Source organism: Acipenser ruthenus, unplaced genomic scaffold (assembly GCF_902713425.1).
Source record: "Acipenser ruthenus unplaced genomic scaffold, fAciRut3.2 maternal haplotype, whole genome shotgun sequence".
NCBI lineage: Eukaryota > Metazoa > Chordata > Actinopteri > Acipenseriformes > Acipenseridae > Acipenser > Acipenser ruthenus.
The window spans coordinates 109,948-182,036 of NW_026707684.1; the positions used below are offsets into that span (position 1 = coordinate 109,948).

The 72,089-nt window shown below is 39.6% G+C and overlaps 3 protein-coding genes and 1 pseudogene across 3 annotated transcripts in view; 1 reads left to right on the forward strand and 3 right to left on the reverse strand.

The window, feature by feature from the left end:
- Positions 1 to 22,103: 22,103 nt before the first annotated feature.
- On the reverse strand, positions 22,104 to 29,641 carry LOC117432777 (GTPase IMAP family member 9-like). Its single transcript, XM_059019259.1, has 2 exons — positions 29,581 to 29,641; positions 22,104 to 23,795 (listed from the first exon to the last, which is right to left on the reverse strand). Exons 1-2 carry the CDS (start codon positions 29,627 to 29,629, stop codon positions 22,666 to 22,668), a joined length of 1,179 nt encoding a protein of 392 aa, XP_058875242.1. The 5' UTR covers positions 29,630 to 29,641; the 3' UTR covers positions 22,104 to 22,665.
- Positions 29,642 to 29,776: 135 nt separating this feature from the next.
- LOC131728036 (GTPase IMAP family member 9-like) lies at positions 29,777 to 40,935 on the reverse strand. Its single transcript, XM_059019244.1, has 2 exons — positions 40,344 to 40,935; positions 29,777 to 29,796 (listed from the first exon to the last, which is right to left on the reverse strand). Exons 1-2 carry the CDS (start codon positions 40,933 to 40,935, stop codon positions 29,777 to 29,779), a joined length of 612 nt encoding a protein of 203 aa, XP_058875227.1.
- Positions 40,936 to 45,558: 4,623 nt separating this feature from the next.
- LOC131728041 (GTPase IMAP family member 9-like) lies at positions 45,559 to 51,981 on the reverse strand (annotated as a pseudogene).
- A 6,934-nt stretch (positions 51,982 to 58,915) lies between these two features.
- Positions 58,916 to 72,089, forward strand: part of LOC131728039 (trichohyalin-like) — a 15,650-nt gene continuing 2,476 nt past the window's right edge. Inside the window, exon 1 of the mRNA XM_059019255.1 lies at positions 58,916 to 58,980. Coding sequence (XP_058875238.1) covers positions 58,932 to 58,980 — 49 coding nt within the window. The 5' untranslated portion in view covers positions 58,916 to 58,931. The remainder of the gene's footprint in view (positions 58,981 to 72,089) is intronic.

Here is a 72,089-nt window from a genome sequence, read left to right on the forward strand (position 1 = left end):
GGTTTTGCTGAAGAGATGTCATTTTTAACATGCCTAATGTCTGACCTATAGCAAATTCTGATTTAAAATAAAATCGGGAAAGTGCTTTTTTTTTTTACATAAAGCAAAAAAATAAGGGGAATAAATCACACCTGTATATAGGACAAAACATTAATACACAGTCTCTGCTAAATACAGAAATTATTATTATTATTATTATTATTATTATTATTATTATTATTATTATTATTATTATTATTATTTTACCGAAGTATGTAACAGATCTTACAGAAATCTTTTTTTTTTTTTTTTTTTTTTTTTTTTGCCATTAAGCTCCCTGACGTTACTTTATTTCCGAATTCACCTCAAATGCTGTAGCATTATAACTACCATCTCCTTAGTTATTTTATACATTGACCGCTGAGCAGGTAAATCTACACATTTACAGGTTAATCTATAAACCGTAACATACATATCTATATGACTATGATTTATCATTTAAAACTATACATATCTATATGACTATGATTTATCATTTAAAACTAACTTTAGTGTGAGTATATCAAAAGACACTAATACACACCATGAAGGTCCATAGAGTTCTGTAGTTATTCCCAAAAGAGGGGTTAAATAACCTCATGACTTACAATGAGAGTAAGCTGTTTTTATAGCACTGGTAGTTCTTAATGGTCCCCTACATGAATTATACAGATCCCGTCCTCCACCTGCTCTCGTTTCTGTTTTGACGCCACTTCTTTACCCGCTGTTAGTGAAAGTAAACCAGACGCCTGTCCTGCTCTGGGGCTCGTTTACCGATAACAGAAGCACTTGGGGTTCACGATCATTGTCACAATGAACTTGCAGCTGTTCCTAGTGTCTCTTGAAGTGCGTTTCACAAAACCACTTGTGAAAGCTCCGCTTGTTCGTGATGTTCACGTGCATCGTTAAGCTTTGAAGAGCTTCTTCAGGGCTTTGTTGGGAAACACATTTGAAACTAATGTATGGGGTAGCCTATATATATAAATTATAGTTTTGTTGTAAATCAAATGTAAAATATACTGCTGGTTGAAAATACAGGCACATTGGCCCGAAATGAGGTAGAAATATGAATTCATGAAGTAGAAATAAACCCGGTTATATTATTCTGTAAACTAAAAAATAAGGTAACGAATCAAAGAAAAAATAAGTGGGAAGTAATGGCAGTGAAAGTAAAAGCTTCAAACACTGGTCCTCCGTGAGGCAAAGGGGTTAGCAAGAAATGGCAGGATTTCGCTTAAGTGAAAGTTTATTACAACGAGCCGTCGACTACCAGGGCGCCTGTGGTGTTGTTGACGATTCAAAGCAGCTTGCTAAGTTCTGTCTTTGCGCTCCCGCAGTGCATTACGACCTCCACGAACATGTCACGATCACGTCAGATCACTCATGAATACGATGGTGTTCGGGAAACACCGCAGTTTGCAAACGTTGCACTAGGACGGTTTGCCGATGCTGGTTTGGTTCAAGTTGCTTTTGGGAAACGGGCCCCTGACCACACACCACGCCGGTTCTCTCCTGAAGAACTCTTTATCAGCGCTTCCACACGCGCTATATGGCATAACGTAACACTGCCCTCTAGCGGCTGTTCAGTATAACAGTAACTTACATCTTTCATCTGTACAGAGCCAGATCTGAGTGTCTGTGCTTTACACTTCATTTTATTTCTGTAACACTAGTCGCTGATAATATTGGATTTAATAATAATAATAATAATAATAATAATAATAACATGGTTTTACAGTGTCCACACATAGAAAGGATCAGTGTTTGAAAATAAACCGCAGCGTCACATTACCTTAAATGAATTTCCTGCCTTATTTAAATAATTACCCCCCGTCCCGTCGCTGTATCTGAACACAGGCGGAGCTGCAGGTTAGGAAGCGAGACGCTAAACTGAAGTCCAATAAATATGTACTATTATTACTATTTTTTTAAAAACTAAAAACAAGTCATTATTAAAATAATTGTTCTACAACTACGACCAAAAGTGTTGCCTCACCTACAATTTTAGGATAGAGACATGAAAAAGAAACAAACGATATGATCATAATTTAGATATTTTATTAACATCGTGTAATCAAATAAACTGCAAAATTATATTGCAAAAAAATAAATAGATAAAAAGTCTATACCGGAAGCCATAATCGCAGTCCAGGAGTATTTCATGTTAGAGGGAGTTCATTCTATATAGAGGGGGTGGAATTCAATATGTTAACAAGGGAACATTATTCAGCAGCTTTCATTGGACTCTGAAGCTGAGGGAGTTCATTCTATATAGAGGGGGTGGAATTCAATATGTTAACAAGGGAACATTATTCAGCAGCTTTCATTGGACTCTATGAAGCTGAGGGAGTTCATTCTATATAGAGGGGGTGGAATTCAATATGTTAACAAGGGAACATTATTCAGCAGCTTTCATTGGACTCTATGAAGCTGAGGGAGTTCATTCTATATAGAGGGGGTGGAATTCAATATGTTAACAAGGGAACATTATTCAGCAGCTTTCATTGGACTCTATGAAGCTGAGGGAGTTCATTCTATATAGAGGGGGTGGAATTCAATATGTTAACAAGGAAACATTATTCAGCAGCTTTCATTGGACTCTATGAAGCTGAGGGAGTTCATTCTATATAGAGGGGGTGGAATTCAATATGTTAACAAGGGAACATTATTCAGCAGCTTTCATTGGACTCTATGAAGCTGAGGGAGTTCATTCTATATAGAGGGGGTGGAATTCAATATGTTAACAAGGGAACATTATTCAGCAGCTTTCATTGGACTCTATGAAGCTGAGGGAGTTCATTCTATATAGAGGGGGTGGAATTCAATATGTTAACAAGGAAACATTATTCAGCAGCTTTCATTGGACTCTATGAAGCTGAGGGAGTTCATTCTATATAGAGGGGGTGGAATTCAATATGTTAACAAGGGAACATTATTCAGCAGCTTTCATTGGACTCTATGAAGCTGAATCAGTTCATTCTATATAGAGGGGGTGGAATTCAATATGTTAACAAGGGAACATTATTCAGCAGCTTTCATTGGACTCTATGAAGCTGAATCAGTTCATTCTATATAGAGGGGGTGGAATTCAATATGTTAACAAGGGAACATTATTCAGCAGCTTTCATTGGACTCTATGAAGCTGAGGGAGTTCATTCTATATAGAGGGTGTGGAATTCAATATGTTAACAAGGGAACATTATTCAGCAGCTTTCATTGGACTCTATGAAGCTGAATCAGTTCATTCTATATAGAGGGGGTGGAATTCAATATGTTAACAAGGGAACATTATTCAGCAGCTTTCATTGGACTCTATGAAGCTGAGGGAGTTCATTCTATATAGAGGGTGTGGAATTCAATATGTTAACAAGGGAACATTATTCAGCAGCTTTCATTGGACTCTATGAAGCTGAATCAGTTCATTCTATATAGAGGGGGTGGAATTCAATATGTTAACAAGGGAACATTATTCAGCAGCTTTCATTGGACTCTATGAAGCTGAATCAGTTCATTCTATATAGAGGGGGTGGAATTCAATATGTTAACAAGGGAACATTATTCAGCAGCTTTCATTGGACTCTATGAAGCTGAGGGAGTTCATTCTATATAGAGGGTGTGGAATTCAATATGTTAACAAGGGAACATTATTCAGCAGCTTTCATTGGACTCTATGAAGCTGAATCAGTTCATTCTATATAGAGGGGGTGGAATTCAATATGTTAACAAGGGAACATTATTCAGCAGCTTTCATTGGACTCTATGAAGCTGAGGGAGTTCATTCTATATAGAGGGGGTGGAATTCAATATGTTAACAAGGGAACATTATTCAGCAGCTTTCATTGGACTCTATGAAGCTGAGGGAGTTCATTCTATATAGAGGGGGTGGAATTCAATATGTTAACAAGGGAACATTATTCAGCAGCTTTCATTGGACTCTATGAAGCTGAATCAGTTCATTCTATATAGAGGGTGTGGAATTCAATATGTTAACAAGGGAACATTATTCAGCAGCTTTCATTGGACTCTATGAAGCTGAATCAGTTCATTCTATATAGAGGGGGTGGAATTCAATATGTTAACAAGGGAACATTATTCAGCAGCTTTCATTGGACTCTATGAAGCTGAGGGAGTTCATTCTATATAGAGGGGGTGGAATTCAATATGTTAACAAGGGAACATTATTCAGCAGCTTTCATTGGACTCTATGAAGCTGAGGGAGTTCATTCTATATAGAGGGGGTGGAATTCAATATGTTAACAAGGGAACATTATTCAGCAGCTTTCATTGGACTCTATGAAGCTGAATCAGTTCATTCTATATAGAGGGGGTGGAATTCAATATGTTAACAAGGGAACATTATTCAGCAGCTTTCATTGGACTCTATGAAGCTGAATCAGTTCATTCTATATAGAGGGGGTGGAATTCAATATGTTAACAAGGGAACATTATTCAGAAGCTTTCATTGGACTCTATGAAGCTGAGGGAGTTCATTCTATATAGAGGGTGTGGAATTCAATATGCTAACAAGGGAACATTATTCAGCAGCTTTCATTGGACTCTATGAAGCTGAATCAGTTCATTCTATATAGAGGGGGTGGAATTCAATATGTTAACAAGGGAACATTATTCAGCAGCTTTCATTGGACTCTATGAAGCTGAGGGAGTTCATTCTATATAGAGGGGGTGGAATTCAATATGTTAACAAGGGAACATTATTCAGCAGCTTTCATTGGACTCTATGAAGCTGAATCAGTTCATTCTATATAGAGGGGGTGGAATTCAATATGTTAACAAGGGAACATTATTCAGCAGCTTTCATTGGACTCTATGAAGCTGAGGGAGTTCATTCTATATAGAGGGTGTGGAATTCAATATGTTAACAAGGGAACATTATTCAGCAGCTTTCATTGGACTCTATGAAGCTGAATCAGTTCATTCTATATAGAGGGTGTGGAATTCAATATGTTAACAAGGGAACATTATTCAGCAGCTTTCATTGGACTCTATGAAGCTGAGGGAGTTCATTCTATATAGAGGGTGTGGAATTCAATATGTTAACAAGGGAACATTATTCAGCAGCTTTCATTGGACTCTATGAAGCTGAATCAGTTCATTCTATATAGAGGGTGTGGAATTCAATATGTTAACAAGGGAACATTATTCAGCAGCTTTCATTGGACTCTATGAAGCTGAGGGAGTTCATTCTATATAGAGGGTGTGGAATTCAATATGTTAACAAGGGAACATTATTCAGCAGCTTTCATTGGACTCTATGAAGCTGAATCAGTTCATTCTATATAGAGGGTGTGGAATTCAATATGTTAACAAGGGAACATTATTCAGCAGCTTTCATTGGACTCTATGAAGCTGAGGGAGTTCATTCTATATAGAGGGGGTGGAATTCAATATGTTAACAAGGGAACATTATTCAGCAGCTTTCACTGGACTCTGAAGCTGAATCAGTTCATTCTATATAGAGGGGGTGGAATTCAATATGTTAACAAGGGAACATTATTCAGCAGCTTTCATTGGACTCTATGAAGCTGAGGGAGTTCATTCTATATAGAGGGGGTGGAATTCAATATGTTAACAAGGGAACATTATTCAGCAGCTTTCATTGGACTCTATGAAGCTGAGGGAGTTCATTCTATATAGAGGGGGTGGAATTCAATATGTTAACAAGGGAACATTATTCAGCAGCTTTCATTGGACTCTATGAAGCTGAATCAGTTCATTCTATATAGAGGGTGTGGAATTCAATATGTTAACAAGGGAACATTATTCAGCAGCTTTCATTGGACTCTATGAAGCTGAATCAGTTCATTCTATATAGAGGGGGTGGAATTCAATATGTTAACAAGGGAACATTATTCAGAAGCTTTCATTGGACTCTATGAAGCTGAGGGAGTTCATTCTATATAGAGGGTGTGGAATTCAATATGCTAACAAGGGAACATTATTCAGCAGCTTTCATTGGACTCTATGAAGCTGAATCAGTTCATTCTATATAGAGGGGGTGGAATTCAATATGTTAACAAGGGAACATTATTCAGCAGCTTTCATTGGACTCTATGAAGCTGAGGGAGTTCATTCTATATAGAGGGGGTGGAATTCAATATGTTAACAAGGGAACATTATTCAGCAGCTTTCATTGGACTCTATGAAGCTGAATCAGTTCATTCTATATAGAGGGGGTGGAATTCAATATGTTAACAAGGGAACATTATTCAGCAGCTTTCATTGGACTCTATGAAGCTGAGGGAGTTCATTCTATATAGAGGGTGTGGAATTCAATATGTTAACAAGGGAACATTATTCAGCAGCTTTCATTGGACTCTATGAAGCTGAATCAGTTCATTCTATATAGAGGGTGTGGAATTCAATATGTTAACAAGGGAACATTATTCAGCAGCTTTCATTGGACTCTATGAAGCTGAGGGAGTTCATTCTATATAGAGGGGGTGGAATTCAATATGTTAACAAGGGAACATTATTCAGCAGCTTTCACTGGACTCTGAAGCTGAATCAGTTCATTCTATATAGAGGGGGTGGAATTCAATATGTTAACAAGGGAACATTATTCAGCAGCTTTCATTGGACTCTATGAAGCTGAGGGAGTTCATTCTATATAGAGGGGGTGGAATTCAATATGTTAACAAGGGAACATTATTCAGCAGCTTTCATTGGACTCTATGAAGCTGAGGGAGTTCATTCTATATAGAGGGGGTGGAATTCAATATGTTAACAAGGGAACATTATTCAGCAGCTTTCATTGGACTCTATGAAGCTGAATCAGTTCATTCTATATAGAGGGGGTGGAATTCAATATGTTAACAAGGGAACATTATTCAGCAGCTTTCATTGGACTCTATGAAGCTGAGGGAGTTCATTCTATATAGAGGGGGTGGAATTCAATATGTTAACAAGGGAACATTATTCAGCAGCTTTCATTGGACTCTATGAAGCTGAGGGAGTTCATTCTATATAGAGGGGGTGGAATTCAATATGTTAACAAGGGAACATTATTCAGCAGCTTTCATTGGACTCTATGAAGCTGAGGGAGTTCATTCTATATAGAGGGGGTGGAATTCAATATGTTAACAAGGGAACATTATTCAGCAGCTTTCATTGGACTCTATGAAGCTGAGGGAGTTCATTCTATATAGAGGGGATGGAATTCAATATGTTAACAAGGGAACATTATTCAGCAGCTTTCATTGGACTCTATGAAGCTGAATCAGTTCATTCTATATAGAGGGTGTGGAATTCAATATGTTAACAAGGGAACATTATTCAGCAGCTTTCATTGGACTCTATGAAGCTGAGGGAGTTCATTCTATATAGAGGGGGTGGAATTCAATATGTTAACAAGGGAACATTATTCAGCAGCTTTCACTGGACTCTGAAGCTGAATCAGTTCATTCTATATAGAGGGGGTGGAATTCAATATGTTAACAAGGGAACATTATTCAGCAGCTTTCATTGGACTCTATGAAGCTGAGGGAGTTCATTCTATATAGAGGGGGTGGAATTCAATATGTTAACAAGGGAACATTATTCAGCAGCTTTCATTGGACTCTATGAAGCTGAGGGAGTTCATTCTATATAGAGGGGGTGGAATTCAATATGTTAACAAGGGAACATTATTCAGCAGCTTTCACTGGACTCTATGAAGCTGAATCAGTTCATTCTATATAGAGGGGGTGGAATTCAATATGTTAACAAGGGAACATTATTCAGCAGCTTTCATTGGACTCTATGAAGCTGAGGGAGTTCATTCTATATAGAGGGGGTGGAATTCAATATGTTAACAAGGGAACATTATTCAGCAGCTTTCATTGGACTCTATGAAGCTGAGGGAGTTCATTCTATATAGAGGGGGTGGAATTCAATATGTTAACAAGGGAACATTATTCAGCAGCTTTCATTGGACTCTATGAAGCTGAGGGAGTTCATTCTATATAGAGGGGGTGGAATTCAATATGTTAACAAGGGAACATTATTCAGCAGCTTTCATTGGACTCTATGAAGCTGAGGGAGTTCATTCTATATAGAGGGGATGGAATTCAATATGTTAACAAGGGAACATTATTCAGCAGCTTTCATTGGACTCTATGAAGCTGAGGGAGTTCATTCTATATAGAGGGGGTGGAATTCAATATGTTAACAAGGGAACATTATTCAGCAGCTTTCATTGGACTCTATGAAGCTGAGGGAGTTCATTCTATATAGAGAGGGTGGAATTCAATATGTTAACAAGGGAACATTATTCAGCAGCTTTCATTGGACTCTATGAAGCTGAGGGAGTTCATTCTATATAGAGGGGATGGAATTCAATATGTTAACAAGGGAACATTATTCAGCAGCTTTCATTGGACTCTATGAAGCTGAGGGAGTTCATTCTATATAGAGGGGGTGGAATTCAATATGTTAACAAGGGAACATTATTCAGCAGCTTTCATTGGACTCTATGAAGCTGAATCAGTTCATTCTATATAGAGGGGGTGGAATTCAATATGTTAACAAGGGAACATTATTCAGCAGCTTTCATTGGACTCTATGAAGCTGAGGGAGTTCATTCTATATAGAGGGGGTGGAATTCAATATGTTAACAAGGGAACATTATTCAGCAGCTTTCATTGGACTCTATGAAGCTGAGGGAGTTCATTCTATATAGAGGGGGTGGAATTCAATATGTTAACAAGGGAACATTATTCAGCAGCTTTCATTGGACTCTATGAAGCTGAGGGAGTTCATTCTATATAGAGGGGGTGGAATTCAATATGTTAACAAGGGAACATTATTCAGCAGCTTTCATTGGACTCTATGAAGCTGAATCAGTTCATTCTATATAGAGGGTGTGGAATTCAATATGTTAACAAGGGAACATTATTCAGCAGCTTTCATTGGACTCTATGAAGCTGAGGGAGTTCATTCTATATAGAGGGGGTGGAATTCAATATGTTAACAAGGGAACATTATTCAGCAGCTTTCATTGGACTCTATGAAGCTGAGGGAGTTCATTCTATATAGAGGGGGTGGAATTCAATATGTTAACAAGGGAACATTATTCAGCAGCTTTCATTGGACTCTATGAAGCTGAGGGAGTTCATTCTATATAGAGGGGGTGGAATTCAATATGTTAACAAGGGAACATTATTCAGCAGCTTTCATTGGACTCTATGAAGCTGAATCAGTTCATTCTATATAGAGGGGGTGGAATTCAATATGTTAACAAGGGAACATTATCCAGCAGCTTTCATTGGACTCTATGAAGCTGAATCAGTTCATTCTATATAGAGGGGGTGGAATTCAATATATTAACAAGGGAACATTATTCAGCAGCTTTCATTGGACTCTATGAAGCTGAATCAGTTCATTCTATATAGAGGGGGTGGAATTCAATATGTTAACAAGGGAACATTATTCAGCAGCTTTCATTGGACTCTATGAAGCTGAATCAGTTCATTCTATATAGAGGGGGTGGAATTCAATATGTTAACAAGGGAACATTATTCAGCAGCTTTCATTGGACTCTATGAAGCTGAATCAGTTCATTCTATATAGAGGGGGTGGAATTCAATATGTTAACAAGGGAACATTATTCAGCAGCTTTCATTGGACTCTATGAAGCTGAGGGAGTTCATTCTATATAGAGGGGGTGGAATTCAATATGTTAACAAGGGAACATTATTCAGCAGCTTTCATTGGACTCTATGAAGCTGAATCAGTTCATTCTATATAGAGGGGGTGGAATTCAATATGTTAACAAGGGAACATTATTCAGCAGCTTTCATTGGACTCTATGAAGCTGAGGGAGTTCATTCTATATAGAGGGGGTGGAATTCAATATGTTAACAAGGGAACATTATTCAGCAGCTTTCATTGGACTCTATGAAGCTGAGGGAGTTCATTCTATATAGAGGGTGTGGAATTCAATATATTAACAAGGGAACATTATTCAGCAGCTTTCATTGGACTCTATGAAGCTGAATCAGTTCATTCTATATAGAGGGGGTGGAATTCAATATATTAACAAGGGAACATTATTCAGCAGCTTTCATTGGACTCTATGAAGCTGAATCAGTTCATTCTATATAGAGGGGGTGGAATTCAATATGTTAACAAGGGAACATTATTCAGCAGCTTTCATTGGACTCTATGAAGCTGAATCAGTTCATTCTATATAGAGGGGGTGGAATTCAATATGTTAACAAGGGAACATTATTCAGCAGCTTTCATTGGACTCTATGAAGCTGAATCAGTTCATTCTATATAGAGGGGGTGTGATTCAATATGTTAACAAGGGAACATTATTCAGCAGCTTTCATTGGACTCTATGAAGCTGAATCAGTTCATTCTATATAGAGGGGGTGGAATTCAATATGTTAACAAGGGAACATTATTCAGCAGCTTTCATTGGACTCTATGAAGCTGAGGGAGATCATTCTATATAGAGGGGGTGGAATTCAATATGTTAACAAGGGAACATTATTCAGCAGCTTTCACTGGACTCTATGAAGCTGAGGGAGTTCATTCTATATAGAGGGGGTGGAATTCAATATGTTAACAAGGGAACATTATTCAGCAGCTTTCATTGGACTCTATGAAGCTGAGGGAGTTCATTCTATATAGAGGGGGTGGAATTCAATATGTTAACAAGGGAACATTATTCAGCAGCTTTCATTGGACTCTATGAAGCTGAGGGAGTTCATTCTATATAGAGGGTGTGGAATTCAATATGTTAACAAGGGAACATTATTCAGCAGCTTTCATTGGACTCTATGAAGCTGAGGGAGATCATTCTATATAGAGGGGGTGGAATTCAATATGTTAACAAGGGAACATTATTCAGCAGCTTTCACTGGACTCTATGAAGCTGAGGGAGTTCATTCTATATAGAGGGGGTGGAATTCAATATGTTAACAAGGGAACATTATTCAGCAGCTTTCATTGGACTCTATGAAGCTGAGGGAGTTCATTCTATATAGAGGGGGTGGAATTCAATATGTTAACAAGGGAACATTATTCAGCAGCTTTCATTGGACTCTATGAAGCTGAGGGAGTTCATTCTATATAGAGGGGGTGGAATTCAATATGTTAACAAGGGAACATTATTCAGCAGCTTTCATTGGACTCTATGAAGCTGAGGGAGTTCATTCTATATAGAGGGGGTGGAATTCAATATGTTAACAAGGGAACATTATTCAGCAGCTTTCATTGGACTCTATGAAGCTGAGGGAGTTCATTCTATATAGAGGGGATGGAATTCAATATGTTAACAAGGGAACATTATTCAGCAGCTTTCATTGGACTCTATGAAGCTGAGGGAGTTCATTCTATATAGAGGGGGTGGAATTCAATATGTTAACAAGGGAACATTATTCAGCAGCTTTCATTGGACTCTATGAAGCTGAGGGAGTTCATTCTATATAGAGAGGGTGGAATTCAATATGTTAACAAGGGAACATTATTCAGCAGCTTTCATTGGACTCTATGAAGCTGAGGGAGTTCATTCTATATAGAGAGGGTGGAATTCAATATGTTAACAAGGGAACATTATTCAGCAGCTTTCATTGGACTCTATGAAGCTGAGGGAGTTCATTCTATATAGAGGGGATGGAATTCAATATGTTAACAAGGGAACATTATTCAGCAGCTTTCATTGGACTCTATGAAGCTGAGGGAGTTCATTCTATATAGAGGGGGTGGAATTCAATATGTTAACAAGGGAACATTATTCAGCAGCTTTCATTGGACTCTATGAAGCTGAATCAGTTCATTCTATATAGAGGGGGTGGAATTCAATATGTTAACAAGGGAACATTATTCAGCAGCTTTCATTGGACTCTATGAAGCTGAGGGAGTTCATTCTATATAGAGGGGGTGGAATTCAATATGTTAACAAGGGAACATTATTCAGCAGCTTTCATTGGACTCTATGAAGCTGAGGGAGTTCATTCTATATAGAGGGGGTGGAATTCAATATGTTAACAAGGGAACATTATTCAGCAGCTTTCATTGGACTCTATGAAGCTGAGGGAGTTCATTCTATATAGAGGGGGTGGAATTCAATATGTTAACAAGGGAACATTATTCAGCAGCTTTCATTGGACTCTATGAAGCTGAATCAGTTCATTCTATATAGAGGGTGTGGAATTCAATATGTTAACAAGGGAACATTATTCAGCAGCTTTCATTGGACTCTATGAAGCTGAGGGAGTTCATTCTATATAGAGGGGGTGGAATTCAATATGTTAACAAGGGAACATTATTCAGCAGCTTTCATTGGACTCTATGAAGCTGAGGGAGTTCATTCTATATAGAGGGGGTGGAATTCAATATGTTAACAAGGGAACATTATTCAGCAGCTTTCATTGGACTCTATGAAGCTGAGGGAGTTCATTCTATATAGAGGGGGTGGAATTCAATATGTTAACAAGGGAACATTATTCAGCAGCTTTCATTGGACTCTATGAAGCTGAATCAGTTCATTCTATATAGAGGGGGTGGAATTCAATATGTTAACAAGGGAACATTATCCAGCAGCTTTCATTGGACTCTATGAAGCTGAATCAGTTCATTCTATATAGAGGGGGTGGAATTCAATATATTAACAAGGGAACATTATTCAGCAGCTTTCATTGGACTCTATGAAGCTGAATCAGTTCATTCTATATAGAGGGGGTGGAATTCAATATGTTAACAAGGGAACATTATTCAGCAGCTTTCATTGGACTCTATGAAGCTGAATCAGTTCATTCTATATAGAGGGGGTGGAATTCAATATGTTAACAAGGGAACATTATTCAGCAGCTTTCATTGGACTCTATGAAGCTGAATCAGTTCATTCTATATAGAGGGGGTGGAATTCAATATGTTAACAAGGGAACATTATTCAGCAGCTTTCATTGGACTCTATGAAGCTGAGGGAGTTCATTCTATATAGAGGGGGTGGAATTCAATATGTTAACAAGGGAACATTATTCAGCAGCTTTCATTGGACTCTATGAAGCTGAATCAGTTCATTCTATATAGAGGGGGTGGAATTCAATATGTTAACAAGGGAACATTATTCAGCAGCTTTCATTGGACTCTATGAAGCTGAGGGAGTTCATTCTATATAGAGGGGGTGGAATTCAATATGTTAACAAGGGAACATTATTCAGCAGCTTTCATTGGACTCTATGAAGCTGAGGGAGTTCATTCTATATAGAGGGTGTGGAATTCAATATATTAACAAGGGAACATTATTCAGCAGCTTTCATTGGACTCTATGAAGCTGAATCAGTTCATTCTATATAGAGGGGGTGGAATTCAATATATTAACAAGGGAACATTATTCAGCAGCTTTCATTGGACTCTATGAAGCTGAATCAGTTCATTCTATATAGAGGGGGTGGAATTCAATATGTTAACAAGGGAACATTATTCAGCAGCTTTCATTGGACTCTATGAAGCTGAATCAGTTCATTCTATATAGAGGGGGTGGAATTCAATATGTTAACAAGGGAACATTATTCAGCAGCTTTCATTGGACTCTATGAAGCTGAATCAGTTCATTCTATATAGAGGGGGTGTGATTCAATATGTTAACAAGGGAACATTATTCAGCAGCTTTCATTGGACTCTATGAAGCTGAATCAGTTCATTCTATATAGAGGGGGTGGAATTCAATATGTTAACAAGGGAACATTATTCAGCAGCTTTCATTGGACTCTATGAAGCTGAGGGAGATCATTCTATATAGAGGGGGTGGAATTCAATATGTTAACAAGGGAACATTATTCAGCAGCTTTCACTGGACTCTATGAAGCTGAGGGAGTTCATTCTATATAGAGGGGGTGGAATTCAATATGTTAACAAGGGAACATTATTCAGCAGCTTTCATTGGACTCTATGAAGCTGAGGGAGTTCATTCTATATAGAGGGGGTGGAATTCAATATGTTAACAAGGGAACATTATTCAGCAGCTTTCATTGGACTCTATGAAGCTGAGGGAGTTCATTCTATATAGAGGGTGTGGAATTCAATATGTTAACAAGGGAACATTATTCAGCAGCTTTCATTGGACTCTATGAAGCTGAGGGAGATCATTCTATATAGAGGGGGTGGAATTCAATATGTTAACAAGGGAACATTATTCAGCAGCTTTCACTGGACTCTATGAAGCTGAGGGAGTTCATTCTATATAGAGGGGGTGGAATTCAATATGTTAACAAGGGAACATTATTCAGCAGCTTTCATTGGACTCTATGAAGCTGAGGGAGTTCATTCTATATAGAGGGGGTGGAATTCAATATGTTAACAAGGGAACATTATTCAGCAGCTTTCATTGGACTCTATGAAGCTGAGGGAGTTCATTCTATATAGAGGGGGTGGAATTCAATATGTTAACAAGGGAACATTATTCAGCAGCTTTCATTGGACTCTATGAAGCTGAGGGAGTTCATTCTATATAGAGGGGGTGGAATTCAATATGTTAACAAGGGAACATTATTCAGCAGCTTTCATTGGACTCTATGAAGCTGAGGGAGTTCATTCTATATAGAGGGGGTGGAATTCAATATGTTAACAAGGGAACATTATTCAGCAGCTTTCATTGGACTCTATGAAGCTGAGGGAGTTCATTCTATATAGAGGGGGTGGAATTCAATATGTTAACAAGGGAACATTATTCAGCAGCTTTCACTGGACTCTATGAAGCTGAATCAGTTCATTCTATATAGAGGGGGTGGAATTCAATATGTTAACAAGGGAACATTATTCAGCAGCTTTCATTGGACTCTATGAAGCTGAGGGAGTTCATTCTATATAGAGGGGGTGGAATTCAATATGTTAACAAGGGAACATTATTCAGCAGCTTTCATTGGACTCTATGAAGCTGAGGGAGTTCATTCTATATAGAGGGGGTGGAATTCAATATGTTAACAAGGGAACATTATTCAGCAGCTTTCATTGGACTCTATGAAGCTGAGGGAGTTCATTCTATATAGAGGGGGTGGAATTCAATATGTTAACAAGGGAACATTATTCAGCAGCTTTCATTGGACTCTATGAAGCTGAGGGAGTTAATTCTATATAGAGGGGGTGGAATTCAATATGTTAACAAGGGAACATTATTCAGCAGCTTTCATTGGACTCTATGAAGCTGAATCAGTTCATTCTATATAGAGGGGGTGGAATTTAATATGTTAACAAGGGAACATTATTCAGCAGCTTTCATTGGACACTATGAAGCTGAATCAGTTCATTCTATATAGAGGGGGTGGAATTCAATATGTTAACAAGGGAACATTATTCAGCAGCTTTCATTGGACTCTATGAAGCTGAGGGAGTTCATTCTATATAGAGGGGGTGGAATTCAATATGTTAACAAGGGAACATTATTCAGCAGCTTTCATTGGACTCTATGAAGCTGAGGGAGTTCATTCTATATAGAGGGGGTGGAATTCAATATGTTAACAAGGGAACATTATTCAGCAGCTTTCATTGGACTCTATGAAGCTGAGGGAGTTCATTCTATATAGAGGGGGTGGAATTCAATATGTTAACAAGGGAACATTATTCAGCAGCTTTCATTGGACTCTATGAAGCTGAGGGAGTTCATTCTATATAGAGGGGGTGGAATTCAATATGTTAACAAGGGAACATTATTCAGCAGCTTTCACTGGACTCTATGAAGCTGAGGGAGTTCATTCTATATAGAGGGGGTGGAATTCAATATGTTAACAAGGGAACATTATTCAGCAGCTTTCATTGGACTCTATGAAGCTGAGGGAGTTCATTCTATATAGAGGGGGTGGAATTCAATATGTTAACAAGGGAACATTATTCAGCAGCTTTCATTGGACTCTATGAAGCTGAGGGAGTTAATTCTATATAGAGGGGGTGGAATTCAATATGTTAACAAGGGAACATTATTCAGCAGCTTTCATTGGACTCTATGAAGCTGAATCAGTTCATTCTATATAGAGGGGGTGGAATTTAATATGTTAACAAGGGAACATTATTCAGCAGCTTTCATTGGACTCTATGAAGCTGAATCAGTTCATTCTATATAGAGGGGGTGGAATTCAATATGTTAACAAGGGAACATTATTCAGCAGCTTTCATTGGACTCTATGAAGCTGAGGGAGTTCATTCTATATAGAGGGGGTGGAATTCAATATGTTAACAAGGGAACATTATTCAGCAGCTTTCATTGGACTCTATGAAGCTGAATCAGTTCATTCTATATAGAGGGGGTGGAATTCAATATGTTAACAAGGGAACATTATTCAGCAGCTTTCATTGGACTCTATGAAGCTGAGGGAGTTCATTCTATATAGAGGGGGTGGAATTCAATATGTTAACAAGGGAACATTATTCAGCAGCTTTCATTGGACTCTATGAAGCTGAGGGAGTTCATTCTATATAGAGGGGGTGGAATTCAATATGTTAACAAGGGAACATTATTCAGCAGCTTTCATTGGACTCTATGAAGCTGAGGGAGTTCATTCTATATAGAGGGGGTGGAATTCAATATGTTAACAAGGGAACATTATTCAGCAGCTTTCATTGGACTCTATGAAGCTGAATCAGTTCATTCTATATAGAGGGGGTGGAATTCAATATGTTAACAAGGGAACATTATTCAGCAGCTTTCATTGGACTCTATGAAGCTGAGGGAGTTCATTCTATATAGAGGGGGTGGAATTCAATATGTTAACAAGGGAACATTATTCAGCAGCTTTCATTGGACTCTATGAAGCTGAGGGAGTTCATTCTATATAGAGGGGGTGGAATTCAATATGTTAACAAGGGAACATTATTCAGCAGCTTTCACTGGACTCTATGAAGCTGAGGGAGTTCATTCTATATAGAGGGGGTGGAATTCAATATGTTAACAAGGGAACATTATTCAGCAGCTTTCATTGGACTCTATGAAGCTGAGGGAGTTCATTCTATATAGAGGGGGTGGAATTCAATATGTTAACAAGGGAACATTATTCAGCAGCTTTCATTGGACTCTATGAAGCTGAATCAGTTCATTCTATATAGAGGGGGTGGAATTCAATATGTTAACAAGGGAACATTATTCAGCAGCTTTCATTGGACTCTATGAAGCTGAATCAGTTCATTCTATATAGAGGGGGTGGAATTCAATATGTTAACAAGGGAACATTATTCAGCAGCTTTCATTGGACTCTATGAAGCTGAGGGAGTTCATTCTATATAGAGGGGGTGGAATTCAATATGTTAACAAGGGAACATTATTCAGCAGCTTTCATTGGACTCTATGAAGCTGAGGGAGTTCATTCTATATAGAGGGGGTGGAATTCAATATGTTAACAAGGGAACATTATTCAGCAGCTTTCATTGGACTCTATGAAGCTGAATCAGTTCATTCTATATAGAGGGGGTGGAATTCAATATGTTAACAAGGGAACATTATTCAGCAGCTTTCATTGGACTCTATGAAGCTGAGGGAGTTCATTCTATATAGAGGGGGTGGAATTCAATATGTTAACAAGGGAACATTATTCAGCAGCTTTCATTGGACTCTATGAAGCTGAATCAGTTCATTCTATATAGAGGGGGTGGAATTCAATATGTTAACAAGGGAACATTATTCAGCAGCTTTCATTGGACTCTATGAAGCTGAGGGAGTTCATTCTATATAGAGGGGGTGGAATTCAATATGTTAACAAGGGAACATTATTCAGCAGCTTTCATTGGACTCTATGAAGCTGAGGGAGTTCATTCTATATAGAGGGGGTGGAATTCAATATGTTAACAAGGGAACATTATTCAGCAGCTTTCATTGGACTCTATGAAGCTGAGGGAGTTCATTCTATATAGAGGGGGTGGAATTCAATATGTTAACAAGGGAACATTATTCAGCAGCTTTCATTGGACTCTATGAAGCTGAATCAGTTCATTCTATATAGAGGGGGTGGAATTCAATATGTTAACAAGGGAACATTATTCAGCAGCTTTCATTGGACTCTATGAAGCTGAGGGAGTTCATTCTATATAGAGGGGGTGGAATTCAATATGTTAACAAGGGAACATTATTCAGCAGCTTTCATTGGACTCTATGAAGCTGAGGGAGTTCATTCTATATAGAGGGGGTGGAATTCAATATGTTAACAAGGGAACATTATTCAGCAGCTTTCACTGGACTCTATGAAGCTGAGGGAGTTCATTCTATATAGAGGGGGTGGAATTCAATATGTTAACAAGGGAACATTATTCAGCAGCTTTCATTGGACTCTATGAAGCTGAATCAGTTCATTCTATATAGAGGGGGTGGAATTCAATATGTTAACAAGGGAACATTATTCAGCAGCTTTCATTGGACTCTATGAAGCTGAGGGAGTTCATTCTATATAGAGGGGGTGGAATTCAATATGTTAACAAGGGAACATTATTCAGCAGCTTTCATTGGACTCTATGAAGCTGAGGGAGTTCATTCTATATAGAGGGGGTGGAATTCAATATGTTAACAAGGGAACATTATTCAGCAGCTTTCATTGGACTCTATGAAGCTGAGGGAGTTCATTCTATATAGAGGGGGTGGAATTCAATATGTTAACAAGGGAACATTATTCAGCAGCTTTCATTGGACTCTATGAAGCTGAATCAGTTCATTCTATATAGAGGGTTGTGGAATTCAATATGTTAAGGGCACATTATTCAGCAGCTTTCATTGGACTCTATGAAGCTGAATCAGTTCATTCTATATAGAGGGGGTGGAATTCAATATGTTAACAAGGGAACATTATTCAGCAGCTTTCATTGGACTCTATGAAGCTGAGGGAGTTCATTCTATATAGAGGGGGTGGAATTCAATATGTTAACAAGGGAACATTATTCAGCAGCTTTCATTGGACTCTATGAAGCTGAGGGAGTTCATTCTATATAGAGGGGGTGGAATTCAATATGTTAACAAGGGAACATTATTCAGCAGCTTTCATTGGACTCTATGAAGCTGAGGGAGTTCATTCTATATAGAGGGGGTGGAATTCAATATGTTAACAAGGGAACATTATTCAGCAGCTTTCATTGGACTCTATGAAGCTGAGGGAGTTCATTCTATATAGAGGGGGTGGAATTCAATATGTTAACAAGGGAACATTATTCAGCAGCTTTCATTGGACTCTATGAAGCTGAGGGAGTTCATTCTATATAGAGGGGGTGGAATTCAATATGTTAACAAGGGAACATTATTCAGCAGCTTTCATTGGACTCTATGAAGCTGAGGGAGTTCATTCTATATAGAGGGTGTGGAATTCAATATGTTAACAAGGGAACATTATTCAGCAGCTTTCATTGGACTCTATGAAGCTGAATCAGTTCATTCTATATAGAGGGTGTGGAATTCAATATGTTAACAAGGGAACATTATTCAGCAGCTTTCATTGGACTCTATGAAGCTGAGGGAGTTCATTCTATATAGAGGGTGTGGAATTCAATATGTTAACAAGGGAACATTATTCAGCAGCTTTCATTGGACTCTATGAAGCTGAGGGAGTTCATTCTATATAGAGGGGGTGGAATTCAATATGTTAACAAGGGAACATTATTCAGCAGCTTTCATTGGACTCTATGAAGCTGAGGGAGTTCATTCTATATAGAGGGGGTGGAATTCAATATGTTAACAAGGGAACATTATTCAGCAGCTTTCATTGGACTCTATGAAGCTGAGGGAGTTCATTCTATATAGAGGGTGTGGAATTCAATATGTTAACAAGGGAACATTATTCAGCAGCTTTCATTGGACTCTATGAAGCTGAGGGAGTTCATTCTATATAGAGGGGGTGGAATTCAATATGTTAACAAGGGAACATTATTCAGCAGCTTTCATTGGACTCTATGAAGCTGAGGGAGTTCATTCTATATAGAGGGTGTGGAATTCAATATGTTAACAAGGGAACATTATTCAGCAGCTTTCATTGGACTCTATGAAGCTGAGGGAGTTCATTCTATATAGAGGGGGTGGAATTCAATATGTTAACAAGGGAACATTATTCAGCAGCTTTCATTGGACTCTATGAAGCTGAATCAGTTCATTCTATATAGAGGGGGTGGAATTCAATATGTTAACAAGGAAACATTATTCAGCAGCTTTCATTGGACTCTATGAAGCTGAATCAGTTCATTCTATATAGAGGGGGTGGAATTCAATATGTTAACAAGGGAACATTATTCAGCAGCTTTCATTGGACTCTATGAAGCTGAGGGAGTTCATTCTATATAGAGGGGGTGGAATTCAATATGTTAACAAGGGAACATTATTCAGCAGCTTTCATTGGACTCTATGAAGCTGAATCAGTTCATTCTATATAGAGGGGGTGGAATTCAATATGTTAACAAGGAAACGTTATTCAGCAGCTTTCATTGGACTCTATGAAGAACATTCGTTAATTTACAGGGTGATGATGCAAAACGTTTGGCCAAAGCTGTACAACCGAATCTCAATGAGTGACGCAGTTATTTATTTACGTTACATTTCTGGATTTATAATCCGCTAATTACATTTTATTACATGTTTATCCCAAAGTCATTTTACCCTATAGGGTTATAACAAAACAAAAAAAAAACATAAAATCTCACCTATTTTCAGTAAAATTGTGTCTCATTCTTCTTAGATAATGGCGTTTTCTCGTTGTTCGAATCAAATAAAATGTCTCCTGCGTCCTTGTACTTTTTACTTTCATTTTCACCTGTTTTTGTCAGCCCACATGATATTTAACACCGCCTCCTATTACTATATTCAAGATGGGCTCTTTCAGAAAATAACACAACAATGATATATTCTTTTTTTAATTTTAGCATATTGTTCTAAAGTTTAAAAACCAAACAACAATTAAATTATGTGTGTGTGATAGTTCTGTGTGTGTAATACTTTTGTTATTAAAGAGCCACAGGCTACAGTGTTTTTTATTTTTTTATTTGCTGTTAAACTCTGTCAGTATGGATCTATCAATCTGACCTGCATCTGTTTGTGAAGATGCTCCAGTGAGAGTGTGGAAGTGCTGTCATCGTATTGAGAGTTTGAGTCACATCGTGATGAGACTCCGCAGATCCACAATATGCACTTACTGAAGAAGCAAAGCCGTTGTGGAGGTGGATGGTAATTCTCTGTTTCATCAGCAGATGGCGCTGGCGGGCTGCAAGCGGGAGGGATCAGTGCTGTGAGGTAGGCTGTACAAAGCAATGCTTCTCAACCTGATCTTTAAACAGGGATGGATCTACCAGGCTGTTTCTTAAAGCATTCTATCCCAGTGCAAAGTTAGCAAAAAACAGATAATTTTGAAAAACTAGAAATATAAATTCAGGGGGGGTTGAAGGCACCTGAGTTGTTAAATATAAATTCGGGGGGGGGGGGGGGGGGGTTGAAGGCACCTGAGTTGTTAAATATAAATTCAGGGGGGGGTTTGAAGGCACCTGAGTTGTTAAATATAAATTCAGGGGGGGTTGAAGGCACCTGAGTTGTTAAATATAAATTCAGGGGGGGGTTGAAGGCACCTGAGTTGTTTCTGGTTGGTTTTGTAATACATACAGAGCTTTCTTCATTCCACAACATAGAACTGTAATGAAAAAGCATCACTTAATAAATATCTATTGATTTGTATTTCAATGAAATGGTTGTACCTCAATATTGGAGCAACAGAATCTACTCATACAGATTCATTTTAAATGTGGTGTTTGAATAAAAAAAGACTTCGTCTTTACGAGAAGCCTCTCCTATGTTAACCACAGCTGGATTGTTTAAAAGCATTTCACAGTAGCAGGGAATCCACCTTTCCATCCTTCTGTGGTTGATCCTGGCTAGGTAGAGGCTGATAATGAGCCCCTAGTCTCCCTTTATATTGAAAGTTATTTAAACCGAGGGACTCACAGGCCAGTCAGTTTGGGCAGGAGCACCTTCTGAGCAAAGTCCCTGTCCATGGATAGATCTCGCTGCAGAACTTTCACCTGCACACAGTTATCAACTAACCCCCACCCCACTTGCCTTGATCCCATCTCTCTGGACAGCTTCCCCGTCACTTTGATCTGATAGGAACAGAAACACACACAGCAAGCAAGACCGGGGAGGATTTCAAAACATACCTTTTATTAGAATAGATTTTAACAGCAGTACCTGAGCAACACCATCGACTATAACAGAATTTAACATTTAATAATCTGAATTGTTACAAAAGCATGCATAAAAAATATTTAAAAACCACTACACTGTGTATCAATACATTCCTAATACATGCGCTATAGCGGGGTGGCCAAAGCTGATAATTCCAGTCCTGGTCTTTGTTCCAGCCCTGTTCTAAATTGTTCAGTTGAACCAATTAAACCTCCATCCAGACCCTGCAGTAGTTCATGATCTCATTGTACCTGTAAAACCTGGAGTGGAATTATGGCCCTCCAGGACCAGTTGATTGGACATCCCTGCTCTATAGAAACACACTATTGATTCTAAACTGATTTTCTCTACTTGTTGTGTTTTTCCAACATGTCAGGCTATAGTTCTTAAAGAAAATATCCTTAAACCCGTTTGACCTGCATGTGCATTTCTATTGAAAAGTGTTGTGTGTGTGTGCTCTGTGTGTGTCTGTGTGTGTGTGTGTTGTTTGGTACTGTCTGCGGCTGGTCCACTGGACCTCACTGTGTAGAACAGTGTTCTCTCACTGCCTCAGCAGCTTCTTCCCCAAATATTCCTGTTGCTGTTAAAGCACCTGCCACTGCTGTTAATGAGCCCGCTATTGCCCCTACTGCCGCCCCGGCTGGGCCTCCTACGCATCCTATTGCTGCTCCCATTACTGCACCTTTTCCCACTACTGTAAAGCACTTTATGTATTGCTTTATGAAACTATTGGAGTTTTCTGCTTCCTGTCTTGCATCTTCCCTGTGTCGTGCCAATAAAAATGCCCCCTCTCTCTGTTGTCTTTCCTCACACTCTAAGATGAATGCTCTCTTTCTCATTTCTGTCTCTTCTTCTTGGATTTCCTCTTCTATCTGCCTCATTTTCTCTTGAAGCTTGTGCTGGTACTTTGCCTTCAGCTTCTCTATCTCCAGGTCTATTTCCTCTTTCTTCTCCTTCATGATCTCTTCTACTCTTTTTTGTATCGCTGCCTCTGCTTGCTGGTACATCTCAGTGGTGTAGTAGGTGTTGTTGTTTGCTGTCACCATGGCCTCTATTTTCTCTATGAGCTTTGTGACCTGAGTGCGATCCTTCTTTTCTTTGTTGTTGAAGGCATGATACCAGTTTCCACATTGCTTGAGCAGTTTCTTGAGATCATCTTCAGCTTCTTTAACATATTGCTCAATCGTCTCCCCTTCCTCCAGATCGTCCACGCGGGTAAAAAGGACCATTATGTATTTTTCAGCTCCCTCACCAAAAACCTGCTGGATTAGCTTCACTGTTCTCTTCTCTTCCTCTGTGAATCGGCCCAGCTGCAGCACCAGGAGGAAAGCGTGGGGTCCCGGTGAGGACAGAGAAATGCATTTTGCAATCTTAGGTATAACTTCCTCATTAGATCTCCCTGTATCATACAAGCCTGGTGTGTCAACCACAGCAACGCATCTCCCATCAAATTGTACTTTTCTCTTAAGACATTCCTTGGTTTCTGATTTGGAGTGGACTGTCGACACAAACTCCTTGCTTCCCAGGATGGTGTTCCCTGTGGCACTCTTCCCAGTTCCAGTTTTCCCCACCAGCACAATCCTAATTTCAGAGGAGCTGGGAGTTTGTGTTTGTACACCCTCTATTGCTCCAGCTTCATGTCCTGGTCCTGTAAGAGAAAGGAAAAGTTTATTTTCTAATTATAGAAATAAAAATATACTTATTTGTTAATGTACATTTGGAAATCCTGAAAGCTGAGGTTTAAAGAGTGAATTACTACACAATTTAATGACAAACATTTCGACTTGAAGTCTTCAAATATTGGAATGTTTTGAGATTCACTATACATGCTATTTTGGAGTGTGGATTAAGAGTGGGTGTGTGCCAATTAATCCACGAATGGGATAAAATAAATAAAATATAAATACGAAGATGGGGAAGATCATAGATAGTGTTAGATCTTAGGTCGAAATATGTGTTAGTTCATTCTGAATGGTCGATTCGTTGTGTTGTTTCTTGTTACTTGTTGGTCTTTCTTCAGTATAAAGCTGATATGTATGTGTGCTGATTGAAATGCTGGAGTGATGCTAGACTCTCAGTGCTGTTTGAAATGGTGGTGATGTTGATTGAAATGCTGGAGTGATGCTAGACTCTCAGTGCTGTTTGAAATGGTGGTTGTGTTGGTTGAAATGCTGGAGTGATGCTACACTCTCAGTGCTGTTTGAAATGCTGGAGTGATGCTAGACTCAGTGCTGTTTGAAATGGTGGTGGTGTTGGTTGAAATGCTGGAGTGATGCTAGACTCTCAGTGCTGTTTGAAATGGTGGTGGTGTTGGTTGAAATGCTGGAGTGATGCTAGCCTCTCAGTGCTGTTTGAAATGGTGGTGGTGTTGGTTGAAATGCTGGAGTGATGCTAGACTCTCAGTGCTGTTTGAAATGGTGGTGGTGTTGCTTGAAATGCTGGAGTGATGCTAGACTCTCAGTGCTGTTTGAAATGGTGGTGGTGTTGATTGAAATGCTGGAGTGATGCTAGACTCTCAGTGCTGTTTGAAATGGTGGTGGTGTTGGTTGAAATGCTGGAGTGATGCTAGACTCTCAGTGCTGTTTGAAATGGTGGTGGTGTTGATTGAAATGCTGGAGTGATGCTAGACTCTCAGTGCTGTTTGAAATGGTGGTGGTGTTGGTTGAAATGCTGGAGTGATGCTAGACTCTCAGTGCTGTTTGAAATGGTGGTGGTGTTGCTTGAAATGCTGGAGTGATGCTAGACTCTCAGTGCTGTTTGAAATGGTGGTGGTGTTGGTTGAAATGCTGGACTGATGCTAGACTCTCAGTGCTGTTTGGAATGGTGGTGGTGTTGGGTGAAATGCTGGAGTGATGCTAGACTCTCAGTGCTGTTTGAAATGGTGGTGGTGTTGATTTGAAATGCAGAGAGACTGGAGAGGAGCTAGACTGTTGCAATCATGCCCTACATTCTTTACAATAAATAATGTCAACTGCTGGTGGTTTGGCGGTTGCACTCACCTTTGTTAAATCCTGTGGCTGTGCTGTAGATATATTGTACAGTACCTACTAGTTACCTTTGTCAGCCCTACACAGTTGTATAAGGCTGAGCATGAAACCTGATGCCTTTGACACACACATGAGGAATTTAGATAAGCAAAAACTACTCAGAGTAGTGATGATATGTCAGAGTGGCCAGGCTGACAGAGAAACCCATGTTCAATACAGGTCAAATCTGTCAATGTATTCACTTTACAAGCCATTCTTTTTATACACAGTTTTCACCATTTAACTCTAACGGGAAATTTGTTTTCTAAAACTGGATCAGGGATGTCAGAAAGAAACCCCTTAAACACAAACAATACGCAAGTCACTCGAGAAACGACAGTTCCAGATCAAGCTGGTGTCTGTTTTGTGGTTTGTGAATTGCTATTACACTGTATTCCCTGCCCACACTTTTAGAACAGTGACATTGTTTATCTCATTATTGAAGCAATTGAGGCAAAGCTTTTTTTGTACTTCTATTATGGCTTCAGGTACAGACTTTTTTTGCGATATCATTTTGTAGTTTCTTTAATTACATGATGTTAAATAAAAGATCTAAATTATGTTCATATAGTTTAGTTTTATTATGTGTCAATCCTAAAATTCTAGGTGATGCAAAACATTTGGCCAGAGCTGTAGATACAAAAAGATGAAAATATCAAAGTAGCACCACATGAAAACAAGATGAAACAGAAATGGTGGTGCTGCTATAAAAGGCAATCTCATCTCACAATGATGATCAAACCAGCACAGGTGCAAAACAAACTCGTCATTTCTTCACAGGGAATTACGAATCTTCTGAAAGTATATAAATATATATATATCAAGAAAATAATACGTTTTCAGTGTCTCTGTGTGAAGGGCATAGCAGGCAGCTTGTCAGACTGAGTGCCACGGGAAACTTACAGAAACAAACCCCCTCAAACACGTCTTGGGCTGCACTGCCTTTCTCTCAAGGATTACTTCTTACAAATAAAAATGCTGCCACAAAACAGCAAAAACAGTTCAGAAAAAGTTGGTGAAAATGCTGAAAATTGTTTTCGATATAGAAAATAAGATCGCCCTGGCAGTTCTGTCTATATGTCTAATTACTCCTCATTTATTCTTTTACTTTTAGAATGGCAAAAAAATACACTGCACTGCAGGCTGTTGATCTTCTATTTGCCGACCGAGACAGTGAGCCCGAAAATTGTGATCCTCAGGACAGTTTAGCTAGCGAGATAGGAAGAGATGAGGTAGGGAGAGGAAAAAATAAAACTGTATTGTATGTAAGTGTAATCATATTTGCTCTACAGATCTACCAAATGAAGACATAAGCAAACTCCAGGGTTTTCTTGTATTGTTGCATTATATTTGTATGGCTTACACGCATCTATTTACATATCTTTTTAGGTATAGTATTCTTATTTTTTATGGCCACACTTTCTGTTAGAACCTTTCCGATCTGTAATTTATACTCATTCTATTTTATTATATTGTATAACAAAAAACAAATAAATAATACAGTTTAGCAAGAATTTGAATCACTGTTCCCATGCTGTACATTTTTTTGGGTAACTGTAGAAAACAATGACCAGACTTGTAAATGAATATTAGGCTACTAACAAGCTCATATTGTCCAGACTGTAACGTCCCAATTTTTCAGTGTGCGGAACTTTTTGTGTTGAAAACAAAACATTTAAGGCCAATTAATGACTCAAATGTGTCACTGTTAGATAAACTAGTAATTTTATTCATGAATTAATTTATTTGTACTGAATGAAGTATGAATTATATTATAATAGGGGTCTCTACAACATTTAGTTTTTGGGTTATACAGTGAAAACATTGTATTTATTGAATGTGTTGTATATAGTTAATTAAATTATACATGCAAAAAAAACATACTTTTAAATATGCATCTATGGTCTCCCTATATTAATTTGAACAACTTGCATTGTTGAAATATTTATTGTTGTTGATGTTTTGTTTCTAATGTTTTGTGAATTTAAAAAAACATAGTGTATAATATTGTGAAGGGTGTAGGTAATCACTGACACAGGAGACAGAAGTTGAGTTTGAGAAACACTGCAGGTGCTCAGATTTATATTGTATTTTTGTTATTATTTTCTTTTTATTTCACTGATTTCTTTAAGCCCGCAGAGGGCGCTGTTGTCTGTGGCCTGGCTACCAACTATGGTATCCAGGACCTCTGTAGAACCATGGCAGGGTACACGATATGGTGCAGGTGCTCAAAGAATAATGAAAACGAAAAGGCAAAAAGAAAAAAGGAAAATAAAACACAGTAATGAAAAAACTACAAAATAAAGGTGCTGCACTCTGCAGCAGGTTTTTCCCCAGTCACCGCTATCCTTACGACCCGGGTCTCCATCTTACTCTCTGCTGTTCCCTCAGCTATGTTTAGACACTATCGGGGTCTGCCCAAGGATTCCCCACTTTCTCTCTATTTCTTTAGTTTCTTCTCTTTTGAGTTTCTTTTGGGTCTTTTCTCCCGTCCGTCCACGGTCTTGCCGAGCAGCGTGACCACTAGTTATTTGTTTAGGTCTAAAGGGGCAGAGCTGAGGAAACAACAAAATATTAATTTATAGGTCCAGCAAGACCCGCCTCACAGCCATTCGGAGAGAGGGAAAGCCCACACACCCTCTTCCCCACCTCTCTGTGTCACTGCCATGACTGACAGGCGGATCCCACGGGATTGCCGCCCTCTTCCTGCAGCACTATGCATACGTCAGGTGGCCAGTCCGGGTCTCCCCTGTTACAAGTATATTACACAGTTTTCAAACACTATCCTGAAGACATACGGTGTATAAAGTACTGTAAAAAATAATTCATTAGGAAATTATTTGAAATTTGCTTATATTGTACAGATTTTTACCCAGTTTTGTAATCAAATAATAAAATGCATACCTTTTACAACTAACCATTTTATAGCCTGCAGGGTAGGGAACATATTATCTTTTTTGTACTTTTGTTGTATAATTTTTTTTTTTTTTTTTTGATATTCAAGGATATATAAAACCACTTACTAAATTATGCGGAATGTTGGTGAAAGACAACATTGTACAGGAAAACAACGTGGCATTCAAAGTGTTAAGTCCGGTTTATATTCCATCGCTCGACAGTCGTTGAAGAGCAGGGCGAATAGAAATAGAATGTAGCATTTTTTTATTATTATTATTTAAATTATTTTTAATAATATAGGGTTGATGAACAGACCGATCTAAATCTAGGAAGTACTTACAATAATTACAAACAAGTAAGAGTATTTATGCACTACACTGCTGAGGTAGAAAGAAGGCAGCTGCAAGCGAAAATAAAAGGTGCAAAGTTCCTGTCAGTGATGTCAGATGGTTCAACCGATAGCATTGTCACATTATATGTATGATTCTGCCAGACAGGGCTGGTGACTGTGCAGTTTGTGTGCATGCAGTCTGTGGAGAGGGCAGATGTATCTCACATCTCAAGCTATATCTTCACTCATGAGGCAGATTGTTTCAGACCTTGTTGAGACTGCTCGTGAATGCTGCTTGTTTTTGCATTTTCTTTTGTCGTCGTCGCCCCCCAGAACGATGTTGGCCGGTAAATTGTTTGTGTGGTCGGTGGATTTTTCCATCCACTAGCCATGGTGGCTAGTGCAAGGAAAAATGTATTTCAAGCCCTGCACTACCCCAGCAGTATTGTTTATAATCTCTGTTGAAGACAGCAGCTCTGTGAGGTAAGGTTGCAATACCTCTCAGTTTGATAACAGCTCACGCTGGCTGGGGTTGCTCTGTTGCTGCTGTTAATGAGCTCGTGTTTGCTGAATCAACCTGACCCGTGTATTATGGGAAATATCAACTGGATGATCCCATTGAGAAAACTGCTCACCAGTTACTATAAGAGATTACTCTATGGACCATTCTGGAGAACAATATATTTCTTATTTATTATTATAAATATAAGCTTATTAACATCTAGAGTACCACAACATGGTGGAAACTGTAGCTTTGAAATATATTAAACACTCAATAGTGCTGCATGTAGAAATGTTTAAAATCTAGTTTTTGTAAGTGTTTTTTGGTTTATTAATTATTTATGTTCTTAAATGGTTATTTCCTGTGATTGGTTTTCTTAATATAGGGTTGTTTGCTCATTTTAAATCCTGCATGACCTATTTTTATAAAAATAAATTTAAAAAAAGTGTATCAAGCACTTGAAATCTATGGACAGCATTTCAGAAAACTTTATTTTCTTGCTGTCTAAACTTGAAGGAAAATACATCAGTATTTTAATTATTTGCAGTAGAGCTTATTCATCAGTATCTAGTTCAGAAAATTCATTCATAAGGGTTTTTCTATCTGTGATACATTCATTGCAGGAGATGCTACTTTAGTGTGTATATACACAATGTATATAAAAATAGTTTCTTACCACGCAGTAATCTAGTTGAGGATCCAATACTTCCTTCACCTGAAGCCATTGTCTCTGCTGTACCCGCGCTGGTAATCTGAATAAACTCAGGTTGGGTGTTTCTATATGTAAGATCTGAAGCCAGTGACACGCCTACAGTGCAATTTTACTTGTACTTCATTGGCTCACAATATTTTATCAACAAGTTTAAGTATCTTTAACCCTTTATGGAGTTGACTGTGGAAACACACAAGAAGTCACACTTCTTACAAGCACTGCAGGACTCTTGTGGTTCCAGTGATACTGTCATTCAGAGGGTGTGTGTCGTTCACAATATATTGACCTTGCACCTGAAAACAACCCCATGTCAACCCATGCAGACTGCTTTCACACACTCGTCCTTCTCAACATATCACTGCAGTGCGCAGGTCCTTACATTGGTTACCAGTGAGCTACCCAGTTGATTTTAAAGTTTCTGTAATGACTTATAAGGTCCTTCATGGATTAGGGCCCTCCTCTCTCCAAGAACACTAACTCTGTATATTCCTACTCGCTCTTTGACATCACAAAATGCAGAACTCTTAATTATTCCAAAAAGTCGTGCTCCTCGTTTGTGGAACTCTATTCCGGTTGACATCAGGCAGGTTGAAACACTGGATTCTTTTAAGTCTAAATTGAAAACGTACTTTTTTGAATGTGCTTTTCTATAATTGCATGTAACTGGAGTGTGTTGTATATTTGAGATCTCTGGTTTTGTTTGCACAGCGCTGTGGGATGCCATGACGTGAAGGGAGGATGCTATATAAAAATACATGTGTATTGTATTGCATTAGGTGAAGGAAGGATGAATAAGAAGTTGAAACTGGAGCCCTTATAGGGATAAGCAATGCTGGAAAGAATAATCAGAGGGGTGCTGTTGGAGTATTATTATTATTATTATTATTTGTTTATTTAGCAGACGCCTTTATCCAAGGCAACTTACAGAGACTAGGGTGTGTGAACTATGCATCAGCTGCAGAGTCACTTACAATTATGTCTCACCCGAAAGACGGAGCACAAGGAGGTGAAGTGACTTGCTCAGGGTCACACAATGAGTCAGTGGCTGAGGTGGGATTTGAACCGGGGACCTCCTGGTTACAAGCCCTTTTCTTTAACCACTGGACCACACAGCCTCCTATATCGGTAGATCCACAGTGTAAACCTTTACCTGTGCTTTAGATTCAATGTTTCAATTGAACTGGCACTGTATAAAATAAGAGCCGGTCAAGAATGTCAAACAGAGACACATTGAAATCATCCTGTAGCCCGAGGGCACTGCCAGGTCCTTAGAAACCACAGCACAGCAAATGGCATCACAATCAGGTAGACTGGAACATTTATTATGTGTTTATTGTGCAACTGCAGGTGGGACATTCGAAATTGGGGAGAAAATCGGGGTTCAAATAATTGGGAGCACTACATTTTAAAATTAAAAATATAAATACAGGGGGCTCCCGGGTGGCGCATCCAGTAAAAGCGCTCCCCGTGGAGTGCAGGATCTGCCCTGTTGCCTGGACGTCACCAGTTCAGGGCCAGGCTATTCCACTGCCGACCGTGGACGGGAGATCCCAGTAGGTGGCGCACAATTGGCCGAGCGTCGTTTAGATCGGCCAGGGTGTCCTCGGCTCACTGCGCACCAGCGACCCCTGTAGTCTGGCCGGGCGCCTGCGGGCTTGCCTGTAAGCTGCCTGAGAGCTGCGTTGTCCTCTGACGCTGTAGCTCCTGGGTGGCTGCATGGTGTGTCCGCAGTGTGAAAAAAAGCGGTCGGCTGACGGCTTCGGAGGACAGTAAGTATTCACCCCCCTTGGACGTTTTCACAGTTTGTGTTACAACCTGAAATCTTGATGCATTTAAATGGGATTTTTTTTCCCTTTGATTTACACAACCTACTCAACACTTTCAATGTGTGAAAAAATGGGGGGTGAAAAAACAAATCAATTAAAAATAAAAACCTGAAAAGTCTTCATTACATAAGTATTCACCCCCTTTGCTATGACACTCCTAAGCTCAGGTGCAACCAATTGCCTTCAGAATTCACACAATAAGTTAAATGGAGTCCATCTGTGTGCAATAAAAGTGGTTCACATGATTTCAGATTAAATACACCTGTCTCTGTAAGGTCCCACAGTTGGGTAGTGCATTCAAAACAAAGATACTACCATGAAGACCAAGGAGCTTTCAAAACAACTCCGGGATAAAGTTGTGGAAAGGCACAGATCAGGGGAGGGGTTTAAAAAGATTTCAAAGGCATTGAATATCCCTTGGAGCACAGTCAAGTTGATCATTGTGGAAGGTATACGGCACCACCCAGAATCTGCTTAGAGCAGACCGTCCTCCCAAACTGAGCAGCTGGGTAAGAAGGGCATTGGTCAGAGAAGCCAGCAAGAGGCCAATGACAACTCTGAGAGACCTACAGCGTTCCATGGCTGAGATGGAAGAAACTGTCCATGTGTCAACAATAGCCCAGGTACTACACAAATCTAGCCTGTATGGAAGAGTGGCAAGAAGGAAGCCATTTCTGAAAAAAGCCCATGCAAAATCCTGCTTGGAATTTGCAAAAAGGCATGTGGGAGACTCTGAAAAGATGTGGCAAAAGATTCTGGGGTCCGATGAAACAAAAATGGAACTATTTGGCCTAAATGCAAAGTGTTATGTCTGGCGCAAACCCAACACAGCACATCACCAGGTAACACCGTCCCTACTGTGAAGCATGGTGGTGCAGCATCATGCTATGGGGATGCTTTTCATCGGCAGGGACTGGGAAGCTTGTCAGGGTAGAGTGCAACATGGATGGAGTTAAATACAGGCAAATCCTTGAGGAAAACCTGCTTCAGTCTGCAAAAGACCCAAGACTGGGACGGAGATTCACCTTTCAGCAGGACAATGACCCCAAGCACACAGCCAAAGCGACACTGGAGTGGCTTAAAAACAAGAGAGTGAATATCCTAGAGTGGCCCAGTCAAAGCCCGGACATGAATCCGATTGAGAATCTGTGGCAAGACTTGAAGATTGCTGTCTACCAACGTTCCCCATCCAACTTGACAGAGCTTGAACAATTTTGCCAAGAAGAACTGGCAAATATTGCATAATCCAGATGTGCAAACCTGGTAGAGACTTACCCCCAAAGACTCACAGCTGTAATTGCTGCCAAAGGTGGTTCTACCAAGTATTGACTCGGGGGGGGTGAACACTTATCTAACCAAGACATTTCAATTTTTATTTTTATTTTTCATTAACTGTTGTTTCACAATAAAAATTCTCTTGCCTCTTCAAAGTGTTGAGTAGGTTGTGTAAATCAAAGGAAAAAAATCCCATTTAAATGCATCAAGATTTCAGGTTGTAACACAACAAACTGTGAAAACGTCCAAGGGGGGTGAATACTTACTATAGGCACTGTATATACATATACAATTAGATGAAGTGTATGTGTGGGGCTCTATGGTACACACAACAGTTCTGCAGACCTGACACACACTCATTATCCCCGAATCAAACACAGTAACTATCCACCTCCCCTCTCAGTGAACTTCATCTCTAAGTTTCGAGTTCTTTATAAACACGTGATTTCCAGTAAAGCTTATCAGTTATCCAGAGTATAAATAACAGGAAATCAGTCTTTATGAAAGCGGAGTTAACGGAAGTAGGTTGCTAAGGCAACAACTGTTTTTAGACTATCTGCTGGTTATTAGGCGGGGCACCAATACTTGACTGAAATACATTATTCTGACCCTGACGATTGTAAAAGCTCAGCGGTAAATGGCAGACTCAGTAACAAAACATAACAAAGCAAAAATGTCAATTTTACATAACATATGTATGTTTGTTTTATAAATTCAAACTTCAAAGAAAAGCGAAAAAATAATTCCCCCAATACCAACACACTCTTTTTGTAGGCTGCAAAATATTTAGTTGCAATTTAGTTCAAATCAGAGCAATATCATAATAGCGGGGAATGGTTAGAGTTTCAGTCGTGTCCAGGGGTTTCCCAGCTGTAAACAATATGCTGCGTTTGTCGAGATATTAGAGTTTGTTCACGTCCTCCGCTATGCCTACACAAACTGGTCAGCTGTCAAACACTGTAGCGTCCATGTGTTAACATGTCTGTCGATGCCTCTGTCCTACATCGCACTCTCGAGATTATTAACTCAAATATCCTGTGCAACACGAAGAAAAGTTCATTCCAAACCCTTAACTGTTCATTCTTTATTAGAAATGTCGGGATTTGTAAATATCTGTCAAAGATAAACTTGCTTACATTTTTGACGAAAGAAATACTAACAGGTTGTCGCACTTGTTCCAGGTTTTGCTGTAATAAAATACAAAACAGAATGAAAATAGAAAGCTGATGTAACAACTGAGTCCGTGAAGCAAAGCAGTTTCCATGCAAGACATTAAAAAAAGACACTCAGTCCATTTGGAACAAGAAAATGACTACATTTCGAAGGTGTGTTTGTGAATTCTTTACTTATAAGTAAACTTAATGACTATAAACTGTGCTTTTTTCTTATGGCAATTTGTTGCAATTCCAACAAATTAACCTTGTATTTGTATTTGAACCAATGCATTTGACCTAGTGCTTGCCTATGGTTAAGTGTTATTCAAAATATCTATGTGTTAAGTTTTAGGGCGGTTCATTTATCCTTGGTTGTTGGTGTCTCTTGTCTGTTATCTTAATTGCTCAGCTTGTGACAAGCGTCACGCTTCAGGACGCACCCAGCACTTAAAGTGTGGCAGCAGTGTGGAGTAGTGGTTAGGGCTCTGGACTCTTGACCGGAGGGTTGTGGGTTCAATTCCCGGTGGGGACACTGCTGCTGTACCCTTGAGCAAGGTACTTTACCTACATTGCTCCAGTAAAAACCCAACTGTATAAATGGGTAACTGTATGTAAAAATAATGTGATATCTTGTAACAATTGTAAGTCGCCCTGGATAAGGGCGTCTGCTAAGAAATAAATAATAATAATAATAATAATAATAAATAAACGCATCGTTTTCCACATACAGGGGCGAGGGAATGTTTGGTCACATTGGGCTTCCAGCCTAAAAGTGTCCATCTGTTAATCTCTCTCTGTCCCTTTCAAAAGCATTCCAAGAAGTATCTTAGAAACTGTTGGAAATACTGAAACAAATTGTCCATCAGTTGAATTGACTATGCCACAAACAAACTTCTCCAGTGACATTTGAACCAGGGATCTTCTTTATTGAAAACTTGAGCCCCTAGGCTCTAGAACTACCCCAAGCTTGTATGGATGTCACAGGCATGTACTTTTGTACTGTGTGTGTGTGGTGACTACGTTTCTAGCTGACATTGAAACGATTATAGTAGAAGACAAACAAATGTGAAAAAGTGCTGAATGTAAATTAGTGTGTATATTGGGATCTGGTTGTGAGTCACTAAGAAGAATGTCTGTAACTTATTTTTAGACAAAATTACATCTCTACAAACAGCCTAGTAAAGATCGAAATGCGATCGTAATACATTATATTAGTTAGTTTATAAACTGTACCATATCATTGTTAGAACCAACAAGAAATAAAAGGTTTCAATTGCCAGTGAATATTTGTGTTCTGTCTACTTTCTGTGTTTTCTACTTAAATATAATGAGCATTAGATACAATTTGATCATGTAAATTAAGCACATTATCTATGTAGGTGACATTGGTACCTAGTTTCTCTCTTTTACTTCAGTCGTGTTATAATTCCCCTGGTAAACAATGAAACGGTGGTACTACCTCCCAGCTGAGGGAGATATTTATTTTCCTTCATTTCAGTGCATTCAAACTTTAGCTTGTTTTAGCTTTGAGGAGGAGCCCTTCTGTCAAAGAGGCTACATACAGTATTTTGAAGAATGTAGTTAACAAGTGACTGCATTATGCCCCAGATAGGGCGGGTGTAAGTTATTTTATTTTGTAAGTTATAGTTGTTAAATATAAATTCAGGGGGGGTGAAGGCACCTGAGTTGTTAAATATAGATTCGGGGGGGGGGGGGGGGGTGAAGGCACCTGCGTTGTTTCTGGTTGGTTTTGTAATACATACAGAGCTTTCTTCATTTCACAACATAGAACTGTAATGAAAAAGCATCACTTAATAAATATCTATTGATTTGTATTTCAATGAAACGATTGCATCTCAATATTGGAGCAACAGAATCTACTCATACAGATTCATTTTTTAATGTGGTGTTTGAATAAAAAAAGACTTCATCTTTACGAGAAGCATCTCCTGTGTTAACCACAGCTGGATTGTTTAAAAGCATTTTACAGCAGCAGGGAATCCACCTTTCCATCCTTCTGTGGTTTATCCTGGCTAGGTAGAGGCTGAGAATGAGCCCCTAGTCTCCCTTTATATTGAAAGTTATTTAAACCGTGGGACTCACAGGCCAGTCAGTTTGGGCAGGAGCACCTTCTTAGCAAAGTCCCTGTCCATGGATAGATCTCACTGCAGAACTTTCACCTGCACACAGTTATCAACTAACCCCCACCCCACCTGCCTCGATCCCATCTCTCTGGACAGCTTCCCCGTCACTTTGATCTGATAGGAACAGATACACACACAGCAAGCAAGACCGAGGAGGATTTCAAAACATACCTTTTATTAGAATAGATTTTAACAGCAGCACCTGAGCAACACCATCGACTATTACAGAATTTAACATTTAATAATCACAATTGTTACAAAAGCAGCATAAAGAAATCCACCCCACCTACCTACACTGACTGTTATAAAACAACATGCAAATAAACTGACTGACTGTACTGGGGAAGCGCTGCTGGAGAGAGCAGACAGGATGTGTTACTTGGTAATGTACAGATACACAGGTACACAGCCATCAATCACAGAGAATTTATTTTTATTATTAATAAACTGACCGACTGTACTGGGGAAGCGCTGCTGGAGAGAGCAGACAGGATGTGTTACTTGGTAATGTACAGATACACAGGTACACAGGCCATCAATCACAGAGAATTTATTTTTATTATTAATAAACTGACCGACTGTACTGGGGAAGCGCTGCTGGAGAGAGCAGACAGGATGTGTTACTTGGTAATGTACAGATACACAGGTACACAGGCCATCAATCACAGAGAATTTATTTTTATTATTAATAAACTGACTGACTGTACTGGGGAAGCGCTGCTGGAGAGAGCAGACAGGATGTGTTACTTGGTAATGTACAGATACACAGGTACACAGGCCATCAATCACAGAGAATTTATTTTTATTATTAATAAACTGACTGACTGTACTGGGGAAGCGCTGCTGGAGAGAGCAGACAGGATGTGTTACTTGGTAATGTACAGATACACAGGTACACAGGCCATCAATCACAGAGAATTTATTTTGATTTAACAGCACGTGAACAACAATATTCTTCTGTCACAGACTTAACTACAGAAATCACAATAACCAAAAGATTACTAAACATTTATAATCATAGTTGTAAGAAAAGAACGCACAAGAAAATATAAACCAGGTACCATTTGTGTAACATTACAACAGCATTCGTTATACATCAGTGGTTCTCAACCTTGGTCCTGGGGTCTCACTGTCCTGCTGGTTTTTCTTCCAACCGCGTTCTCAAATGACTTAATTTAAACCTTAATTGAACTAATCATTTGCTTAATTTGACTTTTTTAATTGATTAGCTTACAAAATGATAGAGAATTCAAGTTCCTTATATAATTTTACATTTAACTTTGTAAGGTGGTGTTTGAATTAGCTGAATTAGTGTGTGATTAGTACCAGGTGAGTGGTTTAATTGAATAGAAGTTGATTTGCTGTCTGATTGGTTTCCACGCAGTTTAGTTGGTTCTTTTGCCACGCAGTTGTTTTTTATATATTAGGCAGCCTATTTCTGCGCCAGCAAACCGAAGAGCCTCAACAAAAGAGCCGGGAATCTAGCTGTGGGAGTCCAGCAAGGGGAGGCCTGTGCCGAGACACTGTTCCAATAGATCCGAACCTAACAGCGCTCTGGAAGAAGCCATCTACTAGTCAGGTCTGTACCCTCCACCCCACTGCTCCCACTATGCCTATTTGTCTCACCTGTCCTGCTATAACTGTCTCTCACATCCCTGTTCTGTCCTCTCGCCCTCGTCCTCTGCCCTCCCTCCGCTGCTGCTCCTCCAACCCCTCTAACCTCATCCCTCTGCCTCTCCCCCCCTCCCGCACACTCTCTGGTGCACTCTGGAACTGTCACTCTTCTGCTAACAAAGCTGATTTCATCTCTGCCTTTGCCTCCCACCTCTCTCTCGATTTCCTTGCTCTCACTGAAACCTGGCTGTCTCCTGATAACACTGTAACTCCTGCTGCCCTGTCCTCTCTCTACGTCCTGTCCCATAACCCGTGTCTCACTGGACGGGGAGGTGGGACTGGTCTCCTCCTCTCTTCCTCCTTACTCTTTTCTGTCCCCTCCGACCTCTCCTCACTCTCTGTTAATACCTTCGAATTTCATGCAGTCCAACTAACCTCTCCCTATCAACTCCTGCTAATTGTACTGTACCGTCCCCCTGGGCCTCTCGCTCACTTTCTGGATGAACTCGACTATCTACTCTCCTCCCTCCCCTCTCTGTCTACCCCAACTGTCCTGTTAGGTGACTTCAATATCCATCTCTCCAACCCAAGCCACTCTGCTGGATTCCTCCCTCTCCTTCACTCCTTCGACTTCTGTCTCTCTCCATCCCCTCTTACCCACAAAGCTGGCCGTCAACTGGACCTCACCTTCTCCAGAGCCTGCTGCCCCTCCACCCTCTCTGTCACCCCCCTGGACCTCTCTGATCACTATTTCATCTCTTTTACTCTGTCTCTCCCCTCTCTCCCTGCTCCTCCTACCCCCACTGTCACCTCTCGTCGTAACCTCCGCTCTCTCTCCCCCTCTGTCCTTGCCTCCACTGCTCTCTCACCTCCCTCCTATCGACTCATTCTCACAACTCTCCATAGACTCTGCTACCTCCACCCCCTTCTCCTCCCTCACCTCCTCCCTCGACTCCCTCTGTCCCCTCACCTCCCGACCTGCTCGCCCCTCCCCTCCCCAACCCTGGCTCTCCTCTGCGCTCCGCTCAGCAAGAATCACGCTGTGATCTGCTGAAAAGAAATGGAAGAGAACCAAACTCCCTGCTGCTCTAGACCTTTACCGCACTCTCCTCTCCTCCTTCTCCTCTACTTTCTCCTCTGCTAAATGTACTTATTTCCAATCTATAATCCAAGCCTCCACTAACAACCCACGTAAACTGTTCTCTACCTTCTCCTCCCTCTTAAACCCTCCCTCCCTCCTCCTCCCTCCTCTGTCTCCCCTGATGACTTTGCCTCCTTCTTCTCTTCTAAAATCTCAGACATCCGCAAACTCTTCAACACCTCTCCATCCCCCGCACCCATCCTGCTCCAACCCCTACACCCACTGCACCCCCTACTAACTCACCCACCTTCTCCACCTTCTCACCCCTCTCAGACTCTGACCTCTCCTCCCTGCTCCAGGGTCACAAACCCACCACGTGTGCCCTGGACCCCCTCCCCACTCACCTCTTTCAAGCTGCTGCTCCTGCTCTACTTCCCTTCATCTCCTCCCTTCTCAACACCTCTCTCCTTTCTGGTCTCTTTCCCTCTGCCTTCAAAAAAGCCTCTATCACTCCCCTCCTCAAAAAACCTACCCTCGACCCCACCTCCCTCCAGAGCTAACGTCCTGTCTCCCTCCTACCCTTCCTCTCCAAAACCCTTGAGCGGGCTGTACACCGCCAGCTCTCTGCTTTCCTGTCCAACCACTCTCTGCTCAACCCTCTCCAATCTGGCTTCCGCTCTGCACCCTCGCCCCGCAGTGGTGGAATGACCTTTCTACAGATGTCAGGACTGCCCAGTCCCTGACCACCTTCCGGCGCCTCCTCAAGACTCACCTCTTCAGAAAGCACCTGTAGAACTCCTCTGTTCTTCGCCTGGGACACTTATCACCCTTCCTTAAATGCGCTTTACTTGCTCTTATCTGCCCCCTATTTTACTGCATTTAATCCTGTACTTCAGAGTACTGTAATCTGCCAAGTGTTTAATCTGTAGTATTTTGTATTTAATCATATCCTGATGTAACTATCACTATTTAATCATATCCTGATGTAACTATCACTGTCACTGTTATCTGCTGTATTATTGAATCGTATTTTGTCACACTTGTACTTGCTTGAACCAAAGTCATTGTATTTATCTTGCTCTTAATTGTATTATTACTTGTACTGTGATTCTTGAAATGTATTTGCTTTCGATTGTAAGTCGCCCTGGATAAGGGCGTCTGCTAAGAAATAAATAATAATAATAATAACTTGAAATCTCCAACTCTTTAAAATAAGTAAAAAGCTCTAAGGGTTCAATTAAGTAATTGAGAGCTTGTTGGAACAAAAACCAGCAGGACAGTGGGTCCCCAGGACCAGGGTTGAGAACCACTGTTCTGCATGATATAGTGCATGCTGGGTGTATGGTGTTCTGCCACTGCACCACTGGACCTCACATTTTAGAACATTTATTTATTGCTGCTGCACCACCAACTACTACTACTGCTAACCCTGCTGCTGCCCCTACTACTGCCCCTACTGCTGCCCCTGCTGCTGCCCCTGCTCCTACCCCTACTACTGCCCCTACTGCTGCTGCTGCTGCTATTACTTTCCACCATTTCATCACTGTAGTATTGGAGTTTTCCGCTTCTTCTCTTGCTGCTTGCTTGTAACGTGTCAGAATTGCTGTGCATTCTCTCTGTTGTTTTTCCTCACACTCTGACATTAATTCTCTTTTTCTCGTTTCTCTCTCTTCTTTGTCTTGGATTTCCTCTTCTATCTGCCTCATTTTCTCTTGAAGCTCTTGCTGGTTCTTTCTCTTCAGCTCTTCTATCTCCAGGTCTATTTGCTTTTTCTTCTCCTTCATGATCTCTATTACTCTTTTTTCTATTTCTTCATTTACTTGCTGTAACATCTCACTGGTGTAGTAGGTGTTGTTGTTTGCTGTCATCATGGCCTCTATTTTCTCTATGAGCTTTGTGACCTGAGTGCGATCATTCTTTTCTCTGTTGTTGAAGGCATGATACCTGTACCCACATTCCATTATCAGCTGCTCGAGATCATCTTCAGCTTCTTTAACATATTGCTCAATCGTCTTGCCTTCTTCCTCCAGATTGTCCACACGGGTAAAAAGGATCATTATGTAGTTTGTAGCTTTCTCACCCAAAATCATCTTGATTACCTCCACTGTTCTCTTCTCTTCCTCTGTGAATCGGCCCAGCTGTATCACCAGGAGGAAAGCGTGTGGTCCCGGGGCAGACTGGGTGATGCATTGCTTAGCATCAAATATAACTTCCTTTTGAGACATCTCTGTATCAATCAAGCCCAGTGTGTCGACCACAACAACGCATCTCCCAGCAACTTCTCCTGTTCTCTTAACACACCCCTTAGTCTCTGATCTGGAGCGGACCCTCGACTCAAACTCCTTTCTTCCCAGGATGGTGTTTCCTGAGGCACTCTTCCCAGTTCCAGTTCTCCCAAACAGCACAGTCCTGATTTCAGGGTGGCTGGGAGTTTGTGTTTGTACACCCTCTATTGCTCCAGCTTCATGTCCTGGTCCTACTAAAAGAAAGAGAGAGGTTATTTTCAAACCCTAGAAATAAAAATGTTATCTTAATTTTTTAACTGTTGGTACCAATGCTGATAAATACAGGTCTCAATCATTTTTAAATGTTGCAGTCGCTAAGATACACACAGAAACTGTTGAAAAAAAAAGCCTTGTTACTTTGTATCCTGTACTGGAACCACCTCCAGAAACTTGGTGTCTTTGCATGGCTTCAGCACATCATTGATAATGATGTAACAGGAAACTGGATCATGTGTGTGTGAGATGTCATGTTGATGTTTGTTCCAAGTCTTCTTGGTCAGGTCTTGCTTGTAAAAGAGTCTCAAGTGACTTCCTGGTAAAATACAGTTGGGGTCATGTGACTTTTTGGATTCTAAAGACTTCCAGTAACGCTTCACAATATTAGCGTCATACTCGGTACACAACTGTATTCTATGATTCTCTCTCAATAATTTTACAAAGCTTGCCACAGAGTCCAAAGTGACTTCTGCTCCAGAGCAAAAAGTGAAGAGCATATTAGAGCCGTGGCTGTCAAACTGGGGGGCACCCCCCTGTGGTGCATATACCCTGAATATGATATTAATACCTGAACGTGTATTAGAAATGTAACTGGACTAATTAATGAAATCTCTGTCTTCAAGAAAAAGGGATCCTTTCCTGCAGACATACTGAACTGTGTGACCCCTGAACTAGGTGACCAGGGCTAGGTGGCATCTGGACTGGATTAGGCTGAAAGGACAGTTGAATTATGTGAAGATAATTCACAACTGCAACAGCAAGCGTTTTGATGCAAGAAAGATATGAAGTATCTATGTCCCGAGAGGAATAGGACATTAATTATTTGTTTACGACTGTAAGTCGCCCTGGATAAGGGCGTCTGCTAAGAAATAAATAATAATAATAATAATTAAACATGAAGGAACTGTGAGTTTTAAAGAGACAAGAAACATAAATGATCTCATGAAAGTGGCGAATCAACAGAGTGAAAAGACTATAAATATCCAAGCAAAACTAAACATTTTGCACATTGCATCGATTGTTAAACAAGGCACTGTCACTCTGCTAAAAGAACAGGAGAACAGGACCCAAGAAGAGAAAGCAAGCTGCAAGCGAGTCAACGACCACAAGCGACGAGACTGAGGCCCGGCTGGAGGACTGTCATAAAACTTACAGAGACTGTTATCAGACAAACCAGTCTGAGTCTTCTGTACCTCTAAAGCCACAATATCCAAAAGATGCTGTGCCCTGCTGCCTGTGTAGGTAAAGATTCAGCGAAGAGGACAGAGCGGACGGGCGCTGTTGTGGCGGGATTTTAACTTAACGACTGATTTTCATGTTCCGAGCAAAAATCAAAAAAGGCCAGGAAGGATGAGATAAGTCACAAAGAATTCCGACAGTATGAGGAATGTTACACATATGAAGTGGGTGCCTAATTAACATACCCCCCTCCCCCCGTGCAAAAATCTAAAAGGGTTGATGTGGTCGGATTGAGTATTTTCCGTCTAAAGTGGTTTTGCCTGTTTCAGAAAGTCCTAATGGACATGGAAACCTATTTCAAACAGGCTTCGTATAAAAAAGGGTGTGATGTGGATGCAGTGACTCTGACTATTTTGGCAATGGAGCCCAATGTGCTGCTAGAGATTTAGGCGATTTTAGAGGATGAAAGGGATAATGTACACTGCTGTGCAAAAGTCTTAGACATTTTGCACATTTTGGTGAGGGGGTTACCATAGAATAAACCTACTTTAATACTACCAGAAAATCAACCTGCTTTAATACTACCATAGACTAAACCTACTACCAGAAAATCAATCTGCTTTAATACTACAGACCTGCTAACCTCTACACATTTTCCGTATCCGCTGCGCATTTTGAGTTGGTAATACGCGGGTACGCTTTTATCAGAGATGATACGCAATAATACGTAATCCATATTTCGCTCATCGTCTATGATGTTGCCTATCAAAATAGATTAATCAATCAGGTTTTGAGTTTAGTTACGTGATAGAATAACCAATCAGCTTTTGAGTTTAGTTGACGATCCAAACTCCGTTAAAAAAAAAAAGTTATCGTGGGTTGACTGACAGAAATCCCTACCACTCAGGTTCTTTGTATAATCACTGCCATTCTACTGTAGCCTATCAGGCTTTGTTGAGCTGAGTCGCTTGTTCGCTTGTGTTTCAACTGCTAGTTTCGGACAAACTGGAGGGAGTGTGAAGTACTGTGACTTGTGAGGAAATTATTTATTTCAAACTGGCTACGGTACCTTTGTTTTTTAATTAATGCATTAGTTATGCATTTTTGTCTGGGGGAAAAAAAGTGCTCGGTTTAGATAACTGCATCGCATGAAAAGAAAATACAGCTAAATGAGGATTTTACGAGAATGGCGAGGGAGTAAGTACAAATGTTTATTAGAATAATATAGTACAATATTTAAGTTTAAAATTCTGTTTTTGGCTCGTTGTCCTGTTTTTCACAAACGCCTGTTACCATACAGGGATGTCAGTAAAATTCGATTTTATAAAAATGAGCACAACATTAACATTGTTAATGTGGTTAAGGTACGTAAGGCTTCTGTTTACTCTGCAAGTAGCGTACAATTACGTTGTAGAATCACCTACCCGCATAAGTGTAACTGTATAGCTAAATATTTATGAAAAAAACGGCCATACAAGTAAGCCTGTTAAAGTGGGACTTAATACTACTACTAATAATAACGTAATATCAGAACTACCCCCGTGCTGACTCGGGAGCGGCGAGATGAGCACACGCAGTCCTCCGAAGCGTGTGCCGTCAGCCGACCGCTTTTTTTTTTTTCACACTGCAGACTCACCATGCAGCCACCCAGGGCTACAGCGTCGGAAGACAAAGCAGCTTACAGGCAAGCCCGCAGGCGCCCGGACAGACTACAGGGGTCGCTGGTGCGTGGTGAGCCGAGGACACCCTGGCCGACCTAACCCTCCCTCCCCCCGGAAGACGCTTGGCCAATAGTGTGCCGCCCCCTGGGAGCTCCCGTCCACGGTCGGCAAATGAATAGCCTGGATTCGAACCCGCGTCTACCGAGTGCTTTTACTGGATGCGTCACTCAGGAGTCCGTTATTTATTTATTTATTTATTTTACAAGGGTTTGATGAAGTAACAGCCAAAATGGTTTGTGTCAGACTTGTTAGAAAGGACAATATCATGGGCTCCAACACATTTAGCATTCAGGGTAACATCAGTCTATGTAGATTATATAGAAAGCTTATCGTTGGCTTAATCATATTGTAAACACCCATGTTCCCGCACAGCTGTACTCCCAACTCTTCTCCTAACTACCTCCACAAACAAAGACTCAGGCTCCCTTTATATACCACATGGCTGGGACTTGATTGATCGGTTATTCGATCGAGACCCAGCCACATTCCACATTGGAATTAACCCCATCCCTGCCACACTTAAATACAAAACTACACAAAACACTATTAACATGTGCAGGGCTTCTGCCCCGTCACTAATATATATATGAAGCTTGTAAACACCCATGTTCCATGCATGTCTGTGCATTAAAATATTAAAACTCAGTGTTATACTTATTTAACCTCTAATAACAACAACATCACTGTGTATAAACGTACAGAATATTTATAACACAGGAAAGCGATTTGAATCAGCCGACTGTTATAAAACAACGTGCAAATAAACTGCCTGACTGTACTGGGGAAGCGCTGCTGGAGAGAGCAGACAGGATGTGTTACTTGGTAATGTACAGATACACAGGTACACAGGCCATCAATCACAGAGAATTTATTTTTATTATTAATAAACTGACTGACTGTACTGGGGAAGCGCTGCTGGAGAGAGCAGACAGGATGTGTTACTTGGTAATGTACAGATACACAGGGACACAGGCCATCAATCACAGAGAATTTATTTTTATTATTAATAAACTGACTGACTGTACTGGGGAAGCGCTGCTGTAGAGAGCAGACAGGATGTGTTACTTGGTAATGTACAGATACACAGGGACACAGGCCATCAATCACAGAGAATTTATTTTTATTATTAATAAACTGACTGACTGTACTGGGGAAGCGCTGCTGGAGAGAGCAGACAGGATGTGTTACTTGGTAATGTACAGATACACAGGTACACAGGCCAGCAATCACAGAGAATTTATTTTTATTATTAATAAACTGACTGACTGTACTGGGGAAGCGCTGCTGGAGAGAGCAGACAGGATGTGTTACTTGGTAATGTACAGATACACAGGTACACAGGCCATCAATCAGAGAGAATTTATTTTTATTATTAATAAACTGACTGACTGTACTGGGGAAGCGCTGCTGGAGAGAGCAGACAGGATGTGTTACTTGGTAATGTACAGATACACAGGGACACAGGCCAGCAATCACAGAGAATTTATTTTTATTATTAATAAACTGACTGACTGTACTGGGGAAGCGCTGCTGGAGAGAGCAGACAGGATGTGTTACTTGGTAATGTACAGATACACAGGGACACAGGCCATCAATCACAGAGAATTTATTTTTATTATTAATAAACTGACTGACTGTACTGGGGAAGCGCTGCTGGAGAGAGCAGACAGGATGTGTTACTTGGTAATGTACAGATACACAGGTACACAGGCCATCAATCACAGAGAATTTATTTTTATTATTAATAAACTGACTGACTGTACTGGGGAAGCGCTGCTGGAGAGAGCAGACAGGATGTGTTACTTGGTAATGTACAGATACACAGGGACACAGGCCATCAATCAGAGAGAATTTATTTTGATTATTAATAAACTGACTGACTGTACTGGGGAAGCGCTGCTGGAGAGAGCAGACAGGATGTGTTACTTGGTAATGTACAGATACACAGGTACACAGGCCATCAATCACAGAGAATTTATTTTTATTTAACAGCAAGTGAACAACAATATTCTTCTATCACAGATCACAGATTTAACTACAGAAATCACAATACCCAATAGAGAACTAAACATTTATAATCATAGTTGTGCGAAAAGAATGCACAAGAAAATATAAACCAGGTACCATTTGTGTAACATTACAACAGCATTCGTTATACATGATACACCACCCACTCCATATATATCGTGGGTGCCGGGGTCCAATATAGATTCGCTATATATCAAGGGCCACGATATAGTGAGAGACCCATAGAAAAACAAATAAGCTAACAAATACTGTACAACCAGTCCCTCGTTTTATCAGGGGTGTCAAGAGTCCAGTATAAATCCTCTATGCAACCCGCTTTTTCTCATTTTTCGTATGAAAAGCAGCACACCGTTTTAATTCGAACAGCGGAAGGTAATTGCGTCTCATCAACTTCAGTCTCCAATTAATTTTGTGAGTCTTCCTCTCATTTCTAAAATGCACAAACCTGCTCCATTGAAATAATCCATTCCGAACAAGAACATAGGAGGCTTGTTGCTAGGGAGCTGACGTCACTGCCTTGTGGCTTTTGCTAGTGCATTGCTGCCACATGTGAACACCTTGTTGGCTAAAATAAAAAACCCTTCAGCAAGTAGATATTTAATTTGCTTTGTGTTATTGTGCAATACGTGTGTATATGAGAACAACACGGTATTAATGCTTTGTTTTTAATTGTTTTGTGTATTATTGTTTGTGATGTGCAGTACAAAATAAAACAAACAGTAATTCTAAGTGCCTATGTAGGTACACGCAGATAGACAGTAAAAATGGGGAGCCAACTCCAGGACCGCGATGTATCAGAATCCGCAGTATAACGAGGGGTGGGTGTATAGTGCATGCTGGGTGTGTGCTGTTGCTGTTGGGACTGTCTGACACTGCTCCACTGGACCTCACAGTATAGAACATTTTGTTACGTTTGCTGCTGCTGCTGCTATTGCGTCCCACCTTTTCACTAGTTTTATTGCGTATTGCACTATAGCATTGGAGTTTTCTGCTTCTTTTCTTGCTCTTTGCTTGTAACGTGTCAATAAAGCTGTGCATTCTCTCTGTTGTTTTTCCTCACACTCTGACATTAATGCTCTCTTTCTCGTTTCTCTCTCTTCTTCGTCTTGGATTTCCTCTTCTATCTGCCTCATTTTCTCTTGAAGCTCTCGCTGGTTCTTTTCCTTCAGCTCCTGTATCTCCAGGTCTATTTGCTGTTTCTTCTCCTTCATGATCTCTATTACTCTTCTATTTTTTTATTTACTTTCTTTAACATCTCACTGGTGTAGTAGGTGTTGTTGTTGTCTGTCACTATGGTCTCTATTTTCTCTATGAGCTTTGTGACCTGAGTGCGATCGTTCTTTTCTTTGTTGTTGAAGGCGTGATACCTGTACCCACATTCCATTAGCAGCTGCTCGAGATCATCTTCAGCTTCTTTAACATATTGCTCAATTGTCTCCCCTTCCTCCAGATCGTCCACGCGGGTAAAAAGGATCATTATGTAGTTTGTAGCTTTCCCACCAAAAAATCATCTTGATTAGCTTCACTGTTTTCCTCTCTTCCTCTGTGAATCTGCCCACCTGTATCACCAGGAGGAAAGCGTGGGGTCCCGGGGCAGACTGGGCGATGCATTTCGCAATCTCACTTTTAACGTCCTCTTCAGACATCTTCGTATCATACAAGCCTGGTGTGTCAACCACAGCAACGCGTCTCCCAGCAACTTCTCCTGTTCTCTTAACACACTTCTTGGTTTTTGATTTGGAGCTGGCTTTCGCCTCAAACTCCTTTCTTCCCAGGATGGTGTTCCCTGCGGCACTCTTCCCAGTTCCAGTTTTCCCAAACAGCACAATCCTGATTTCAGAGGAGCTGGGAGTTTGTGTTTGTACACCCTCTATTGCTCCAGCTTCATGGCTTGGTCCTGCTAGAAGAAAGGAAAGGGTTATTTTCTAATCCTAGAAATAGAAATATCTTTATTTGTAAATGTACATTTTGAAATCATGAAAGCTGAGGTTTAAACAGTGAATTTACAACACAATTCAATGACAAACATTTCAACTACAAGTATTTTTCAATGTCTTCAAATGTTGGAATGTTTTGAGCTTAAGAGGGGTGGGTGTGTGCTAATTATCCACGAATGAGATCAAATAAATAAAATAAAAATACAAAGATGTGAAGGATCATAGATAGTGTGAGGTCTTAAGTGGAACTTTGTCCTGGTATAGTTGTGTTTAGTTCATTGTGAATGGGCGATTCGTTGTGCTGTTTCTTGTTGTTCGTTGGTCTTTCTTCCGTATAAACCTGATATGCATGCGTGCTGATTGAAATGGTGGAGTGATGCTAGACTCTCAGTGCTGTTTGAAATGGTGGTGGTGTTGATTGAAATGCTGGAGTGATGCTAGACTCTCAGTGCTGTTTGAAATGGTGGTGGTGTTGATTGAAATGCTGGAGTGATGCTAGACTCTCAGTGCTGTTTGAAATGGTGGTGGTGTTGGTTGAAATGCTGGAGTGATGCTAGACTCTCAGTGCTGTTTGAAATGGTGGTGGTGTTGGTTGAAATGCTGGAGTGATGCTAGACTCTCAGTGCTGTTTGAAATGGTGGTGGTGTTGATTGAAATGCTGGAGTGATGCTAGACTCTCAATGCTGTTTGAAATGGTGGTGGTGTTGGTTGAAATGCTGGAGTGATGCTAGACTCTCAGTGCTGTTTGAAATGGTGGAGTGATGCTAGACTCTCAGTGCTGTTTGAAATGGTGGTGGTGTTGATTGAAATGCAGAGAGACTGGAGTGATGCTAGACTCTCAGTGCTGTTTGAAATGGTGGTGGTGTTGATTGAAATGCTGGAGTGATGCTAGACTCTCAGTGCTGTTTGAAATGGTGGTGGTGTTGGTTGAAATCCAGTGATGCTAGACTCTCAGTGCTGTTTGAAATGGTGGTGGTGTTGGTTGAAATGCTGGAGTGATGCTAGACTCTCAGTGCTGTTTGAAATGGTGGTGGTGTTGGTTGAAATGCTGGACTGATGCTAGACTCTCAGTGCTGTTTGAAATGGTGGTGGTGTTGATTGAAATGCTGGAGTGATGCTAGACTCTCAGTGCTGTTTGAAATGGTGGTGGTGTTGGTTGAAATGCTGGAGTGATGCTAGACTCTCAGTGCTGTTTGAAATGGTGGTGGTGTTGGTTGAAATGGTGGAGTGATGCTAGACTCTCAGTGCTGTTTGAAATGGTGGTGGTGTTGATTGAAATGCTGGAGTGATGCTAGACTCTCAGTGCTGTTTGAAATGGTGGTGGTGTTGGTTGAAATGCTGGAGTGATGCTAGACTTAGTGCTGTTTGAAATGGTGGTGGTGTTGATTGAAATGCAGAGAGACTGGAGAGAAGCTTGACTGTTGCAATCATGCCCTACATTCTTTACAATAAATAATATAAACAGTGGTGGTTTGGCAGTTGAACTCACCTTTGTTAAATCCTGTGGCTGTGCTGTAGATGTATTGTACAGTACCTACTGGTTGCCTTTGCCAGCCCTACACAGTTGTATAAGGCTGAGCATGAAAGCTGATGCCTTTGACACGCATATTGGGGATTTCAGATAAGCAAAAACTACTCAGAGTAGTGATGATATGTCAGAGTGGCCAGGCTGACAGAGAAACCCATGTTCAATACAGATCAAATCTGTCAATGTATTCAGTTTAAAAGCCATTCTTTTTATACACAGTTTTCTCCATTTAGCTCCAAGGGGAAATTTGTTTTCCCAAGAGCGGGATCAGGGATGTCAAAAAGAAACCCCTTAAACACAAACATTATGCAAGTCAGTCAAAAAACTAAGAACGGTGCAATTGTTTATCTCATTAATGAAAGATTTGAGGCAAAAAATGTTGTACTACTATTATGGCTTCCGGTATATACTTTTTTTTAAGCAATATCATGATTGATTACATGATGTTAAATAAAATGTCTAAATTATGTTCATATAGTTTTTTATTATGTCTCAATCCTAAAATTCTAGGTGATGCGAAACTTGTAGCCACAGCTGTAGATACAGAAAGATGAAAATATCAAAGTAGCACCACATGAAAACAAGATGAAACACAGAGATGGTGATGCTGCTATAAAAGGCAATCTCATCTCACAGTGATGATCAAACCAGCACAGGTGTGCAAAACAAACTTGTCAGTTCTTCACAGGTAATTACAAATCTTCTAAAAGTATATCGTTTTTACATTTCTGATGTATCTTAGAAATACAAATGTCTAATACGAAGACATTTATTTAACAGATAATAGAAGGCATATTCTATTAAGTGCATAGGTCTGATAACTCAGCCAGAAATACACACTTCAATACCTGTGATCCACACACTTCAATACCTGTGCTCCACACACTTCAATACCTGTGATCCACACACTTCAATACCTGTGATCCACACACTTCAATACCTGTGATCCACACACTTCAATACCTGTGATCCACACACTTCAATACCTGTGATTCAATACCTGTGATCCACACACTTCAATACCTGTGATTCAATACCTGTGATCCACACACTTTAATACCTGTCATCCCCACACTTCAATACCTGTGATTCACACACTTCAATACCTGTGATTCAATACCTGTGATCCACACACTTCAATACCTGTGCTCCACACACTTCAATACCTGTGATCCACACACTTCAATACCTGTGATCCACACACTTCAATACCTGTGATTCAATACCTGTGATCTACACACTTCAATACCTGTGATTCAATACCTGTGATCCACACACTTCAATACCTGTGATTCAATACCTGTGATCCACACACTTTAATACCTGTCATCCCCACACTTCAATACCTGTGATCCACACACTTCAATACCTGTGATCCACACACTTCAATACCTGTGATTCAATACCTGTGATCCACACACTTCAATACCTGTGATTCAATACCTGTGATCCACACACTTCAATACCTGTGATCCACACACTTCAATACCTGTGATCCACACACTTCAATACCTGTGATTCAATACCTGTGATCCACACACTTCAATACCTGTGATTCAATACCTGTGATCCACACACTTCAATACCTGTGATCCACACACTTCAATACCTGTGATCCACACACTTCAATACCTGTGATTCAATATCTGTGATCCGCACACCGTGGAATAGTTTGTTATGAAATAACGTCCCCTTGACATGAATTCTAATGAATAGTTTGAACCCTTCTCGCTCCTTGTTCTTTACATTAGGTAATGCAATAGATCCAAGAATAATGATATTTCCCAAGGAATGATAACATGGATTACTCTATGGGTCATTCTGAAGAACAATATATTTGCTATCTTTTATTATATCTAAATATAAGCCAATTACTAGAGTAAAAGTGTAGCTTTGAAATCTTTGTTATATGTTTTATCCATAACTATTAAGCACTCAATAGCCCAGAATTGAGAAATTACTTCTATTCTGAAATGTTCATTTTCTGTTATTGGTTGTCTTAATATAGTGCTGTTTGCTCATTTTGAATCCTGCATGACCTATTTTTCTAAAAAAAAAAAAAAAAAGTGTATCAAGCACTTGAAATCTATGGACAACACTTCAGAAAACATTATTCCCTAGCTGTCTAAACTTGAAGGAAAATACATCTATTATTATTATTATTATTATTATTATTATTATTATAACTTACCGACATCATCAGTATCTAGTTCATAATATGTATTCATTTGTAATTCATTTCTATTTGTGATACATTAATTGCAGGAGATGCTACATTCGTGTGTATCTAAACAATGTATATAATATAGTTTATTACCATGCAGTAGTCTAGTTGAAAGTTCAAAATGTCCCTCACCTGAAGCCATTGTCTCTGCTGTCCCTGCGCTGGTAATCTGAATGAACTCTGGTCTGTGTTTCTATATGTAGGATCTGAAGCCAGTGACACGCCTACAGTGCAATGTTACTTGTACACCATTGGTTGATTGTTGAAACACACAAGAAGCCACACTTCTTACAAGCACTGCAGGACTCTTGTGGTTCCAGTGATACTGTCAAACATATATATCACTGCAGTGCACAGGTCCTTATATTGATTACCAATGAGCTACCCAGTTGATTTTAAAGTTGCTGTAATAACTTATAAGGTCCTTCATGGATTAGGGCCCTCCTCTCTCCAAGAACACTAACTCTGTATATTCCTACTCGCTCTTTGAGATCACAAAATGCAGAACTCTTAATTGTTCCAAAAAGTCGTCTTAAATCAGCTGGAGCTTGTGCTGTTGTGCTCCTCGTTTGTGGAACTCTATTCCGGTTGACATCAGGCAGGTTGAAACACTGGATTCTTTTAAGTCTAAATTAAAGCGAGGTAACCAGTGGTGTACCACAGGGATCAGTATTAGGTGCTCTGCTATTCCTAATCTACAATAATGATTTAGATTCTGGTATAGTAAGCAAACTTGTTAAATTTGCTGACGACACAAAAATAGGAGGAGTGGCAAACACTGTTGCAGCAGCAAAGGTCATTCAAAATGATCTAGATAGCATTCAGAACTGGGCTGACACATGGCAAATGACATTTAATAGAGAAAAGTGTAATAGAGAGTATTGCATGCAGGCAATAAAAATGTGCATTATAAATATCATATGGGAGATACTGAAATTGAAGAAGGTAACTTATGAAAAAGACCTAGGAGTTTATGTTAACTCAGAAATGTCTTCATCTAGACAATGTGGGGAAGCTATAAAAAAAGGCCAACAAGATGCTCAGATATATTGTGAAAAGTGTTGAATTTAAATCAAGGGAAGTAATGTTAAAACTTTACAATGCATTAGTAAGACCTCACCTAGAATATTGTGTTCGGTTCTGGTCACCTCGTTACAAAAAGGGTATTGCTGCTCTAGAAAGAGTGCAAAGAAGAGCGACCAGAATTATCCCAGGTTTAAAAGGCATGTCGTATGCAGACAGGCTCAAAGAATTGAATCTGTTCAGTCTTGAACAAAGAAGACTACTGGGCGATCTGATTCAAACATTCAAAATCCTAAAAGGTATAGACAATGTCGACCCAGGGGACTTTTTTGACCTGAAAAAAGAAACAAGGACCAGGGGTCACAAATGGAGATTAGATAAAGGGGCATTCAGAACAGAAAATATGAGGCGCATTTTTTACACAGAGAATTGTGAAGGTCTGGAACCAACTCCCCAGTAATGTTGTTGAAGCTGACACCCTGGGATCCTTCAAGAAGCTGCTTGATGAGATTCTGGGATCAATAAGCTACTAACAACCAAACGAGCAAGATGGGCCGAATGGCCTCCTCACGTTTGTAAACTTTCTTATGTTCTTAAAGAATACTTTTTTGAATGTGCTTTTCTATAATTGCATGTAACTGGAGTGTGTTGTATATTTGAGCTCTCTGGTTTTGTTTGCACAACGCGGTGGGATGCCATGACGTGAAGGGAGGATGCTATATAAAAATACATGTGTATTGTATTGCATTAGGTGAAGGGAGGATGAATAAGAAGTTGAAACTGGAGCCTGTACACTTATAGGGATAAGCAATGCTGGAAAGAATAATCAGACGGGTGCTGTTGGAGTATATTGGTAGATCAACAGTGAAAATCTTTACCTGTGCTTTAGATTCAATGTTTCAATTGAACTGGCACTGTATAAAATAAAGAGCCGGTCAGGAATGTCAAACGGAGACACATTGAAATCATCCTGTAGCCCGAGGCACTGCCAGGTCCTTAGAAACCACAGCACAGCACAGCTTTTCTGGGTTTCCATTCGCTCAGTTTATTTTACTTGAGTAAACCGGGCTTTTCACTCGACGTCATGCAAATGAATGGGAAAGGTGGGGGTTGATATGTAAATTAACTATGCGTAAAGTACTCGTGCTGTTTTTGGAGATTACTGGTGACATTTTGTGAAAATGTGGTTTCCATGCGCAGAGAACTGGTACACGAGTGAATCTAAGCTGCTGTAATAAAGCAAAATACCCTGTGCCTGCTTGATTAATAATGTGCTTTACTGCTCTTGACCAAATTGTTTTTCAATTTGAGGAGGCTTGTGCTGTCAGAGATGCTCTCCTTTCTTTTAAGTTGTGTTGGATTTACTGCTGTGTTAAATATTAATGATGCAAACAAATAAAACACAATCAATAAGTTAATTTACAATTTTATTTGGTCAGTTCTGCGAGGGCATCAACAACTTGGATGTTGTTGCGCTGTTTTGGGCGATCGAGCTGGCTCATGACATCCAGTTCACAAGTTCATGTAATGGAAATCATCAATCATTAACGCGGAGGGCAGACGCGCGTTGTCTTTGGACATAGCTGTGATCAAAAAAATTATGGGAATCCATTCAGTTAAGCAGCTTGCTCTTCATGTTTAACTTTAACATTGTTTTCACAGCAAGGGTCAAATAATTGGGAGCACTACATTTTGACCTGACACACACTCAGACTCCCCGAATGGAACACAGTAACTATCCACCTCCCTTCTCAGTGAACTTCATCTCTAAGTTTGGAGTTTGTGATTTCCAGTAAAGCGTTCAGAGTTCAGAGTGTAAATAACAGCAAATCAGTCTTTGAGAAAGCGGAATTGACAGAAGCAGGTTGCTAACAAAACAAATGTTTGTAGACTTTGTGGTTCGGACTCATCAAGAAGTGCACAGGTTGCAAGACATGTGAGGTAGTGGAACTGGAGTGGTTAGAACGAACAGAAGAACTGAAACATGCTTTTTAGCAAGTCATCGCACTGCCAGTGTTTAAAGTGGTTTGAGAAAGGTGCCAGTCTGCACAAAAAAATGTCCCGGGGGAGCGGATGATTTGACCACATTCAGCCAGAGCTACGGATTATTTATCATTTTTAAATGCCAGCTACAGTACGTTATTATTAAGCTATGTTATTAAAAAGGACTTTCTGGTGTTTTAATTTTATACAATGAAATACATGCTACCCACTGATACACCTTGAATAGACAGTATTTCATTTATCTGCAGCACTACAAAACAAAACAGCTATTTATATTTCTCTTTGTATTCTAGAATAAATACTTCTCCAGATATTGAAGGTCCTGGCTGATGAGAAGTTTGCTGATTTAGTTCAGGGAGTTTCTTTGCTCTTGTCCAGATATTGAAGGTCCTGGCTGATGAGAAGTTTGCTGATTTAGTTCAGGGAGTTTCTTTGCTCTTGTCCAGATATTGAAGGTCCTGGCTGATGAGAAGTTTGCTGATTTAGTTTGGGGAGTTTCTTTGCTCTTGTCCAGATATTGAAGGTCCTGGCTGATGAGAAGTTTGCTGATTTAGTTCAAGAGGGGCTGTGTTGATCTTCTGGTTTTTTTATATGTATATAGAAATCCCACACAGTGCTATTTTTCATATTGCTAATTTAGAAACTGTTGTCAACTTCTGCCAAGGCGGTAAACTGGGGCAAAAACAGGTTGTGATACTTACTTCTGACTGATGCAGACATTTTTGTATTCCCCTTCGAATACATGTAAAAAATAGTTTTTTCGGATATTAGTCCCAGCACTCAATGATATATATTTTCTCCTTATTGAAATATATTTTACTCTACAGTCGACTACATTGTGTATTCTTATTACACCAAGACTGAGAATTGACCATAAACTCTGGATTATTAATAATAATAATAATAATAATAATAATAATAATAATAATAATGTTAAAAAATATTAAACCACTCATTATTAGGCATATTATATAACATATGTAAGCAGTCAATGAGAAACATAGTTAAATGTCTTTTGTGTATAAACCTTCAAAAGAAATATTGAAAATGCTGTACAGAAAAGTTAGATCTGAAAATAATTCATTAATTGAACACCCTGATCTAGTGTATAGGAAAAAAAGGTTGTACAAGTACAAGCTCGGTCTCTTGCATTGTGTGATAATTCTGTGTTATAAAATGCATCAAGTACCCATTACGTCTTACATTGATATATCAACACCTGTTAAACCATCTTTCTGTTCCAGGCCTTTTTTACATTTTAAACACAAACATTTTGTTGTGCTTTTCTTTTATAATAGGCGTGCTTAAAATGTAATTCATCCTGCAAAGTTATAATTTAATTTCAATGTATGAAAATTAGTCGTCGTGAATTTTGTCTGTTTTATTTTTGTGTATTAGTTTTATGACGTCAAAATGAAAAAAGCAATCTAAGACTGAGCAATCACCGAGTGACGATTCCGACAGTCTGGACACAAAAACATCAGACCTACAAAAAGAAATCAACACCGAGCCCGAGCTAAATCAGCAAACTTCTCATCAGCCAGGACCTTCAAAATCTGGAGAAGTATTTATTCTGTTGATTACCCTGATTGTGGAGTAAACAACAATATCTGGAATACAAAGAGAAATATAAATAGCTGTTTTGTTTTGTAGTGCTGCAGATAAATGAAATACTGTCTATTCAAGGTGTATCAGTGGGTAGCATGTATTTCATTGTATAAAATTAAAACACCAGAAAGTCCTTTTTAATAACATAGCTTAATAATAACGTACTGTAGCTGGCATTTAAAAATGATAAATAATCCGTAGCTCTGGCTGAATGTGGTCAAATCATCCGCTCCCCCGGGACATTTTTTTGTGCAGACTGGCACCTTTCTCAAACCACTTTAAACACTGGCAGTGCGATGACTTGCTAAAAAGCATGTTTCAGTTCTTCTGTTCGTTCTAACCACTCCAGTTCCACTACCTCACATGTCTTGCAACCTGTGCACTTCTTGATGAGTCCGAACCACAAAGTCTACAAACATTTGTTTTGTTAGCAACCTGCTTCTGTCAATTCCGCTTTCTCAAAGACTGATTTGCTGTTATTTACACTCTGAACTCTGAACGCTTTACTGGAAATCACAAACTCCAAACTTAGAGATGAAGTTCACTGAGAAGGGAGGTGGATAGTTACTGTGTTCCATTCGGGGAGTCTGAGTGTGTGTCAGGTCAAAATGTAGTGCTTCCAATTATCTGACCCCTGACTTTCTCCCCAGTGTAGAATGCCCCACCTGCAGTTGCACAATAAACACATACTAAATGTTCCAGTTTACCTGATTGTGATGCCATTTGCTGTGTTGTGGTTTCTAAGGACCTGGCAGTGACATTCCTGACCGGCTGTTATTTTATACAGTGCCAGTTCAATTGAAACATTGAATCTAAAGCACAGGTAAAGGTTTACACTGTTGATCTACCGATATACTCCAACAGCACCCCTCTGATTATTCTTTCCAGCATTGCTTATCCCTATAAGGGTTCAGGCTCCAGTTTCAACTTCTTATTCATCCTCCCTTCACCTAATGCAATACAATACACATGTATTTTTATATAGCATCCTCCCTTCACACCATGGCATCCCACCGCGTTGTGCAAACAAAACCAGAGAGCTCAAATATACAACACACTCCAGTTACATGCAATTATAGAAAAGCACATTCAAAAAAGTATTCTTTAAGAACATAAGAAAGTTTACAAACGAGAGGAGGCCCCATTCAGCCCATCTTGCTCGTTTGGTTGTAGTAGATTATTGATCCCAGAATCTCATCAAGCAGCTTCTTGAAGAATCCCGGGGTTTCTGGGGAGTTGGTTCCAGACCCTCACCCTTTTTCAGGTTGAAAAAGTTCCCTGGGTCGACATTGTCTATACCTTTTAGGATTTTGAATGTTTGAATCAGATCGCCGCGTAGTCTTCTTTGTTCAAGACTGAATAGATTCAATTCTTTTAGCCTGTCTGCATACGACATGCCTTTTAAACCTGGGATAATTCTGGTTGCTCTTCTTTGCACTCTTTCTAGAGCAGCAATACCCTTTTTGTAACGAGGTGACCAGAACTGAACACAATATTCTAGGTGAGGTCTTACTAACACATAGTAAAGTTTTAATATTACTTCCCTTGATTTAAATTCAACACTCCTCACAATATATCTGAGCATCTTGTTGGCCTTTTTTATAGCTTCCCCACATTGTCTAGAGGAAGACATTTCTGAGTCAACATAAACTCCTAGGTTTTTTTCATAGTTCCCTTCTTCAATTTCAGTATCTCCCATATGATATAATGCACATTTTTATTGCCTGCATGCAATACTTTACACTTTTCTCTATTAAATATCATTTTCCATGTGTCAGCCCAGTTCTGAATGCTGTCTAGATCATTTTGAATGACCTTTGCTGCTGCAACAGTGTTTGCCACTCCTCCTATTTTTGTGTCGTCAGCAAATTTAACAAGTTTGCTTACTGTACCAGAATCTAAATCATTAATTTAGATTAGGAATAGCAGAGCACCTAATACTGATCCCTGTGGTACACCACTGGTTACCTCGCTTTAATTTAGACTTAAAAGAATCCAGTGTTTGTTTCAACCTGCCTGATGTCAACCGGAATAGAGTTCCACAAACGAGGAGCACAACAGCACAAGCTCCAGCTGATTTAAGACGACCTTTTGGAATAATTAAGAGTTCTGCATTTTGTGATCTCAAAGAGCGAGTAGGAATATACAGAGTTAGTGTTCTTGGAGAGAGGGTGACCCTAATCCATGAAGGACCTTATAAGTTATTACAGCAACTTTAAAATCAACTGGGTAGCTCACTGGTAACCAATATAAGGACCTGTGCACTGCAGTGATATGTTTGACAGTATCACTGGAGCCACAAGAGTCCTGCAGTGCTTGTAAGAAGTGTGGCTTCTTGTGTGTTTCAACAATCAACCAATGGTGTACAAGTAACATTGCACTGTAGGCGTGTCACTGGCTTCAGATCCTACATATAGAAAAACAGACCAGAGTTCATTCAGATTACCAGCGCAGGGACAGCAGAGACAATGACTTCAGGAGAAGGACATTTTGAACTTTCAACTAGACTACTGCATGGTAATAAACTATATTATATAAATTGTTTAGATACACACTAATGTAGCATCTCCTGCAATTAATGTATCACAAATAGAAATGAATTACAAATGAATACAAAGTATGAACTAGATACTGATGATGTAGGTAAGTTATACTGCTAATAATAATAATAATAATAATAATAATAATAATAATAATAATAATAATAATAATAATAGATGTATTTTCCTTCAAGTTTAGACAGCTAGGGAATAACATTTTCTGAAGTGTTGTCCATAGATTTCAAGTGCTTGATACACTTTTGTAAAGTTTTTTTTATTATTATTTTTTTTTTTTAGAAAAATAGGTCATGCAGGATTTAAAATGAGCAAACAGCACTATATTAAGACAACCAATAACAGAAAATGAACATTTCAGAATAGAAGTAATTTCTCAATTCTGGGCTATTGAGTGCTTAATAGTTATGGATAAACCATATAACAAAGATTTCAAAGCTACACTTTTACTCTAGTAATTGGCTTATATTTAGATATAATAAAAGATAGCAACTATATTGTTCTTCAGAATGACCCATAGAGTAATCCATGTTATCATTCCTTGTGAAATATCATTATTCTTGGATCTATTGCATTATCTAATGTTACATAAAGAACAAGGAGAGAGAAGGGTTCAAACTTTTCATTAGAATTCATGTCAAGGGTGTTATTTCATAACAAACTATTCCACGGTGTGGGGAAGTGTGTGGATCACAGGTATTGAATCACAGGTATTGAAGTGTGTGGATCACAGGTATTGAATCACAGGTATTGAAGTGTGTGGATCACAGGTATTGAAGTCTGTGGAGCACAGGTATTGAATCACAGGTATTGAAGTGTGGGGATCACAGGTATTGAATCACAGGTATTGAAGTGTGGGGATCACAGGTATTGAATCACAGGTATTGAAGTGTGTGGATCACAGGTATTGAATCACAGGTATTGAAGTGTGTGGATCACAGGTATTGAAGTGTGTGGATCACAGGTATTGAAGTTTGGGGATCACAGGTATTGAAGTGTGGGGATCACAGGTATTGAATCACAGGTATTGAAGTGTGTGGATCACAGGTATTGAATCACAGGTATTGAAGTGTGTGGCTCACAGGTATTGAATCACAGGTATTGAAGTGTGTGGATCACAGGTATTGAATCACAGGTATTGAAGTGTGTGGATCACAGGTATTGAAGTGTGTGGATTACAGGTATTGAATCACAGGTATTGAAGTGTGTGGATCACAGGTATTGAAGTGTGGGGATCACAGGTATTGAATCACAGGTATTAAAGTGTGTGGATCACAGGTATTGAATCACAGGTATTGAAGTGTGTGGATCACAGGTATTGAATCACAGGTATTGAAGTGTGTGGATCACAGGTATTGAGGTGTGTGGATCACAGGTATTGAATCACAGGTATTGAAGTGTGTGGATCACAGGTATTGAAGTGTGTGGATCACAGGTATTGAATCACAGGTATTGAAGTGTGTGGATCACAGGTATTGAAGTGTGTGGATCACAGGTATTGAATCACAGGTATTGAAGTGTGTGGATCACAGGTATTGAAGTGTGTGGATCACAGGTATTGAATCACAGGTATTGAAGTGTGTGGATCACAGGTATTGAATCACAGGTATTGAAGTGTGTGGATCACAGGTATTGAATCACAGGTATTGAAGTGTGTGGATCACAGGTATTGAGGTGTGTGGATCACAGGTATTGAATCACAGGTATTGAAGTGTGTGGATCACAGGTATTGAAGTGTGTGGATCACAGGTATTGAATCACAGGTATTGAAGTGTGTGGATCACAGGTATTGAAGTGTGTGGATCACAGGTATTGAAGTGTGTGGATCACAGGTATTGAAGTGTGTGGATCACAGGTATTGAAGTGTGTGGATCACAGGTATTGAAGTGTGTGGAGCACAGGTATTGAAGTGTGTGGAGCACAGGTATTGAAGTGTGTATTTCTGGCTGAGTTATCAGACCTATGTACTTAATAGAATATGCCTTCTGTTATCTGTTAAATAAATGTCTTCGTATTAGACATTTGTATTTCTAAGATACATCAGAAATGTAAAAACGATATACTTTTAGAAGATTTGTAATTACCTGTGAAGAACTGACAAGTTTGTTTTGCACACCTGTGCTGGTTTGATCATCACTGTGAGATGAGATTGCCTTTTATAGCAGCATCACCATCTCTGTGTTTCATCTTGTTTTCATGTGGTGCTACTTTGATATTTTCATCTTTCTGTATCTACAGCTGTGGCTACAAGTTTCGCATCACCTAGAATTTTAGGATTGAGACATAATAAAAAACTATATGAACATAATTTAGACATTTTATTTAACATCATGTAATCAATCATGATATTGCTTAAAAAAAAGTATATACCGGAAGCCATAATAGTAGTACAACATTTTTTGCCTCAAATCTTTCATTAATGAGATAAACAATTGCACCGTTCTTAGTTTTTTGACTGACTTGCATAATGTTTGTGTTTAAGGGGTTTCTTTTTGACATCCCTGATCCCGCTCTTGGGAAAACAAATTTCCCCTTGGAGCTAAATGGAGAAAACTGTGTATAAAAAGAATGGCTTTTAAACTGAATACATTGACAGATTTGATCTGTATTGAACATGGGTTTCTCTGTCAGCCTGGCCACTCTGACATATCATCACTACTCTGAGTAGTTTTTGCTTATCTGAAATCCCCAATATGCGTGTCAAAGGCATCAGCTTTCATGCTCAGCCTTATACAACTGTGTAGGGCTGGCAAAGGCAACCAGTAGGTACTGTACAATACATCTACAGCACAGCCGCAGGATTTAACAAAGGTGAGTTCAACTGCCAAACCACCACTGTTTATATTATTTATTGTAAAGAATGTAGGGCATGATTGCAACAGTCAAGCTTCTCTCCAGTCTCTCTGCATTTCAATCAACACCACCACCATTTCAAACAGCACTGAGAGTCTAGCATCACTCCAGCATTTCAACCAACACCACCACCATTTCAAACAGCACTGAGAGTCTAGCATCACTCCAGCATTTCAAACAGCACTGAGTCTAGCATCACTCCAGCATTTCAACCAACACAACCACCATTTCAAACAGCACTGAGAGTCTAGCATCACTCCAGCATTTCAAGCAACACCACCACCATTTCAAACAGCACTGAGAGTCTAGCATCACTCCAGCATTTCAACCAACACCACCACCATTTCAAACAGCACTGAGAGTCTAGCATCAATCCAGCATTTCAACCAACACCACCACCATTTCAAACAGCACTGAGAGTCTAGCATCACTCCAGCATTTCAACCAACACCACCACCATTTCAAACAGCACTGAGAGTCTAGCATCACTCCAGCATTTCAAACAGCACTAGGGTCTAGCATCACTCCAGCATTTCAATCAACACCACCACCATTTCAAACAGCACTGAGAGTCTAGCATCACTCCAGCATTTCAAGCAACACCACCACCATTTCAAACAGCACTGAGAGTCTAGCATCACTCCAGCATTTCAACCAACACCACCACCATTTCAAACAGCACTGAGAGTCTAGCATCACTCCAGCATTTCAACCAACACCACCACCATTTCAAACAGCACTGAGAGTCTAGCATCACTCCAGCATTTCAATCAACACCACCACCATTTCAAACAGCACTGAGTCGAGCATCACTCCAGCATTTCAACCAACACCACCACCATTTCAAACAGCACTGAGAGTCTAGCATCACTCCAGCATTTCAACCAACACCACCACCATTTCAAACAGCACTGAGAGTCTAGCATCACTCCAGCATTTCAAACAGCACTGAGAGTCTAGCATCACTCCAGCATTTCAATCAACACCACCACCATTTCAAACAGCACTGAGAGTCTAGCATCACTCCACCATTTCAATCAGCACGCATGCATATCAGGTTTATACGGAAGAAAGACCAACGAACAACAAGAAACAGCACAACGAATCGCCCATTCACAATGAACTAAACACAACTATACCAGGACAAAGTTCCACTTAAGACCTCACACTATCTATGATCCTTCACATCTTTGTATATTTTATTTTTCTCTTGTTCTCATGCCTTTATTTTATGATTTTTATTTTTGGTTCGTTTTTCCATCCCTGCCTAAATGACATTCCTGTCGGATGTCCGATTCATGGATAACTAGCACACTCCCACTCCTCTTAATCTCAAAACATTCCAAAATTGGAAGACATTGAAAAATTCTTGTAGTTGAAATGTTTGTCATTAAATTGTGTTGTAAATCACTGTTTAAACCTCAGCTTTCAGGATTTCCAAATCTACATTTGTAACGAAACTGGCCTAATAATAAAGTTCGGGCGCCAGGAAAGTATATATAAACTTCCCAATAAAAAAACACAACTCGTTACTCGGACCTTGTAGCAAAACCAAGTTTCTACCAACGCGACCCTACAATGTAAAAATTGCAACTGACTCTTGATAACTTAAGCATAGGGTTTTAAATAAACACCCATTAACATTTATTCCATAACCAGTACTGTCACTCATTTTCTTTTTTACACTACACAAAACACACATTTAAAGAGCATTCTTCCTTGACACCTTTAGTACTCAATTAGTTCCCAATTACTGATAACATATCTCTTAAGAAACATACCATGGTATATTTCTCAATTTACATGATCTCCACATTATCCTAAGCATAGCACAAGCAATTAAACTGAATAGCCAATAAGATTTTTTTATAGTTAAATGGTAATTAAATTACTCATATTGAGCCCTCCTAACGGATTAACTGTGGTTATTCCTCGGATGCAGTTCTTTACACACAGCAAACATTCACAAACCATCTATACCACATATTGAGAAAATGGTAATTCAGTTTAACTGATTCATATGCAAAGAACCAATTTTATACCATTAATACAACAAACATTCATAAATTATTCATATCACAGGTTGTGCAAATAGCAATTCAGTTTAACTGATTCATATGCAAAGAAACTATCAATATCACAGGTTGTGCAAATAGCAATTCAGTTTAACTGATTCATATGCAAAGAAACTCAGTTAATACAGTTTTAACATGGAGAGAGAGAAAGAAAGAAGGAAAAAAACCATTAGTATGAAAATAATCAAACACTTTCTTTAAATCTGGTCATAAATATACCTGGTTTCAAACAGGCAATATTTTCCAAGTCATTACACCAACAACCAACATACAGATAATAAACAAGCAGTTTGCATCAAGGTATGTAACAGTAATAATGACCGAGAGGCTATAATAAAGTCAAGCAAAGTAAGAAAGGAAGTGACATAGATCTAAACAGTCATTTTCCCAAAAAAGAAACGACAGGAACTTCCATAATACTGGTTAAGTCCCGCTACAGTTGTCAGCCGTCCTCCTCAAATACCCGTGCAGGACAACTCCATAACAATCCAGTAGGCAACAAAAACAAAAAAACCAAACCAAAAAAAAACTCGAGGTTTCAGTCTCGCCAGTAATAGAGCAATATGCAGAAAACTCCAGGTTTCAGTCTCGCCAGTAATAGAGCAATATGCAGAAAACTCCAGGTTTGTCCTGCTAGTAATACAGCAGTATGAAAACTCCAGGTTTCAGTCTCGCTAGTTTAAAACAACAAGCAGAATCCACGCTGCTTTCACAGACTCGTGCAACAAACCACTACCCGCAGCTTCAATTGTTTGAACAAAAAACACTCAATATGGATTGCTCTCCACACATTAAATAACCATTTGAGTATTCGAAATTGCAAACCGTGTCGGCGTCTTCACTGGTCCTGCACGTTTCAAATCACTCGGCACTTTATTCCTCAATCGTTGACTTGACATCATTCCTGTCCCAACGAGTTTCCCATACACAAAACATCCGTGGTGTCAAAGCTATATTTCATATATTAATTAACAGTAAGCTTAGACACCAAAAAAAAAAAAACTATTACAACTTATTGCCATACTACATTCTCTCATTCTCTCTCTCTCTCTCTCTCTCTCTCTCTCTCTCTCTCTCTCTCTCTCACTGCCTCAACTATTACGTCACTTCCTACGATCAACCTCTCTCTTCCTCCACCCGACGTCTTTATACAATTTTAAAATGATTGACAGCCAAAGAGGTTAGTGCTGAATTCAATACGGCACACATTTACAAATAAAGATATTTCTGTTTCTAGGATTAGAAAATAACCTTTTCTTTTTGCAGGACCAGGGCATGAAGCTGGAGCAATAGAGGGTGTACAAACACAAACTCCCAGCTCCTCTGAAATCAGGATTGTGCTGGTGGGGAAAACTGGAACTGGGAAGAGTGCAGTAGGGAACACCATCCTGGGAAGAGGAGAGTTTGTGGCGAAAGCCAGCTCCAAATCAAAATCCAAAATGTGTCTGAAGAAAACAGGAGAAGTTGCTGGGAGACGTGTTGCTGTGGTCGACACACCGGGCTTGCATGACACAGATCTCTCTGAGAAGGCATGTATACTGGAGATTGCACAATGCATCGCCCAGTCTGCCCCGGGACCCCACGCTTTCCTCCTGGTGATACAGGTGGGCCGATTCACAGAGGAAGAGAAGAGAACAGTGGAGATCATCAAGATGATTTTTGGTAAGGAAGCGGCAAAATACATAATCATCCTTTTTACCCGCGTGGACGATCTGGAGGAAGAACGCAAGACGATTGAGCAATATGTGGAAGATGCTGAAGATGATCTCGAGCAGCTGCTAATGGAATGTGGGTACAGGTATCATGCCTTCAACAACAAAGAAAAGAACGATCGCACTCAGGTCACAAAGCTCATAGAGAAAATAGAGGCCATGGTGACAGCAAACAAGAACACCCACTACACCAGTGAGATGTTACAGCAAGTAAATGAAAAAATAGAAAAAAGAGTAATAGAGATCATGAAGGAGAAGAAAAAGCAAATAGACCCGGAGATACAGGAGCTGAAGGAAAAGAACCAGCGAGAGCTTCAAGAGGAAATGAGGCAGATAGAAGAGGAAATCCAAGACAAAGAAGAGAGAGAAACGAGAAAGAGAGAATTAACGTTAGAGTGTGAGGAAAGACAACAGAGAGAATGCACAGCAGCACTGACACGTTACAAGCAAGCAGCAAGAGAAGAAGCAGAAAACTCCCCAATTATATTACAATACATTTTGAACACAATAGTAGCAGGAGTCCAAGCAGTACGAAGAAAATGTTCTATACTGTGAGGTCCAGTGGAACAGTGTCAGACAGTTCCAACAGCAACAGCACACACCCAGCATGCACTATATCATGTACAACGAATGCTTCTGTAATGTCTTAGAACTATGATTATAAATGTTTAGTTCTCTGTTGGCTATTGTGATTTATGTAGTTAAATCTCTGATAGAAGAATATTGTTGTTCACGTGCTGTTAAATCAAAATAAATTCTCTGTGATTGATGGCCTATGTCCCTGTGTATCTGTACATTACCAAGTAACACATCCTGTCTGCTCTCTCCAGCAGCGCTTCCCCAGTACAGTCAGTCAGTTTATTAATAATAAAAATAAATTCTCTGTGATTGCTGGCCTGTGTACCTGTGTATCTGTACATTACCAAGTAACACATCCTGTCTGCTCTCTCCAGCAGCGCTTCCCCAGTACAGTCAGTCAGTTTATTTGCATATTGTTTTATAACAGTCAGCTGATTCAAATCGCTTTCCTGTGTTATAGGAAATGAGGACACCCTAGCCGACTTAACCCTTCCCTGCAGAAATTGAAGCATTTAAATAAAAAGCTTACCTCGTTTTAGAACAAATAGATGCACCAAAAAGCATTTCATTGAGAGATCGCACGCAGAAATCCAGAATAAAGAAACAGTGAGTTGTTTTGTTCCACTAAGATTTTGAAAAATTAACGAGCTACTACAACCCTGATTAATGCAGAACAAAACCACGTTTTATTCAACCAGCTCACAGGTTTCTGAAGGCAGTGAGGATTTTAGACCCGCAACATGTTTGTAGTTTGGATAAAGAACCCCTCATCGCTAGATTGCATTCCAGGATTTGATGCTCACTGTAAATCAGAAATAGGATATCAACTATATGCAAAAGAAAACAGAATTTCTTTGACTGAATTTTGGAGACATGCAGAAGAAGGTTTCCCAATTTAGCAAGAAAGGCTAAATGATACGGGTCGTACTAAAAGGAAGATTGGGAAGATGCGATGATTTGCCTGCAATAAATCCTCCATACACTAGATGGCAACGCCTAGTTTCTGTTATATGCCAAAGAACACTACATATTACTATGAACATGGGTAAAAGATTTTTTTTAAATTTAACTTTTTATTATTTTTGATTTTATGTGTGAATTTGCCAGGTTGTTTGCTGGGAAGATGGGTATTAAAAATTGTTTTCTGAGGCAAACTGAAGGAAAAAAACATTTTTAGTGGGAAGATGGCTAGTATAAAAGTTTTTATGAGGAAACACTGTCTAGTTACTCATATCACTGTTTTCTTGCTATTTTTAGTGGGAAGGTGGCTCTTATAAAAGATTTTGTTGAGGAAGATGCCAAACATATACTCTGTAGCTATTTAGCTCTCTCAAGCCATATCAGTCTGTTTTTGCCTCCCTCTCAACACCACCCTCTCCCATAGCCATTTATACTCCCTCTCCTCTACTGACTAACTTTAATACCCCCATAATCCTCTCCTCCTGCTCCTGGCTTCTCCCTGCCGTTACAAATCTAACTCCTCTAACCAGGGGTGCTGCACACCGAGAGTGCTTCTTAACGTCAGCTAACATCCTCAGGAGCTGACTCGGTGGCCGTGTCAAAATGGTGCAGGTACAATACCAGTGCGGTGGCTGTGGTGGAATTTCCCACATATTGGACTTTTTTTTTACCAACATATCTGTGTGCATTCTTTTTCATAAAAAAACTTTAAACCTTTTTTTCTCATGGCAGAAAGGGGACATTAGAATAAGAGAACTTTACTAAATTAGGTACTTTTGCAGCATTACATTTATAAATAAAATGATACATGTACTATAAGACTTAAATCATATTGGAGAGAAAAAACTAACAAACAGTAGTAGTTCAATTGTAAGACTTTGCAGAGGAACAGAAAAGGCAGACGCAGGAGCTCATGGAAATGCAGAAGGTTGAAAAACAACTAACTTCTAAAGTCATTCACAGATGTATTCAAAGAATCGTTGAAGAAATAATTTATTTGTGAAGTTTTTATTTATTTGATTTGCTGTATAAAAATGTTACTGGGTTGAATAATTGTTAAAAAAATAAATGGTTCTATTTTAATTTTTTGTTTTGCTGTATTACAACACTTACATACAATAGAAACATCTTACTTGCAAGCGTAAACTGCACTATAGCCACCTGTAAATAAAACATGCAATATGTAACAATCACTCTCTAAAGCCCTTGAGCGAGCGGTACATCAAACAGCTCTCTGCTTTCCTGAAACACACTCTCTGCTCTACCAAGAACCTCAGTGTCACCCTCGACCCCTCCCTCTCCTACTCTCAGGACATGTCTACTCTGGTGCGCTCCTGTCGCTTCTTCCTCTGCAACATATGCAGAATTCTCCCCTTCCTCACTGACTACTCTACCCAGCTCCTAGTTCAGGCCCTGGTACTGTCCTGCCTTGACTACTGCAACTCCCTCCTGGCCGGCCTCCCTGCCTCTGCTATCCGCTATTATTTCTCCCTACACCCCTCTTGCCCCCTCTGCTCTTCCGCCACTGGGAGATTAGTGACATGAGTAACTAGACAGTATTTCTTGGCCATCTTCCCTAATACAAAATTTGTGTAATAGCCATCTTCCCACTAAAAACAGCTAGAAAACAGTGATATGAGTAACTTGAAAGAGATTATTGGCCATTTTCCCTAATATAAGTGTTTGCAATGCCCATCTTCCCAGTAAAAACAGATAGAAAGCAGTGATTTGTGTAACTAGAGTGTTTGCCATATTACTCAAATATCTTTTAATATCCATCCTATCAGTAAGAATTGGCAGAAAATAGTCTTCTGTGTTTTTTGCCATTTTCCCACTGCAGACTGTATTAATAACAGTATTTCTCCTGAAAATGTATATTAAACTGCGTATTTCACAAGTACACATCGATTAAAAGAGGTGTCTACCCAAACACGGTAACATAGTAAAGTGTAGACATTATTGTAGTGGCCTCTAGTGTCTGTCAGAGAAATTGCAGGCAATCATCCCAGTCATCCAGTCATCCCGATCTTCCTTTCAGTACCACCCAAATTATATTTGTCAGTTGTTACCAATTCTGTGGATGCCGAATTAAGTGTTTCTTCATATGGACACATTTTCACAGAGCAACGTCAATCCATGAAATGAGACTGTAAGAAATTACGCTGTTAATTTATATAAACTATCATATTTTTTTTACGAAAAAGAATGCATACAGATATGTTGGTAAAAAAAGGTCCAATATGTGGGGAAATTCCACCATAGCCACCGCACTGGTATTGTACCTGCGCCATTCTGAAACACCCACCGAGTCAGCTCCTCAGGATGTTAGCTCGTTCAACAGAAAGCCCCACATAACGCTCTGGAGTGCTCTGCCTATTGAACACACCCCAGGTTAACCAAATGATGCTGAAGTTTAACAGCAAAATCTAATGCACAAGAACTGAGAATGGTCTTGTTTTGTCTTTCATGCAAACAAGTAACACTTATCGCCTTCTTAAGAACTTTCTTTTTTTTTTCTTTTTACATTATATTAAAAAACAAAACAAAGCAAAGCACAAATAAATAAAACACAGCTTGCATATGTTACAGAATCTATCAAATGCCCAGATTCCAATACATGATTATAATATCTGTACTGTTCAGGGATCGGAGTCAGACACAGTAAACAAAAAACAGTATCTTCTGTTGACAAAATACAGCTCTGGAAAAAATTAAGAGACCACTGCAAAATTATCAGTTTCTCTGGTTTTACTATTTATAGGTATGTGTTTGGGTAAAATGAACATTTTTGTTTTATTCTATAAACTACTGACAACATTTCTCCCAAATTCCAAATAAAAATATTGTCATTTAGAGCATTTATTTGCAGAAAATGACAACTGGTCAAAATAACAAAAAAGATGCAGTGTTGTCAGACCTCGAATAATGCAAAGAAAATAAGTTCATATTCATTTTTAAACAACATAATACTAATGTTTTAACTTAGGAAGAGTTCAGAAATCAATATTTGGTGGAATAACCCTGATTTTCAAGCACAGCTTTCATGCGTCTTGGCATGCTCTCCACCAGTCTTTCACATTGATGTTGGGTGACTTTATGCCACTCCTGGCGCAAAAATTCAAGCAGCTCGGCTTTTTTTGATGGCTTGTGACCATCCATCTTCCTCTTGATCACATTCCAGAGGTTTTCAATGGGGTTCAGGTCTGGAGATTGGGCTGGCCATGACAGGGTCTTGATCTGGTGGTCCTCCATCCACACCTTGATTGACCTGGCTGTGTGGCATGGAGCATTGTCCTGCTGGAAAAACCAATCCTCAGAGTTGGGGAACATTGTCAGAGCATAAGAAAGCAAGTTTTCTTCCAGGACAACCTTGTACTTGGCTTAAACACTGCGCACCAGCGACCCCTGTGGTCTGGCCGGGCGCCTGCGGGCTTGCCTGTAAGCTGCCCAGAGCTGCGTTGTCCTCCGACGCTGTAGCTCTGAGGCGGCTGCACGGTGAGTCTGCAGAGTGTAAAGAAGCGGACGGCTGACGGCACACGCTTCGGAGGACAGCGTGTGTTCATCTTCGCCCCTCCCGAGTCAGCGCAGGGGTGGTAGCGGTGAGCTGAGCTTCAAATCATAATTGGCCATTCCAAATTGGGAACGACTAAATTTATTAAAAAAATAATTAAATAAAAATAAAAACTGCTCTTCATATGCTGTTCGCTTGTCGCTGATTTCACTACAATACAGTACTGTCCGTTGGCTTGCACACTATACTGTACTCAATTTAATTGAATTAAATTAAATGATGACCGTCCGCTTTCGCACAGATACACTGATTTCTGCTCTAACAAAGAGCGCCAATACCCGTTTTCGCACAGATCAGATGATTTCTGCACTATTGCAGTTTGACAATGTATTGTATTAAACAGCACGGATTATCGAAACATCAATCATTGAAACACAGATTAACGGGAGTCTACTGTAATGGGATTGTTATCTATTAACATTCATTCTATGCACTGGTAACAGTCTTTGCTAATAGTGCTAAAATGCCACACAGTGGTCAGTATTTGTAATTACTTTTGGGACTTCCTAGGTTCAAGTTCCCGGATAGCACTTTGAGGTTTGTTAAACACACTACAGTTCAAATAATAGTGAAAACACTACGACCAATTCAAATGGTTAAAGTAACCTAATGAGATGATTGTTTAATGATTGCTCATTACCTGGCTTACTGTGGAGGCTATAGCGACATTATGGGGCTGTAGGACTAAATTACAGGTTGAAAGTTAGCATCAAAGTATGTACAGTATTTATTGAAAGTACTCGTGTCTCACCCAAACTACATTTTACTCATACAGCATGATTTTCAAAAGGGACAAAATAAGAACTAGGACGTTGTGTATTCACTTGTTGACGCTTTAAAATAGGAGGCTGTGTGGTCCAGTGGTTGAAGAAAAGGGCTTGTAACTTGGAGGTCCCCGGTTCAAATCCCCCCTCAGCCACTGACTCATTGTGTAACCCTGAGCAAGTCACTTCACCTCCTTGTGCTCCGTCTTTCAGGTGAGATGTAGTTGTAAGTGACTCTGCAGCTGATGCATAGTTCACACACCCTAGTCTCTGTAAGTCGCCTTGGATAAAGGCGTCTGCTAAATAAACTAACAAGAATAAAGATTTTACTCAAGTGACGTGGTTACATTACTCAGATTTTAAAAATCATTTTGCAACCTCGTTCTTTGCTCTTTTTGAAAATCATGGTGATTGTGTCTAAATTGCAGAGTAAATTACTCAATGACCCAAAACCATATCTGGAGTGCTGGCTAAAACCACACAAAGATACCATGTTAATCAGTTTTCAGCATTAGTACTCATTGTTAAAGAATTAAGATAACATTTTTATTTCTAGG

What these genes read in the sequence shown, in the direction of transcription:
- LOC131728036 (XM_059019244.1), bottom strand. Translation starts at nt 40,935, where the DNA reads ATGTCTCAAAAGGAAGTTATATTTGATGCTAAGCAATGCATCACCCAG. An exon ending in AAGAGAATTAATGTCAGAGT is followed by an intron (nt 29,797 to 40,343) that starts GTGAGGAAAAAC and finishes GTGTTTCCACAG; the next exon opens with TCAACTCCATAAAGGGTTAA.
- LOC117432777 (XM_059019259.1), bottom strand. Translation starts at nt 29,629, where the DNA reads ATGGCTTCAGGTGAAGGAAGTATTGGATCCTCAACTAGATTACTGCGT. An exon ending in CTCAACTAGATTACTGCGTG is followed by an intron (nt 23,796 to 29,580) that starts GTAAGAAACTAT and finishes TTTCTCTTACAG; the next exon opens with GACCAGGACATGAAGCTGGA.